Genomic DNA, 60,948 nt, shown 5'->3' with positions numbered 1-60,948 from the left:
CGGTCTGAAAAATGTGCGTGGTCTGCAAAATCTATTGCGCGGCCACTTCGACTGGCCTGCGCGGCCGCGCGCGCGCAGTTTAGAGGGAACATTGGGCACCACGCTTATTGCTGTATGCGAGGGTGACCACGTGAATCACCTTTAGTCAGATAATAACGAAATCTAGCCTACGAATTCATTTTAGATTTTAGTGATCATGACAATAGTTAGCGTGGAACTATGTCCATCCATCACAGCAGGGGAAAGCGATGGCGACCAAAGGTAGCCTCGTTTGGCATGCTGTTTAATATTTTAATCCCGAACGCAGGGATTGGGTGTTATCTAAAATCCTGTCGTAGGCCTTTCTTGGAAGCTTCCTAGGTTCCATGCGGGTTGGACAGTGCAACCGCCCGCCCTGCAACTAACTGAAGTGATTGGTCAATATTGAAGTTAGGCTAATTGAAACCCTGACGATACGAAATCGCGCGGAAGTGGTCAATTTGGCACTGTCCAGTGTTTGTATGAAGAAGGCTATCTCATTTTTTCATAAATCCTCATCTGAACCTGAATAATGGAACGCTGGGAAGGAAGAGTTGCTCTTGTAACAGGCGCTTCGGTCGGGATCGGATCGGCTGTTGCACGGACGCTCGTTCAGCATGGCATGAAAGTGGTGGGATGTGCCAGAAGTGTCGATAAAGTAGAGGTGAGTAGTAAAGCTACGGTATCCGACGACTAACGGATACACTTTCTGTAATATTTATGATACATGTCGTTGGCTTGTAATCCTACATTTAGGTTGCAGTAGTTCTTGGGGAGTTATCAGTTAAACTGACCATGCTGTTCGTACCGGGCAGGATCAATTCTGACACTTGGAGTTTAATCCAGCAACTCTGTCAGTTATTAATCCAGAGACCACCAGAGGCCGTCTAAATGCAGTAGCAGAGGTCCTCGGCTCTGCTAATAAATCAATTGATCATAACTTGTGACTTTATTTATGACTTTATGCCAGATAGTATACAGATAATTATATGTATCCTCAATCAGGGCATTGCTGCAAAAGAGCCCTGTGCTCAGTCAATTCTCCCTGAATAAATAATGATGATGATATGTTTTTGGCCATAGTTGAAATGTGATTGGATCTATTAGACTGTTAAACTACAAACAACACCCACAGAAGAAAATGCATCATAGTGTTCTTTCTTGCATTATTGCGTAATTATGCTAAATCTATAGGCTAATATCCAGCATGGTTTATATTTTCGAATTGAAATTTGTCATACAATTGAATTCACACCCTCTCAGGTGATGTTAAAATTCAGAGTGACTATTGAATCATATCTTTAATACTGGTAAGGTTCCACTAAGGGCTCCAATGTTGAAGCAGTGAAAGACTAAGTGAACCACAGGAGGCCATGTGTGTCGGATTTTATTTGTTTTTCAGGAAATTACAAGTGGGTTTCCAAGTCCTATGACTTGTTTTTGTTTTGTTAAAGAGACAGTCTATATTAAATATTAGCTCCAGGGCTATTTGGTCCCTCCTTAGTTAAAAAGCTTGGTTGCTGCTATATGCTTCCCTTCTGCTTGGCATCCTCTTGTTTAAGATCCTACCTCAACATGGCTTGTACATAACACCTTTAGCCTCAAATGGGGCATGTCTTCGCCTGCTCATATATCTGAGCTTTTCTGTCAGGTGTATGTAAATAATAGGCTGTTGATGGCTTTGTGCATTCCAAAAAACAACCAACAGTTATGGTTATCAGTTACCATTACAGAGTTGTTGTCTAAAACTAGTGCGCTAACCAGCTTATAGCCAATAGAGTTGCCTTGCAAAAACCAACACAGCACAGTTGCCACTGATGAAAGCTAATTAGCTTGCAAACTGATGTATTTTGGTGATTTTAGCAATATTGCTGTAGCCTGGTATAACCAGACTCCTATTCACTTTGTGAAGAGGTTCTGGCCACGTTCCATTAAGAATTTTTGAACATGGTGGTTAAAATTGACAAGACATAACTGACAACCTGCAATTGCTGGAAAATTTGCTTGATTTTGTAAAAGCATAAGATCGCAAGATCTTGGAGCGATTTTTTTCAAGTCATTGCATTCTAATGGATGTAGATTCCTAGTCTTCTAGGCGAGCCACCGTGCGCAAGACCGGAACGGCAGGTATAAATTCCCTTTCAGGCTGTATTTACAGGTGACCCAATTTCAATTATTTTGCTCCACATGTGGCACAGAAGGGATATGTGTTATGAAGGTATAAACAGGAAAAGCAGATGGAATCGGATATTCTTAGATCTGTTCCGGGCCTCATTCATATTGAGAAATAAATCCGATATAAATCGGATATCTGCCAGTGCGATCTAAACAGGCTTAAATGACAATAGATTTGGAGTCAAGCTTTGCCTTCTGTTCCACATCAGACTGAATGGACAAGCATATCTTAGAAGAGGCTGTGTGTTTGGCAGCCCTTGCAGGCCTGTCTCCAGAGGGACAGCAGCTGAACGGAGACTATTGAGATGGACGCATGTGGTCACCATGGGTTACCTCTTGGAATGGTGTGGGGGGAATGCCAGCTCAATCAATACAGGACCACACTGCCAATGCCTGCTAGCTCAGTCCTGTCAGCTACTGTTAAATTAGTTCAGTACACTTAGTGTTATAAGTGTATGCAGGGAAGTCAATTATACAACAGTGTTGACAGAGTTATAGTTCATACTTTTAACTAACTATCACTTAGACTTGGAAACAATTATATCCCATTAACACATGACTCACCTCAGCCAGACCAACAGTCATAGGCAACACCCATCATGGTGTAAACTTACGTAAGTAATGGCCTTGGGTATCTCGATTTTTATTGCTATTTCATTATATAATTTGTCCTTGTGATCAACAAAGGAGACCTGAGATTATGTGTGGCATGTCCTCTTTGTAAAATCTTGACATTTTCAGCATCCCTGAAGTGTTGCAAAGGCATAACTCAAAAACTGGCTGCGACACAAGGTAGATATGCTCTCTAGGTGCACTAGGTTTTTATTGCCCCGCATTTGCACAAGCTGTGCATGTATGTTTGAAAGGTCATGTTGACATCCTCAGACCCCACATGGAATCATTAATGGAGCATTCTGCTGACCTTGCTTAGGGGTGGTGGATGAGGAGGGGTGAGAGTTCGAGGGCTCTAGGGTGTGGCTTTGGTAGTAGCAGAGGTTCAGTGCTCTGCTTCATCATTTCATAATGGTCATTCTAGATGTGGATTTAGGTTCACTTCATTCACTGGATCTTGCTTCACTGAAGTCATATGGAAGATTCGATTACAAATTAGTAGTTTATATTTAAATTGAAATGAACTAAACAGGTACATTCTTCACATATTTGAGGCACCAAGTAAAAGTGTTCAATCATGATGAGTAAGAGAAGTCTTCCACCTTTCCTTGGGGAGCTGAAGGGGCAATGAATTACAGACAAGACCTGGGAAAGGGTCTAATATTAGTGGTACACACCTATGTACACATCCAGTAGACTATCAAATAGGTTACCAATCCCTGTGAAGTGGCCATTGACTATAGTTGTTGACTGGACCACTATACTTGACCTCAAAGAAAACCAGGGACACCGCTTTTCTCAGTGAGTACCGCAGGTACCTTAGTGAGTTTTTGGAGATCACAATGATTTTCTGCAAAGTCTGTGTTTTGCTTTCGCTAGAGATCAGGGTCAAGGAAGCTGCAGAACTGCTTTTCATCTCCACACACACTCTGTGATAACATAAGGCCTGTGATGGTAGTGTCGGTTCACTAAAGGATGGGATATTTCAAATAGATGTACAGTGACATATGTCAATTTACTCTCTATTGGTACTAAAAACGTAGTGTAAATGGACAAGCAGTATACTACAATTCATGAAGCATTTGAGACAGTTCAATGTAAATTCCTTTCTGTTAGGTCATGTAGGGATGATGAGCTAGTTTTCATACTAAGCCAAGCACTACTTTTTTTAGGCGGAAAGTACTTAATCACATTTCAGTGACAGCCATTGGATTTGGTTTGCTTTTCACCTTGTTCTTTGGCTCTAATCAAAGTGCCCTGTCAGTAATGAAGTGTGTGTGTGTGTGTGTGTGTGTGTGTGTGTGTGTGTGTGTGTGTGTGTGCGCGCTGGGGGTTGGGGTTTCATAGCAAGGATGACTAGTTTTGACGAATGCAAGCTTTGCACTATTATATCAGTGAAATCTTAGTCATCATTGTTGCTGTTGTATCACCCACATATGTAAATGCTGACCGTCTCAAAATTCTCAAGATTTAATCAAGACCCTAAACAGACAAGTTCCTTTGTTTTTAGGTGGTTTTACCTGCATTTTATTTGACCTTTATTTACCTGTGCAGATGTATGTCTTTAGTGTTGATATACCAGAAGCCAAAGCTTAATATCATTGTTAAACTTTCCATGAACACTAAATTTACACCAGTTGAAACAGAGTTCAGTGGTCATGAAATATTCTCTGAATGGTTTGCTTTAGACAGCAGTATCAACTATCTTTCTTCCTGACACACTTTAAAAATATGAATATGATTGTTTATATTTGTTTGGAATTTAACACAGATGCATGTATGATCTGAATTTACATCATGATAAGTGAAGATATCTTTTTCCACCTGATCTAAAATCTGATATTTTTTTGCAGATGGCAGTTACTTCTGTCCTCTGTCCATGCGCTAGTGCTTCTTTGTCCACACGTCCTCTTGATACATAGTTGTTCACAGAATAGCAGCCCCTCAGACTTTGACAAGTTACAGTTTTGCCTCTGCTGTAGCAGTTATGATGACATAGCATTCTGCGTAGTCCTTTGCCATAAAGGCCCTTTGGATGCATAGAACTGCTCTGCGGGAAACATACTGATGCTACAGCTGGCATGAATGCCTGTGGTTGAGAATGTGGGAAGAGACTGTCGTGATTGGATGAACTAACTGGCATAAGGCTGAACAGCGAGTGATCTGAGTTCACAGAGTTCAATGCACCTCAGAGAGGGGGAATAGGACAGAGTGGGCAAAACCAACATCTCAGAAACTGACCTAGATTGATTTGCCCACTGGAGTGGGACTTAATGGAATGGAATATTTCTTTAAAAAAATGTTTTTCCAGCTGTACCCTGGAGTCTTTTAAACAGAAATCTAAAGAGGTACTCAGATGACTAATGCATCCTCTCCCCCCTCAGACAGAGATGGCGCAGCCCTTCTCTAACTGGAATTTTTGACAATTTCTTTTAGCAATGGACTCCTCTGAAATTAGTGAACAGCCACAGCCAGGATCACTGTGGTCTCCACATTTTATCTTCCAAACCTTTGCTCGAGAAAGGTTTAACACACTGGAGAGATGTTCCTTCAGTTCATGTTTGTTAACGATCTGTCACAGAAGTTTGAAAACAGTGGAGATTTCCTCAGAAACAGTGACCCAACCGAATGCTCCTCCCTCCATTCTCTCTGTCTTGTTGTTTAAACAAAGGGGGAACTTATGCCTGATGCCTTTCTGCAGAGTGTAGCGCAGCATCTGCTGTTACAATGGCAGCAACTCATGACGCACCAGAGCCACTTTCATAATTCTCTCTGTCAATTAACCTCACCACGACACTTCACATCTGTGAACCCATTCTTCCTATTTACTTGGAATTAAAAGTATGGAGGATTGTGTCTGACCTTGACTGCGGTTTCAGTGAAGTTCTTTTGACTTTAGTCAACACAGTATTTTAAGTATTGCGAAGCTGTAATCACAAATAGATAACATTCTACACCTTTTAAAAGTTCTCTCATATCAATGTTAGTGCTTTGTGACTAGTGACAGTGTACTTTTGAGAAACAGGTTTCCACATCTTATCTGTGGGTAGTCACTTTTGTATGTAAGACACAAATGTGAAGGCCTCCTCTATGGTCTAACATGTGACAATTTGATGGTTGTGTAACTTAGCCACAGCATTTTAGAGATGTTCTCAACCACACCCACCATATCAGTATCCCATCTTCTTTCTCACCCCGCTCCTCTCTCTCACTCTTTTTCTCTGTCACTGTCTCTACGGCTCACCGCAACCACTAACTACCTGGGAATGTCTACATGGCTTTGGTGTCCTCTATTTATAGTAAACCCATTTTTTTCCATTGAAAAACTGAACAATGGGAAATGTATTTGGATATACTGGTCGGTACAGTGTTTTGCACAACACTATCCTCAGTCTCTTCCCACAAACATCTCATCCGTTCAAGCCCTTAGTCCAACTCTACAATGGTGATTTACCTACACAGTACCCTTCTTAATTAGCCCATAAGATCCACCCAAAGTTCACAGTTCAAGTCACAGAACAGTTCCATGTCAATGTCTTGCTTGTCAATCTTGCTATTTGTCTCTTTATCTTTCTGATGTTGGATTTTTCCTTCCTGTACTGCCAAATGGCAAAAATGATTTAGAAGTTATCTGGCCTATTTTCTGGCACTCACCGTTCATTTATGGCTCTCGGTGAAAGACTCTCTCAGTGCTGTTATCAGTTGGAGGGGAAGGCATTGAATGTGTGCTCTTTCGCCGACCTTTGGACTGCCTCTGCCATAAGACATGCTTTCTTTGTGGTTGTCTTCATGTGTCAGTTCTTTCATGTTCGTCACCATCATTTTTGTCTTTAAGGGTGCAGTATGTAGCATTTAGAGGGATCTATTAGCAGAAATAGATTATAGTATTCATAATTATGTTTTCATTTGTGTATAAATCACCTGTAACTACAAATTGTTTTGTTTTCATTATCTTAGAATGAGCCTTTCATATCCACATAGGGAATGGGTCGTCTTCTATGGAGCCTGCCATGTTGCACTACCATGTTTCTACAGTAGACAAGAATGGACAACACTTGCTCTACAGAGAGCCTTTCGCGTTTTTAAGTTGAAGTGGCAGCTTGAATTTGAGGGACAGTTGAAAAAGGGGGAAGAAAGAAGCGGAATCAGTGGTTGCTGTTGCTAGCCAACCATTTTGTGTTAAAGAGAAGTTTGAGAACCTACATTTTGACAAATCGAGGATCATGTTTTTTGCTGGGCAGGTCATTTAGCCTACCAATCTAAATGCAATTTGTTGTTTGATAGCTTTGATAACATGGTTATTGGCATAGTTACCAACACAAGTAACCGTTCCCCCCGTGTCATTGTTGAAAAAGGTCAAATTGCCACCAGGATTGAAATGCTATGTTTATGCATTTAAACTAGAATTTATCTTTGTCATTTGGACCCAAAAAGACCCAGTGATGTTACTGAGATCAGCCCACTACTGCAGAAAATTATAGTTTTAAAGACTAAATACAATTTCTAAATGTCTATCTGAGGTAACCTCATCACACCACATATTACGGCAACACTGCGATTGTAGACAAAGACATAATCTTGGAGGTAGATATTGGCATTTGACAGACACAGATTTTCAGTTTGTTGCACTCTGCAACCTTGCCAAGTCCTATACGCCTCACCTTTAAGATTTGCTTGTCAAACACACAATGGTTGAGTCTGCTCAAGCAATTAAGAGGTGTCATGTGCCGCAAGAACATATTGCGATATTTGCAACCTGCAATTGCGGGAAATCACATGAAATTGTAAAAACGCAAGATTGCAAAAAACCTGGGGGGACTGTTTAGTTATAAACGTGCAGGTGGCATTCTTTATCCCTGTTTTGTTTCTCACACTCAGCTACCTGCACTACTCTCAGTTGTGAGAACCTACATTGTGCAAGTGGCAGTTAATGTCTGCTTGGGGAAATTATCTAATTTGCTTGTGACCATGTTTTATCGCACTTGCAACATTTGAGAGAAATCAGATGCCATATTTGAGGCTCCTAGATAAAACTGTTGATGGTGTAAATGAGGTCCTATAGAATTCTCTTGTGATATATTTTAGTAGTATTGATTGTCCTTCTTAGGGAGTAGCTGGAATTGTTTTAAAAGTTTTACACAAGACAATTCAACATCATGGTGAACAGAAAGATAGCACAAGTGTGTTTATGTGACTGCAGGTACATCATTTTGTGTATGCTCATTTCCTGTCCGTGATCCGATCTTTGAGAACCCCCTCTCTGGCTGTCTTGCATTCCTCTCCCTGTTCCCATGGTGATGGCTGGACTGACGGGGGCCATGCAAGAGCTCTGCAGATATGGGATGGCCAACTTCGGGACACCACCAGTAATTTTTACACATCAGAGACCCAGTCTCTCTGTACTGAGAAAGGCATAACAACTGTTCATTTTCTTCTTAGTGTCTCTTTTTATCCTTCAGTTGTTTGCATGTTACAGAACGAAGTGGACAAGGGGCCAAGATGACCCTATTTTGAGTTGTCTTATGTTTGTGTTGTTTGTGTAAATCATTCTAATTCATGCCTGGGAGGTTGAAAACACAGAACAGGATATCATACAGTCCAACTGTCTACTCCCTCAGCAATAAGATGAACATTATTCTGTGTGCTACAATACAACAATTTGGGATCGTTGGGGGTACGAAAGAAAAGACTGATCAACTGTTTTCTAATTAGTAATTCAGCAGGTTGCCTTGCATTCAGCCATCTCCCACTTACTGTGATACTCTATTACTAGTGTTTACAAGCAGCGTTGTACCTAAAATATTCATAAGTCCCAAAATAAACCAAAAATAAGTCCATCCTTTGATCGATTTAGTTTTTGTCTGTGATGTCATTGTGTCAACACAGAAACAAGTGATGTTAAGCAAACAACTCTAAAGCCGGATGGGATAACCGTTTCATAAGGTTATTGTAAGTGTTCGCATGTTGTGTGTCATCGTGGCAGAGGACCAGTGTCCTTGCATGGCCAGGCTCCCCTTCAGCCCCTCTCTGAGCCCATGCTGTTCTCCTGGGTGAGCTCCAGTCTGTTTGGCTGTTTCAGAGGCTGGCGGCCGAGTGCCAGAGTGCGGGCTACCGAGGCACCCTCTTCCCTTACAAGTGTGACCTGTCCAACGAGGAGGAGATCCTCTCCATGTTCTCCGCCATCAGGATCCTGCATGACGGCGTGGATGTGTGTATCAACAATGCCGGACTGGCCCACTGTGAGCCGCTGCTCTGCGGGAAGACAGACGCCTGGAGGAACATGATAGATGTGAGTGAGGAATAAATATGTGTGACAGGGGGGGATGCCTACATGTCCATTTATCTGTCTTACCTGCCAACCGACATGGCATCAAGTTTTGTTTTCACATAAATCATTAATCATTGCGTCCACATGATAATCCTTCTCCTAAAGGAGAACCCAGTACTGCTGACTCCATTGCTTCAACCCTTTTTTGTCAGCATGTTATCTACCTACTGTTGACAGAGAGAAACTCAAATAGGTTCAGCAGTGGGTAGGGCTAGGGCTGGGCTGGGCTGGGCTGGGCTTGTCTTTGTGCGGGGTTAGGGTCAGATTACAGAAAGAACACATGATTCATGAACTGTGAAATGGGCTACCCAAAACACACATATTTGCTTTTTTAAGGCCCTGTGGATGTCATTCTCTTACCGTAGGTGGTGTGGCATCCAACAACGTAAACAGAGAATGCTTAGGTTTACATTTAGCCATTTGTCATTCTTTTTCTTCAGTTATTTCTTGTAAAGTAAACTGTTTAACTTTTTCTTTACCTATGACGTCAGATTTATCATATAGCGATAACACATGTTCACTAGCAAATTATATTATTCCACTTGCGCAGATATAAACTGCCGCTCACACAATTTCACCAACTGAGAGTAGTGCAGGCAGCTGTGTGCGAGAAACAAAACGGGGGGGGGGGGGGGGCAAAGAGTGCCACCTGTGTGTTTTATAACTATGTGCAGCAAGCGCACAAAGCAGCCACCATGCAAGAGAGAGTTGCTGTTGCTGCGAGCACAGGAGGGCACACAGGTGCTCTCGAAGTTTAATTCTGCTCGTGCGAATCAACCTGACTTTTGTGAGGGCAATTTGGGGGCGGAAAACAAAGAAGACACCGGCCCTTCTATGATTGGTCACTTTCAACACACCCACACAGACCCCCTTTGAACCTTGATTGACAGCTTGATTCCAGATCCTGGAAGGCCGGAGCTCTTACACATGAGATAACTAAATTGCCAGTTTCATCTCCGATAAGTAGTAATATCACTAACAGGCTGATGTTAGCCAGATTGATTGTATCTAGTATGTTCTAGTGTTAGGCTGATGTATTTTTCCATAGGCACGATATTGAGATGCAAACTCTGAAATGTCCATTACAGTGTGTCTCAGAGGCTATTAGTAATCAAGCATATGTATCTGTTGCTTACCTAGATTATGTGAACATACTTATCAACGTTTTATGTGAACTTTCCGTTGAAAGTGACCAATCGTAAAAGGGCAGGTGCAGGGGCGTAGCCACGTGGCCAGCATTGGTCAGAGAATGGACTTTGAGAGCCCGTGTTGCCTCCTGCGCTCGCTAACCAGAGACACTCTGGTCCGAGGTGGCTGCAGTTGTTCACTTGCTGCTTAGTTCTGTTGGCGTATGTGGAAATGTATGTCTCCCCATGTTTTGCGCGTGTGGAAAAATACAATTCGCTAGTAAGCATGTTTTAACGCGCTCGCGACATATGATGTAAAACTGACGCCAGATTTGGACTAGTGCCTTGCGCTACATGATTATGCATCTTCCACACATGCATTCCAACACAATCACACCACACAGTTCCATTTGTAGAATCTCATTGGCTCCCCCTGTGGTGTGATTCCTCTGAGCTGTTTGACCATTCAGGACTTCTGAAAAACACTTAGAGGCCTACATTTCTACCACCTGTCCATCTGTTGCCCTGGTATCCAAGATTAATGGGAGCAGTAGGACAGTGTTTAGGAGCATGGCAAGAGGGAGAAAGAGAGAGTCTGAAAGAGTACTTATTGTTAGCCTGTCTAATCTGGACTCCGACCCGGTTCTCTCCCTGTTCCTGCTCCTCCTCTTGCACGGTGGGCCTGCACTAGCCAGGTTACTCACGACAGCCAAACTGACTTCAGCTGGGGCTAGGCAGGGTGATACTCTGTTAACACACACAAGGGTCAGAAATCACTCAGGACCTTTGGCTCCACCATTCCCTGACTGGCTCTCTGAAGCACTCATCTCAGTGACTTGATTTTCAAGAAGATAAAACGTTTTATAAAGTTTTCTGTTTGCATTTGTCTTAAAGTTTGAGATTTGTATGTGTTGTTGGTGGAAATTGGTGCGATAAGATCATTTTCCATCGTACCAGGTTAATGTACTAGCCCTGTCCATCTGCACACGAGAGGCCTTCAAGTCAATGCAGGAAAGACACATCGATGATGGACATATCATCAACATTAATAGGTACAATAAAGCCACACACATACACACACACACCCGCACACAAAGACACACTCTATTTTAAAAGGAAATGAAACCTTAACAGGCAAACAAAAAAACAACACTGAGTTCAATTGAGACTAGCTACCCTGTGGCCTCAATGAAGGCTCCTCCCATCAGGATATGCAGCTTAAAATCCACGATACCCTCCATAGACACCCACACATGATACACCCATACATGATACCCTACATAAGCACCCATACATGAAACCCTCCATAGACACCCATACATGATACACTACATAAACACCCACACATGATACCCTACATAAACACCCATACATGATACCCTACATAAACACCCACACATGATACCCTACATAAACACCCATACATGATACACTACATAAACACCCACACATGATACCCTACATAAACACCCATACATGATACGCTACATAAACACCCACACATGATACCCTACATAAACACCCATACATGATACACTACATAAACACCCACACATGATACCCTACATAAACACCCATACATGATACCCTCCATAGACACCCATACATGATACCCTCCATAGACACCCATACATGATACACTACATGAACACCCACACACATGATACCATAAACACCCACACATGATACCACAGACACCCACACATGATGCCTACACAGACACCCACTCACTGCTCTGTCTGTTTCCCTGAGTAGTATGGCCGGCCACAGGATGTTTCCAAGTGCAGACGAGCACTTCTACTGCGCCACCAAGTATGCAGTGACCGCCCTGACGGAGGGCTTACGACAGGAGCTACGAGAGGCCAAGACCCACATCCGAGCCACAGTGAGCAGAGCAGCACCTCCACACATTCCCTTCACCTTTCATCCTCTAAGTTCTAACCCAGAACCCAAATAAAATTTTCGTCTGATTCTGTGTGAAAATATGGCGCTTATAAATCTCTGTCAGTGTGTTTTGCATGTTTTTTTTTGTTCTTTAATGAGATTACAAGTTTGTTTTGTTTCCACAGTGTATATCCCCGGGTATAGTAGAGACTGAATTTGCCTTCCGGCACCATAATACTGACCCAGAGAGGGCGGCTGCTGCTTATGAAAGTATAAAGGTGTGTGAGCGGATGTGTTTGGAGACAGTATGTGTGGCTCTGTATTTATTGGCTCTTAAAATAAACATATGTTTTTTTTTCAGTGTTTGAAAGCAAAGGACATAGCCAATGCTGTCATGTATGTTGTTAGTGCTCCTGCACACGTCCAGGTAAATATGAAGCACCTCTCACTAGCGAGCAAGCTGTTGGTAATAATAGTAATCTTTCCTTTTGGCTTTTATCATACCTAAAAATACACAGAGTATTAATAGAAAGTGTGGAGTTTTTAAGTATTGTTTTCCAATTTAAAATGTTCTTTTGTAATTTAGATAGCAGATATTCAGATGTGGCCACTGGAACAGGTGCTATAGCAGGAGGATGGGTACACAGTAGCCTAACTGGAGAATTCAGATGAAAAATACTGTGTTGGCAGCTGGCCAGCAGTTCACCAGCGACACCTGCAGGTGATCACATATAAAACCTAGTTCAGAGCCAGAAGGATACAGAACGCTCATCTCACGGAAACAAAAAAACGCCAACACTGTTTTTTGGAGGGATACCATGCCCCTGGCTGGCAGGATGTGTAAAAATGACTGTAGTGTTTGCAACGTCAAAGTGTGTGGTTGTCAATAGCCATTTCAAGAAAACAACTAACAAAACGAGAGTTGCACACTTGCATAAGGTCAGCTGTTTGACCGGTTTTTACATAGTTTTAGGTCATACCTACATTACATACATAAAACGTTTTGTTGAAAGACATAAATGGGAGAAAAGGAAAGAGCAATAGTTACTATTATTTTGGTATGCATAGAGTCTTAGTTAATAGACCAGCTGTAACTGTCGACTGAAGGAATCAACCCAGTTGATTGTTTGGTTGTCTTTTTCTTAGCCTGTAATCTTCTGCCATAATGATATTAGCCAGTTAAGATCCTTTTTTAACCTTTCCCAATTCTTTAGAAATTGTATAATTATGTACCAATATGTAGACCAGCAATGTATAAAGAAATTTGTAATAAGAAAAGAGTCCGCTTATTCTTTGTTGCTGTCTATTGGTATTCTCAAAGCATGGAAGACAACCTACTAAAAACAAATCGACTACCTGGTTTCTAGGTAAAAATCGACTACCTGGTTTCCAAGAAAATCACAATAGCCATGGGTTAGATAGACTTTTAGGCCTCAAAAATATCTCTTTCTACTGTACCTCAGAGTGGACTGTTGTACTGCAGGAACTTCAAGATGAAAATCACAACCTTTCTCGTAAAAAGGAAGATAACAGAACTGTTTTGTCATTGTCCTCACGACCTCAAAGTTTCTCTCCAAACTAAAAAGTGTAAATATAAAAGGTTTCTAACATGGGTCTGCATTGTTTTACCTTTAATCGTACTGGACTGTGGCCTAAGAACTATTTTCAGAGTAAACTGTAGGTGGGGATACAGTAGCATCTCGTGTATAGTGAATATAGTGTACTATAACACGTTTAAGGCTGCACATGTATAGTGAGTATAGTGTACTATAACACTTTAAAGGCTACACATGTATAGTGTACTATAACACTTTAAAGGCTGCACATGTATAGTGTACAATAACACTTTAAAGGCTGCACATGTACAGTGAGTATAACACTTTAAAGGCTGCACATGTATTAGTGAGTATAGTGTACTATAACACTTTAAAGGCTGCACATGTATAGTGTACTATAACACTTTAAAGGCTGCACATGTATAGTGTACTATAACACTTTAAAGGCTGCACATGTATAGTGACAAACACTTTAAAGGCTGCACATGTATAGTGAGTATAACACTTTAAAGGCTGCACATGTATAGCGAGTATAGTGTACTATAACGCTTTAAAGGCTGCACATGTATAGTGTACTATAACACTTTAAAGGCTGCACATGTATAGTGTACTATAACACTTTAAAGGCTGCACATGTATAGCGAGTATAGTGTACTATAACGCTTTAAAGGCTGCACATGTATAGTGTACTATAACACTTTAAAGGCTGCACATGTATAGTGAGTATAGTGACTATAACACTTTAAAGGCTGCACATGTATAGTGTACTATAACACTTTAAAGGCTGCACATGTATAGTGAGTGTAGTGACTATAACACTTTAAAGGCTGCACATGTATAGTGAGTATAGTGACTATAACACTTTAAAGGCTGGACATGTAAAGTGAGTATAACACTTTAAAGGCTGCACATGTGTAGGGTACTATAACGCTTTAAAGGCTGCACAGTTTGTAGCTGTATCTTACATACTTTTTGATCACAAGTAGAGATGCAGGTTCTTAGTCTGAATAATGGGACCATTATATTCAATAAATGATACACACACAAAGAAACACTGAATACTGTTGAAATGAACAATTGTTGTAGGCCATATAGACACAGGCTCTAAAAAACAGCCTGCTAATCACTTACAATACAAAATAAGTCAGATCAAATAAAACCAAACAAATCTATGATCCTAGTGCATCTAATTAAAAAGTACAGAGATTTAAGAAGCCCTTCACCCAATATGGTCTTTACACATTTTTAGGTATATAAAATTCATGTTGAAGTTAAATTTCAGTTTAAGCAAGGTTGCTAACAAATAACACAGACAACATCAAGAGCGAGGAGAGAGCGCCTTCGGTCACGTCCCGATGAAGAGCTCACATTTGGACTTTGAATAACTTATCTCTTCTTGTAAAACTGTGAAACATGTAATTGCTGCAAAAGAGAAGAGACATTTGAAAACAACATACCTATTCTTCTGTAGTAAAAAACAAAACAACTTATAAAAATCTAAGATAAGATGAGCTTAACTCAAAACTACATAGGTCCATTGAAAGCACTGATATTAATTTATATCTTACCAAAAATCTGCACAGGAGTAATTTATATCGAAATAAATATAAATAAATGTCTGCAGTAACAAATCTGTTGCAAATCTCTGGTATTCAAATCTGTGGTACAAAAGAGGGGCTGGCCTGGCCCCAATCTCTTTGGCTCTTGCTGATTATACATAAAGTAAAGATTTGAACATTTGTTTAAAAATATATTTTTTTCTGTCTATCTTAATTTACCAACTATCCATCGATACCCCGGCAAGCCCACAGAGGTCTGAGCGTACAGTAATAGATTCTCAGTTTGTTCTGAGGTCTGCCTCAGTAGAGCTCCTCTACATCCTCAATTGAGCCTTGATTGAGGTGAAGATGGGAGGATGTACAGTGGGACGCAACAGCATCTACAGTCTCAATGGGGAACAGCAAACAGTCATCCACAGCTGAGGTGTGACCTGAAGCGATACAAAAAGATCTGTAGTGTTCAGTCACACCACCGATTGTCTTCCATCATCTATCAGACCAATAGTGCGGTGGTGTTGGGTGAGGAGGGGAGGGGGAGGAGTACCCCACTTTGCAAGGCGCTCAAACAAACGGATGAAAACTCAAAATGTAAAGTAGTAGCAAAAGGAGTTTGTTTAGAGGGTGATGGTGTTTCAGGATTGACATAGCGGAGAGCCCCCCGGAACAGCCGTCAGCTTCAGAGCTTCACAGCCAGGTCTGGAAGAGACTCACCACTTCCTGACGGGTGGATGGCTGGAACCTTTTCCAAACCAAAGGGAGTGAGTGACCTGCGTACTCTCTGTGTTTTAACAAAAACAAGACAATTGAAATTAGAAATTAGATTTTCAAATACATTTTCTCTCAAGACTTTTATTTAGGGTACAACTATAATATTATAATCAGTGACACATGAAACCTAAAAGATATCGTCACAAATTACACATCGACACAAATCACCAAGATCCTATTGAAGGAATTATGAAGATACTATGCAAGGAAATTATAAAAAATACTGTAGAAACAGAACCAATTATGTATTTATTTATGGTCTGGAGCAAATGTACCTCCATGAAGGTGCCAGGAAGGACCCACAGAGTATGTATGGCTCCCAGCGGGATCCAGATGATGGAGGCCAAGGCGATCATCCAGCCCACGCCTTGAGCCCATGCTGGGTACACATAGTCCTCGTAGCGGGCCGGCCTAAACTGGATGACTGAGAAGACCAGGATCACCTGCAGCACAAGAGCAACACCATCACTATGTTATCCTGGGTCTAGAAGAGCTTTGTACCTATACATGCGTTCAATCCATGAAAGGCAGACTTCAAACTAGGACGTCGTTGTACTTACTCCAATCAAAATTGGGCAGACTATACACCAACAGACTTTGAAGAAGATGGAGGGTGGTTTTCCTGTCATCTCAATAAGACTATCAGAAAGCCTTCTCACACCTGTTGGTAAACAAATTATCAAAAATGTTTTTTTCCTCTGAACCACTGCTCTTTATTTAATAACCAACCAGAGCAATGGGATAGATTTTATCCTGCCAAAATTCTACAAAACATTTAAAATAATCCTTACCCATGGAATATTTCATCCCGTTTCCCAATACACGTTAATAATTGGCAAATAATTCGGATAATTAACTAATTTAGTGTGATGTGACGGTTAGATGTGACAGTTGATGCTTTGTACTGAAACGCTCTCACACCTACACACAACAAGCAGTAACTATGTGACAGTGCTTAAGTGGGCACATTTTTGTATGCCTGAGATGGAGACTCACCAAAAACCACACAGATTGCAATCACTTCAAAAAATGCAAGGAAAATGATGGACACTATAGCAGTGTAGTGGTCCATCAGCTGGAACACGTAGATCCCAGACTGTTTACAAACAGAAAAAGATTTTCATTCAGGGATAATAATTTCAAACACAGCCATCACAAGTATATATTAAATCCATAACTGAAAATGTTAAAGGTATAGATGTGTTCTATGTCAGCCACTGTGATCCCTGTTACCTGCATGACATGAGGAATCCCCAGCAGAAAAGCAGTACTGCAGACCATCAGCACCAGTATCTCCTTAAGTCGGAAGTACTTCAGCAGCGGTTTACCGTAGCCATCCATCAAACTGGTTACCATGACCTCCACCATTGCAAACTGGGGTCACATCAAAATGTCAGGAAAAAACATGCATACTGAATAAAAGTGAAATGGCATCCCTTAGATTTGGCACTCTAACACTAGGGATGGGTATCGTTTGGGTTTTTCCTGATTACGGTGCTATAACGATACTTTTAAAACGATACCCGTGCCTAAACGGTGCCTGAACTGATACTTTAAAAAAAGTACGAAACAACAATTGACGACATTAAAGAAAGGCTATTTGATTTCTTTTATTTCTTCAAATTGAACCATATATTAAATAAATACATTTAATTAAGTAAGTATACTACAAATATAAGTAAATACAAAACACTTGGCTTCAAACTACAGCTTCAAACTTTTTAAATTCAAACTATGAACAATATATGAACTGTTAACAACACTTTACAGTATACTTAAATAAATATAAATAATTACAAAACACACACACACTCTGTACATACACTACAGCTTCAAACTTCAGCAATTTTTTTGCAGATGTATGAGCATATTTGCCTTTGGAGTAGAATTATTATTTAGTTTGCATTTATTTCATGAAATTTCACCATTTTCGGATTTGTTTATACCTATCTTGTTTTTACTCAATCTTGTTATTTGAACACACTGAGTATGTGAACCTGTACTGCCCCTTTTGGAGACTAGGCTTAGTTTTGCTGGCATCTCCGTTTAGTCTTCAGTCTGCGGTCTGATCTGCCTTTGACTCTTGCTTTCTCTCCCCTCTTACCCCCAATTGTTTTGTTGCATTTGCTGCACGTAAATCTTTAAATCTTTTGGTGCGAAATACAGCCACACTTTCCGTCCGTTTTTGGCCACCAGTGGCAGTATTTCAATCGTCTCAGGCACCAAAAGGAAGCACCGAAATCTGCGTTTCGGTGCGGTTGGCACCGGTTTTTGGTGCCCAACCCTATCTAACACCCTGTATTTCATTTTCAGCGAGATCTGCGAGATCTGTGTAGATCCCTTCAGTAGAAAGATCACCGGTATGTTTTCCCATATATCGCCAAAGACGTCATCCCAACCCCGATATCCTGGTGCCAACTCATAAAATGACACAGACTGCCGGAAACACAGTTATCTGATTGAACCGTAGGGGGGTATTCAGCCAAAAATAATTGAGATTAGGCCGTATTGTCCTCAGCTTGTTGGCGCCATGCCTATGATCACTGCAAAGTATGATGTAATCCAAACATTGGTGAATCCTGTAATCCTACAAGCTCAGGGTATCAGTAACTGCTTTATGTACACATTCTTACTCTTACGCCTTCATTTTTTACACAGACTTGGTTAAAAGGAAATATTCCTCAACAGGAAAATGTTGATACCTGTCTCTGTCACAGAAGTTTGCATACAGTAATAAAGATTTTCTGATTCAATTCTGATTCTGATCAATTAGGGGGTCTTCTGTGCTAGTATGATGCTTTGACAAACACAAAAGGGTGTTATTTGACAAGATAGTCCCCTTCGTGTTGGCAGGATTTTCCACAACATCATTCTAGATCTCTTACACTAACAGCATCACAGTGAAGACACAGAATTAGCAACGGCCTATGAGACTCACCTCACTGTCCAGACCCAGGCACAGCAGCATGAAGAAGAAGATGATGGCCCATAGAGGAGCCACAGGCATGGTCACAAAGGCTTGTGGATACACAACAAACACAAGCCCTGGGCCTAGGTGGGAAGAGCAAGCACACAATAAAAACAAACTATAACAGACATATTGAAGAATTTTTTTCAAGCCAATAAGCATGTTGAGTGTGAGAATTTAGAGCTGACCCCTTGAATGTGATCCTAAACTTTAGTGCAGCTATAATGACTGACATCTTAGAGTTGCAAGATAAAAACACATACCGTCCACAGCCAGATCACTAACAGGGATGTTTTGAAGATGTGACATGTAACCAAAAGCTGAGAAAATGACAAAGCCAGCGAGAAGGCTGGTCAGGGAGTTTATGATGGAGATCGCCAAGGTGTCTCTGTGAACAGAGAGAATACTCAAGCAACCCTTTGCACCACAGTCACAAGAAGATGATTATATAGAGAATCAACTCAGCGCTATCTTTTTACAGGAGCTAAGGAAGTACATGACATCCACTCACTTCAGAACATTGTTGTTGAAAGAATTGTAGCTGGACATAGTCATAAGGCCACCAAATCCAATCCCAATGGAATTGAAGATCTGCGCTGCAGCATTGATCCATACCTAGCAACACAAACACATTCACAAACCAATAAAATGCAACACTTATTTATGTACAAAGATTCTGACAAGACTTGACAAGCCCAAAAGCAAAAACATTTACCTCAAGAGACAGCAGCTTGTCCCACACAGGCACAATGAAGAACTTAATGCCTTTAATAGCCCCAGGTAGCTGTACATTGTTGATCAGCAGAGCAAATAGTATTACATAGGGGAAGATAGCAGTGAAGTAAACCACCTGAACATCGGAAGTAGAATGCAAACGCAGAGAGAACGAGAGAGAAAAAAAACACAAAAAGGCAAAATTAGACACTTAAATGCATTGTCATTCTTTTCTAATAATATAACATTTAAAAGCACAAATGTAAAAAAAAAAAATCAATACAGTGCGAGTGTCAGCCTATTGTAACCGTATAGGTGTTGTAGTTTACAAATATTGTGTGTAGTGACTTTTTGATTGCTGTGCTCATAACATTTATTGATTGCTGTGATCTCATATTTACTGTTTGTATTGCTGTGATTGTCTCATTTCGTGCACCGTGTGAAATTGCATGGCATAGACCAGGGTTCACGCTAGACTTTTTCTTGGCCGGACAAATGTCCGACGCTATTCCAGAATATCGGCCATTTGGAATGTCTACCGGACATTATTCACTAATAGCCTAATTAAATAACCACCAAAACTCCAAATGAGAAACGACACAAATTTAAAAAAAAAAATCAGGAGCTTCCAAACACTCAAGTAATTCTGTCAATCTGCAAAACTGATTACTTGGGATGTCACGTTTAGCCATGTGATACACCACTTTCATTTGTGCCACGAGTAGTAGTGGCGTTATCGCAGTGCACTCTCATTGCACTTTGCTGCGGTGTTAGGGACATAGCGGCTCTGTGGTCAGACGACTCGCTATGGTCAACTAAGGCAGATCTTTTTAAATTCATGGAGCCTTTCGTAAAGCCATTTAACTTGCCTGCTCTCTCACAAATGCTACAGAACATTGTGTCTCGACCATCCACCTTTTCCGACCTTAGCCAACGGAATTGCTCGAGCCATTCAGCTTTAAAACTCCTTTTAAGTTTTTTGGCAGGCGCATGTTCTAAATCCGTCGGGGCCTCGGATGATGTACTTGGAGTCGAATAATTTCTTGACGAATCATTAGGCCTATCAAGGCTATTAGTTGTCTTTTTGAAGAACTGACCGAGAGACGTCTGCTTAGCCTTTTTAAAATTTTGTTATTGTTTATTTTAGTGAACAGTTTTTAGCGGGGAAACCAGCCTGCGTGTGTTGCGGAACCTCGACCAGCGCATGTTCCTAATGCAATCCAAATCTGCTTTAGAACTTTTTTTTAATGACATAGCAGGCTGATTATATTCAGGTTTATGTTACAGTTGTTTTGTTGTTTTCATATGTTACTGATTAAATCATAGCCTACATACATATTTTCTACCGGACATTTGGGCCGTTTACATCTTATTATACCGGCCATTCATGCGTTCAATCGGCCAATGTCCGGCCATAGCCGGCTAACGTGAACACTGGCATAGACTACTTGACCTACACAGACTTCCTTGAAGGCTAGTTAATTGCTCAATCATTTGCACCTGGACATACACCTGAACAATTATGAAAGTGATCGAGGAGGGCTATAAGAAGGGGGAGAAGCCTAGAGACTGGGGCCTGGCTGGGACCCGCGGAACCGTGGCGGACGACGGAGGGACCAGGAGAGGGTGACGAGCCGACCGTCCGAACGAAACGAAAGAACCGGGGAGAAGCAGTTTGGCTTATGGAGGAACGGCGGGGACAACGACACTGAGCCGACTGCAACGGATGGAAGCAGTTCAGGACACGCCATCGCCACGGAGAGCTAGATTTGGATGACCAATGCTCAACGTTCCCGAGTAAAGGAACGTAAGCTTTTCTCCCTGTTTTTACATTGCATTTTAATTGTGTACGGGGCTATGCGGATACTCTGTGTAAAGGAAAGTATCTGGTCCATCCAAATCCTCTTACGTTGTTTTATTGCATCGGCTGAGCCTGGATTAATTGCTTTTTATTATGGTTTGTGTGAATGCCTGTTACGAGAAGCCGTGACTGACGTCATTGGGAGTTCCCAGGAGAATCCCAGCATCTTGAGGGGGGGGGGCACTGCCCACGATGTCACGTCAAGCCATCCACACTGCACCTATCTCGGCCGCAGTGACTACAAGTGGAACCCAGCTGTGACAGCTCGAGAATGGATTTCATTGTGGACGTTTAATTATTTGAAAGACTGCTTTTAAAGATACTTTATATCTTCAACATTTTAAAGAACAAAATAAAAGTATTCTAATATTAATTTATGGATTGTGTGGTACTTCTGTGTCCTGGGCATTCCTAAATTTAACGAGGGAGTCATACGGCTGACACGAGTGCTTGTGATGGAGAGGCCTGTAGAACCTGGTAATGTAATAATTTCCCGATAATGTAATAACTCCCGATAATGTAATACAAATTCCTTCATAAGTCCCTAAAACATGTAATAAAACCTGATAATGTAATTGTGGGATAAAAAATATATGTTTCACATTTAATTAAGTAGGTTAGTATAGGATTCCATAGGATAACATAAATTGAATTGGTAACTTAGTGTGGCCATGTATTCTGTTTGACCTGTTGGGTAAGGTTTGATGAGCTAAGAGAGTTAGTCAAGACTTGGGGTAAGGGGATCCTATGTCAATAGTCTTATCTATAGTGGAGGACAAGGTGGCCACAGTGTATTAGTCTGAGGGAGGGGTTTTAGGTATAAGAGCTCAGTTTGCCCAGAGACTGATGGGCATTGTTGTGGGACATTTCATGAACATGGATGGCTTGTAACAATGCTCCCGATAACGTTAATAAATCTGCAGTACCACTCCAGTTGTCTGTAAGTAATTTTGATAATACCCCGATAATGTAATAAAGTGCATTTCCCAATAATTTTGCAGAACCTGATAATGTAATAATTACCTGATATTGTAATAACTTTGGTTGGTGCTGTAGCATCAGGTCTCCAGTTTCAGAGGTCCAAACAGTGAAGCTGTCCAGAGACCTGCTGCTTCACTATTAGCAGATACAGTATATATTTTATATGATTGCGAATGCACAATTTTTACAATGGTGAAAGGGATATTCAGTGGTAATCAACTAATAGAGAAAAAATAAGAACATTTTGGTATGTTATAGACCGGCAGCTAATGGGCACATACTGTACCAGGCCAATCAAATCGTCTTTTGTCATTCGTCAGTCGCTCGGATTGGTTGTAGCGCCATTCCTATTGCGTGGCATTGCGTGCAGAGGCAACTTAACAGACAACCGTTAATCCCGCCCACACTGAAAATCGTGTTGGCCAGACCCTTGTACAGCTTCTTGCTGTACAGGTTTGGCTTGCGAGGCTAAAGGCCTATACCATTGGGATCAAAATATGAGCTAAACAATAGTGGGTGGTTGTCTACACAGCATCACTACTTGGTCTGAATAACTGGTGTCCCAACATTTCAGCACTGACCAAAGTTTTTACAATATCAGGAATTTATTACATTATCAGGTTCTGCAAAATTGAGGCTAACCTGATAATGTAATAACTTCCAATTAATTACATTTTATTACATTATTGGTATGGCGATTGTTACATTATTGGGAAATGCACTTTATTACATTATTGGGATATTATTACATTATCAGGTTGTATTACACCTTTTAGGGACTTATGAGGGATTTTTTATTACATTATCAGGGTTATTACGTTATCAGGAAATTATTACATTATCAGGTTCTACAAGGCCTCCTGTTACCTTCCCAGTAGACTTGACCCCTTTGAAGATGCAGAGGTAGACGATGATCCAGGACAAAAGCAGCAGCAGAAAGAGCTCCCATCTGAGGGTCCCAGCCTGCTCTAACCCCGGCGTCCGCTCCAGCACTTTATGACTGACAACACAAAACACAGCCGTGACAGGCAGTGGCCCGACAGCCAGGGCATCTCCCCACGTCCAACCCTGGCTTTGAGGAGCTCTTGGCGGAGGCCTCTTACGGGATCACTCTGAAGGCTGACAGACGCCTCTGGAAAAAATAGATTTCCCTATGTGTATTAGCTGACCTAGACAGCCCCACTGCCCGTCATGACAGTTGTGTAGTTTTCTTTACTGGGCTTTAATGGGTTTTTCCAAAGTAAAACAAAATGAGGAAAATATATATTTAAACACCCATCTGTCAGTCCATCTAACTTACCAGGTGACAGTATATGTAATTAAGTCCAAAGTTTGAAGAGATAACCATTTTATAATGACCATTTATCGGAAATCCCAACAATCTAATCTATAGTCAGTCAGTCAAATATGAACTCATGACTAAAGCTGTATCTCTTCTAGTACCGTCATGCACACGTCTGAACTGGTTAATTTTTTGCAGTTAACACATGACCTCGTTCCCCCACTGAACTTTCATTCTTTCGAAACAGTATTCCTAACACGTTTTGTAATGGTGTCATATAAGTGGCCACACGTTAAGTGTGGACACGGCTCAAAGCTTGGAGACACTGCTTGAGACCTCTGTCATAAAGTGACAAATGGATAACTCGCATAACCGACCTAACTAAGACTTTACTTTAAAAACTTTCCATTCCGAACAAATCCCAGAAACAGAGCATAGCATTCAAAGGACGTACTTAAAGAACTGCTGACTGGCTGTGGTGGAGTAGGAGCTGTTGGTGACATGGTCGGTGCAGTTGGGCTGGTTCCAGGTGTTATTACAGCCCTGCCAGGGCAGAGGACTCTGAAAGGAGCTGAAGAGATAGTAGAGCGCCCAGGTGATGATGACGTTGTAGTATGTACACATGATGAAGGAGATGGCTACAGTTGCCATGCCAACACCTCAAGATCAAAAAGAGGGAAGACAATATGAACCAGCACAACATATACACATGTCTGAGCAAAACCTGAAATGACAAACTCTTTGGATCAACTACTTAAACAGAAATCGCTGACGCTCACAAATGCAATGCAATGTCCTCCACCCAATGGTCATATTCCTATTCCAAATAGGTTTCTCATAACCTTTTTTGCTGATGAGTTTATAGCCTACTTTGTACTTATGGTTAATGAATTAATATGGTCGGGCCTACCATTTAGCCTTTATGTACTTTGGGATAGTAAGTTACATTATAAATAGAACAGACATGTGCCTAACATCCAAAGAAGGGAACAATACAAAGGCAATTATTGATCAAATGATTTACCTTTTAACTTTAATAAAATAAAATAGTTCTGTTCAAATATAAAAACAATGTTAAAGAAAAGCTATGCAACCGCGGATAGACATCTGTTTTTTATGATTGTTGGTGGTTGGGGGGCAGGCACATTGTTTTCTCATTGCCACTGGGGGGCCTGCCATGTCAAGTTTGGGAACCGCTGCTTTAAGCAGTTCATTAAACACAAATTACTAGAGCTGACAAAAGCCATGCAATGACCTCCATAATTCCATCCCAGTCTTCATATTTACCTTTAAGCAGTGGACATACTTTCTCCAGGACATGAACAGGACCCTTCCTCAGGTACTGGCCCACTATAAGCTCCATGTAGAGCAGTGGAATTCCCAGAACCACCAGCATGAACAGGTAAGGAACCAGGAAAGCCCCTGAGAGAGACTCAGTTTACAGACATCTGACACACACTATCAGCAAAATGGATAAGCTACATGACATTCCCCTGGTTCCCAAAACTGACTAAAAAAAGATATTCATTCATCAGCATTTTTACAAGACATTTACATTCCTTATTCTTAGCAGTGTTATTGTTACATTTTAAAAGTAAAGCATTTACAGACGTGCTCTTTCCCCTGTTTTTAGTGGTATCTTATTTTTTTTAGTCTTTCACTCAAGTTGATTCATGTTTTAACAGTCATGTAACTTTAGCTGAGAGCTTCTTAAAATAATCATATGATCCAACAAGTCATTTTTGACATTTGCTCCAACATGTATGCACTTGTTGGCATTTGATCCAACATGTATGCACTTTGTTATTGTTATTAATCAAATATTTTGTACTTTTTGAAATCATCTATAAAACTTTCCTTGAATGGCACAGACAGATAAATCAAACTGACACTAACAAACACCCTAACCCTGAGCCTTTTCAGTATCACTCTACTTTAAATGGAAATAGGGTTAATGACAATCCAAACTACATAAATCACAGATTCTAGTTAGGGAAAACAAACTGATAGTATCCTCATTTTAAAGAGTAGCTCTTACCTCCTCCACTTCTGTAACACAAGTAGGGGAACCTCCACACATTGCCTAGACCCACAGCATTCCCAATCCCAGCTAGGGTGAACTCTATCTGTTTGCTCCATGTTGGTCTGTCTGGTTGCAGAGCCATGTTGTCAATGCGTCTTCCCCTTTGCTTCTCTGCACCGAACGCCCTTCGGGAGGGGGAGTGTGGGTGGCAGCTTTCCCCTGACTATATGAGAAGCTAGTCATGTAATCACCATTCATCAACATTAATGATTACCTGGGTATAGTGTACAGAAATCTGGTGAGGAGGGCTTTAACATCTATAAATCACTATGACAGTGCTATGACTAAGCATTTCTATTTCATATTACATAAAATTACAAAAATATACAAGTATGTATAAAAGGAAAAGACAGTTCAGGTAGTAACTCCTATGAACAGAGCAGAGGTAGGTAAACAGAAGGTAGAAGTAGATCCACCCCAGGACACATTTACAGATCTCTTAAAAAACAGTTAGAAAACATTTCCTAAAAAAAAAAAACAGATGTGTCAGAAAAATGTCCCTCTTCATCTGATTAAACTTCTGAGGTTAAATATGAAGAACATAGATGTTTAAAGAGTAACATTCAAGGATTTAAAAAGGGACAGAGAAGGACAAATCATCTGTTTTGTAAGAAGCCTTTGGTGCTGCTATACAAGGAAATGTAACATACTGTGTGCTGCATTGGATCCACTCCTACTTCCAAGTCCCAAACACCCTGATTATTAAAAATGGTAACAAAAACACAAATATTTAACAGAGTACCTGATGACTGCTTTGGAAAGTTAAGATCTTGGATTTTTCTTGTCACAGACACCAAAAGTTCATCGGTTTACATTTCCAGCCGCTCACACAAAAACATAACTTCCTGGCCTCCTGATCATTAGTCACTAAGCTGCCGCCTACATTTTCTTTCAAAATTTGATGTGTGGTCCTATTCAGGTTAGGACCAAAACATAGAGTACATTTGTATAGACTTGTTGCACCGATGTTAATGAAAATACAGTTGTTAGTTAAAAACTAAAATGCTTCTGTTGGGAGAAATCTGAAAAGTAATTTGCTGTTTTCCTAATAAATAGTTATGGATTTTCTGAAACAAACTCATAATTTTCTGGTCACAAATTATAAATGGTATGTTATTGGCAGTGTTCACGTTAGCCGGCTATGGCCGGACATTGGCCGATTGAACGCATGAATGGCCGGTATAATAAGATGTAAACGGCCCAAATGTCCGGTAGAAAATATGTATGTAGGCTATGATTTAATCAGTAACATATGAAAACAACAAAACAACTGTAACATAAACCTGAATATAATCAGCCTGCTATGTCATTAAAAAAAAGTTCTAAAGCAGATTTGGATTGCATTAGGAACATGCGCTGGTCGAGGTTCCGCAACACACGCAGGCTGGTTTCCCCGCTAAAAACTGTTCACTAAAATAAACAATAACAAAATTTTAAAAAGGCTAAGCAGACGTCTCTCGGTCAGTTCTTCAAAAAGACAACTAATAGCCTTGATAGGCCTAATGATTCGTCAAGAAATTATTCGACTCCAAGTACATCATCCGAGGCCCCGACGGATTTAGAACATGCGCCTGCCAAAAAACTTAAAAGGAGTTTTAAAGCTGAATGGCTCGAGCAATTCCGTTGGCTAAGGTCGGAAAAGGTGGATGGTCGAGACACAATGTTCTGTAGCATTTGTGAGAGAGCAGGCAAGTTAAATGGCTTTACGAAAGGCTCCATGAATTTAAAAAGATCTGCCTTAGTTGACCATAGCGAGTCGTCTGACCACAGAGCCGCTATGTCCCTAACACCGCAGCAAAGTGCAATGAGAGTGCACTGCGATAACGCCACTACTACTCGTGGCACAAATGAAAGTGGTGTATCACATGGCTAAACGTGACATCCCAAGTAATCAGTTTTGCAGATTGACAGAATTACTTGAGTGTTTGGAAGCTCCTGATTTTTTTTTTAAATTTGTGTCGTTTCTCATTTGGAGTTTTGGTGGTTATTTAATTAGGCTATTAGTGAATAATGTCCGGTAGACATTCCAAATGGCCGATATTCTGGAATAGCGTCGGACATTTGTCCGGCCAAGAAAAAGTCTAGCGTGAACCCTGGTTATTGGTATCCTAGTATCAACAAGTAAGGCCTTGTTTTCTGTGACCTGGAGGAAATTCATAGCAATAAAGATAAAGAAAATGCTTTCAGTGTACTTGTTTTGACCTTATCAGCACCTCTAACCCCCTATAGGCCAGATTCCAGCAAACACTATTACATGTCTTTCCATAATATTCTTTTGAAAGAGCATTCAAGGCTATGAGCTTCATGGTTGGATCCTTCACTCCCCGCCTGACTGAAAACAATAGATTATTCCTATTGCCAGTTGTATGTACGTACATACTGTGGATCATTTAATCAAATGGTTGACACTTTCTGCATTATCACACTTCTTAAAGCCCGACAGCAAAAAAGAGTGAGAATCTGATTCTCTGAGATCTGGTGAGCAGTCCTCCTCCACAAAAGCTCCCTTCTTTTCAGGAGACATTATGTTGCCACAAATCTCATGTGCTGGCTGTACTGTGCTGTGTTATTTTTCAAACTTGAAAAACGTCTCATAATTCTGCAGACCTAGTGCAAGGTCACCTCGGGGCAGCCTTGTGGAACCATTTCTGGCCTCAGAAGTGAAGACACTTAAATTCCACTCAGTCTTAACATCATGTGGACAGCCCTCACAGAACCGTAAAGAAACCTTCACACATGTTTTTTTTCCATCCCACTAGTTTGTTACATATATCCAGATAAAGTTCTGATAAGCAATGACAGACTACATCATAATATGTAATACAAACCACACCCTCACCATATGGTCATAGATGTCAAAAAACACTGCAAAGCTGTAACGCTACCGCCACCTACTGTCAACTGCATGTACATTTCACTCTTACTCTCCACTTTCCCAATGGAGGTGTGAGGCTCAGAGCTGGGGGTGAACTAACACCTTAATTCATTACTTAAGATATTAACAGCTTATCTATACAAATAAATATTTTCCCAAACATTTCAACTGGAAATGACCAACCACATCTTTCATTTACTAAAATGTGTCCATCTAGCCACCCACGTTCAGCACAGCTAACATTTATTACATACTGTACATCTTTTGTCCACACAGAATCAACTGATTTCGTCCTGGGACCCAAATTGCCAGTTAATGGTTGAAAATCTACAGTTACTCAACAAAGTACATGATTAGTCCGATCAGTCCCCAAGTAACCAACAACAGAGTATGTTGGACACTGGGTTTCTTCATTCACCCCCACACACGCCGGCTGCACTTAGAAGTGTCTGATTGATGCTATTAAGCACCAATGCACTGTGGGGCCATTGATTATGACTGCACTGCAGGGCAAATGCAAAACCATGCAACATTCCATTCTAATGCCCACAAGACCCTTTTCTCTGAGGATGGTGCTGGGATGTCCTATTTCCCTTCGTGCCTTACAACTTCCAACACGTCTGGATCACTTCCGCCTCGAATTTCGGATGTCACAAGACCTAGTTGTTCTTTTTGTCACATGATAAAAAACAAGCTCGTTGTGCGTTCCTGTTCAGTAAACCTTTACCCCATACATACGCTTCCCTTAAAGAAGAGAAATTACGACTTCTGATGATAATAGTGATGCAGAGATTATCTAGGTCTGATAATATTCATTTTTAGCAAATAAAGGCAACTACTTCCTGCATTAGCCTCTAATGATATCATTGTGAGAGTCAACAGATGATTCTACTCAGGCAGACAGACTAATTCCTTTTACTTTCATGTGTTGATTAAATAGCAGGAGCATCCCAAAAATGGATGGCCCAACCTGTTTAATAGGGTACCATTTTAATGTGTGACAATAAAACATTGACTGGCTGCTAGCGATAGAGCTATGACCTTATTTGTGAGCCTGCTATCCACAGTGGAATTGTATAAATATTAATTTAGGGTTTGTCCATGACCAGATGTGTAGTCATCTTGAGGTGTTTAAAGCTCACGATAAGAAGCTTGTTCATGTATGTGTTGTTTGGAATTTCTCTCATGAGTGTGTTCTTTGGCGTATTTGTGTCGTACACTGCGTACGCCCTGTTTTATAAATCTGGCCTACCAGTTATAAAACTTCTTTTACACACTGTTGCCCATGTGTGTTATGAACCCGAATCACTTTGCTGCACCATAATATGTCCATCCCTCCTTTCTCTCCTTATTTTGTCCTGAGAAAGATGCAGGAGGATGACAACCTAGGTTCAGAAAAAAAGATACACGCCTACTGCAGTCGGAAGACGTCAAATTCAGTCTGTAGACCCAGGACTATTCCAGTGTACCTAAAGTAGGGTATCATCTGTGAGTACTCTGCTCTCAAGGTTTATCCATAACAGACTCTCCCTCTTTACATTGTCTTAAAGATCGTCAATTACAATTTGCTAAATCACTAGTTCTTACAAAATGATAAAGATCAGTGGAGATTACAGACTTCTTGAAATCATACATAAATCTAGTCATCTTGAAAGTCTCAAAGCACTCCAAAGTGAAACACAAGGTGCATTTTTGAGCACCATTTGGAAGGTATTAAAATGAATTGAAGTTACAGACTAATAGCTATAGTCCATGGGCCAGACAACATATTGGTACCATCTGAGGGGGCAAAACTTTACCTATGCTAAGTTGTTTGTAGGACTGATATAAGTCTATTAATATATGATAACCCTTGCACATAAGCAGCTTTTCATATTTTTGGGCTATATAACCGTTTTCACTGATCAGCGCTTTAGCTAAATTTCCCCAAATCACACATGTGCTAATATAATCTTAACAGTGATATTATTTTGGTCATTATCTCAATTATTTGTAAATTATCAAAAGTCAAATGTTGCAACTATTGGAAAAAATAAGTTTGATTTTGATTAAGGTTAAACTGTACAGCCATTTAAGCCTTTGTCACGCATATTAGGATAATGTCCCGCTTTTTCATCGGTCTGCCCTTCCTTAACGCCTCTTTTCCACACCCTGCTCCCTATTAATTTATGAAGACTCTAATTGACCTGTCGCTAAGCGCCGCCCTTAGAACGCAGATGAACCAATAACATTCCAGCCTGAACTGGACTCGGACATCGGCTCCGATAACTCCATTGAAAACAACAGGGAGGAGACATGTTACAATAATTTAATGATCGATTGATGTTGCTTATGAAAAAAAAAAAAACATGGTCAAACGATGTGCTTGGGGTACATGTAACACCGACAGTAGGTATCCCGATAGGCTGCAGAATGGGGTATATTTCATCCCTTTCCCCAAGCCACAACGGGACAAAAACAAGTGTGTAATTGTGGTAATGTAGTTTCAACATAAATGGCCAAACGATGTGCATGGGGTAGATAAAACACTGATACGAGTTATCGTGAGAAGATAGGCAATGGGGTATATTGTATCTCATTTCCTAAACGAAAACAAGACCGGTCCAAAATATCTCCGGTGGATTAAGCTGTGTGACAGATCACACAGTGAACTATACGTTCATTAGCTTTCGGCCATACTCTTGTTAGAATGTCCCTTTGCTAAAGCAATCAACTAAGCCTACATGATAAAAGGCATAGGCCTACTCATTATTCACAGTACCTGCTTACTTTCACCACTGATGTTATGCTAGGCTTAGGCAAGTTATCTCTGGTTCAAATTAGCTAACGTTAATGTCAATAGCTGCGCTAGCGTAACTTTGTCAGTTATGGGACAGTTTATTAAACAAACGATAGGTTAAATAATGGATTAACATGACAACGTGAACGAAACACACGCATGCCGGTAATTAAAAAGGTTACATTAACAAGCTAGCTAGACAGTTAGGACCATAGCCTATGGTTAGGACACTGTCCTGTCAGGGGCAGGTTCCTGCTAGTTAATAAACGTAGGTGTACATCTCGGTGCCTTCCAGATTAGTTAAATTAACTGACTGTGAATTCATTGTATCTTTCCCATGCGATGCATGAACAATGCTGGTATTGGATGTATTTGTCTGCAATCGCGATGACCGTGAGTTGAGGCTTCTCCCTCTTGCATTGAGCTCTGCAAATTTAAGCTTGTTATCCACCATATCGAGTTTTAAATTGTATACATATCCCTCCATTGCATATTTAAGTCCCTTTTGAAGGCTTCTAGGCGAAATCAGGTCCTTTTGTCTCCAAAAGTTGTCTAGAGCCTCTTGGGATATAGTTTTGTCACTGATAGCTGCCATTGTAAACTCTAGTAAGCTCTGATAGAGTGTCCGATTTAGCAGCTGTCACAATGGGGGGCGGGGCTTAGCGATAGGTCAATTGCATTTATAAGCCAGGATGGGGTCCTCTCATTCTGCCAGTGGCGAATGTGATCTACTTCATTTGCCTGATACTTACACTCTTAGAAAAAAGGGTTTATGTGATTCTTTATAGAACCACAGGAGTTCTTAGCCAAGGAGATAGACTTTTTTGCCTAAAAAAGGTTGCCATTTCATGCATGCAAGGGTTATGTGGAAGCGTTTATTATGGAACCTTTCTGAAGAAGCTGATTCTGCACTTCTGCTCATTCATAATCATTACCTTTGTGGTCTGCATATCAAAACATAAAGTGAACTGCATATCAAAATAACAAACTTCTAGATATAGCTAACATCTGACCGGTTAACACCCACAGACATTTACTAGGAACACCCGTGGGCGTTAACCGGTCAGTTGTTAGCTAGAATCTAGAAGTTTGTTGTCTCTGAATAATGGTAGCAGCAGCTGAAAACGTTCTCAGTCAGAAAAAGCCACGAAACCTAGGACAAGCCAAGCAAGCAGTTCTAAAGGATGATCCTAGTGGCTGAGAGCCGACGGCTTCACATGAGTGATGTCTTGGCTCTTCTCCATGGTGATGGATCTCTGTGCAACACCAATAAAGGTGCTCTGGCGAAAGAGCTGGAGAAAAGCGTTGCCCCTGTAGACGTTATCCCAGAACCATCAACAACCATCATTGATGGGATGAGCTTGGTGTAGCAGATGAAAGGGGATGACAAGACTTTCACTCAGCTGGCAGAATCAGCCCTAGCCAAGGTCCTCCATGATTGAGCCAAGAGCATTGATGTTGTGAATGATGTCTATAAGGAGACATCCATAAAGATGCGGAAAGAGCCAACAGAGGTCCAGACCTAGGCATTCAGTTCAAGAACATAACACCGGGTCACAACATCCAACAATGCAGTTCCTCCAACAAGGCAAGTCTAATCAAATTCTTGGTCGATGAATGGAAGGGACCCAAACACAGAGGAAAAACTCCAGAACAAGGCATGTATGACACATGTGATGAACTATTGGAGGAGGTAACAAAGCTCAGATCTTCCCAGGAAGAAGCTGACACTCGCATGCTGTTACTTACTAGTCTGGCTACAAAGCAGTTGTCAATCACTAGGAAGAGGTGTCTCTGAGGCCTTGCTTGGCATGCATGCCTTCAATAGTTTTGCAATATGGAGGCGGTCTCTAAGACCCAACCCTCCGTGCCGGATTCCAAGGAAAGTGGGTGGACCACAGACGATGATGGGAAGTTGGTGATTGAGTGGACATGTCTCACCAGATATGTGAAAACTGCAAACCTGTTCTGATCAACCCAGTGAGAAAGAACCCACTGTCGAGTGAACAGACTCCTAGGTTGAGGGTGTGGACCTAATATATCCCAATATGTACAGTTCTAATTCTAGTTAATCTAACAGGCAATGTTAAATAGCCCTTCTATTCAAACCATCAGTATTGTTGTTACAAAGAACATGCCAATTGATGTTAAAGAAGCATTCCGGATCAATTGCTATTCGCTAACGATATGCTAGCGGCTAAAACTAACGAAATCTCTTGAAATGTGCTGACTTTGACATTATGACAAACTAGTTACTCAACAACTGTCCTAACACAGTCAAACATCAAGCAAGTGCAACACAAGACAAGCAAGACGGCAAATAAGCTACTTACTAGTTCGGCAGACAGTAGAAAGCCGGGCGGCGTCAGGCAATCCTACATTTAGCAGTTATATGCCTATGGACCCAGGTATTGCAATGGCACAGAGACGATTCTCCATATTAAAAGTCATTGTAGCGCCCCAATTCTTTTCCAGCTGTTATTTTAAGGTAAAATTGCTAATCCTAACCCTAATCCTGAAGTATAATTGTTGCATACTGTTACTTTAAGTGAGCATGTTCAAGTGTAGCATGTGTTCAGGTGTAACATCATCTGGACATATGCACTGTCAGACCACTAATTAAACAGTTTTACATGTAATGTACGTTTTGAAGGACTGGTAATACGAAAAATAAAACAAAACTTTTTTACATGCCACAACATTGTTTGCCTGTATCATGTGTAGTTATCATCATAATTATTGTGGCCTAGTGGTCTAGGTTAATTAAATACAAACTGAGGGACTACTATTTAGTTAAATTTAACTTAATATTGTATTTGAAGAGAGAACCACAAAATATTATTATTTGAAACTGCAAATTTCGCAAAAGTAGACTATATATCCTTATAAAATTGACAATGTGAACTTTTAAGTACATAGGACTATTCTACTAATAGTTAACATTCTTTTCCTCGCACCCGAAAACACATTTATATATTTTTTTGAAGTAGAGCGCACCTATCCCTACAAGTACATAGGAGGCCATTAAAAGTATTTATTGGCGAGTTTATTTCAATGGAGATGAGTTAATAGTATAATGGTACAGTTATACAAGATGACTGGAGCATTCATCTTTCCAGTTAGCCTGATATGAGTGAAAACCACTCAAAAGCTGCCACTCTGAAAGGGTTATCACATCAAAACATAATCTAGGGATGTATAACATTTAAAAAATAGCAACTAGACTTTGCCCACCCAGATGGTACCGATATGTGAAATTTCAGGTCCGGGCCCATGGACTACTATCGTTGCAGTGTTGTCGCACTTTACTTCCTGACAATAGATGGGACGGATGCTTTCAATAGAACAGCCACACAGTAACTTTCTGCTAAACATTGTTTGTTTAGACCATACAATTAAAGACCATACAATTAAAACAACAAAACTATCATTATCACAAGTGATTTGTTATCAAGAGCTGTTATGTTGAGGAGAGCTGTTTTATTATGTGAAGTAGTAGAGCCTAGGGCCAGTTTGACAGCTGCACAGTCATCTATTTGAATGTGCCACTTCCTTGTTTCTGAGATTTAATCTGAAACTAATTCTAATGTAATGCAGGGAAAGTTCATGTGACAAACACACTAAGCTTTTCTGGCTCGCCGTTGGGGGCAAAGGAGCTACTGTATATGAGTTAAACACACAATTTCCTCCTTTCCCCACCTATGCTGCCATCCTCATGAAATTAAATATTTAGGGTTTGTGTGATCGCTCTCTTCTGAGCTCTCTGCATAACCGGACATCAGAAACATTTTCAGCACATTGGTCACATAATGTTCGGGCACTAAAGCAGACATTCAGATTATATTGAATTAGTTATATAAGATATACAAACAGCTATCAAGGTTTTAGAGGACTCTATAGCCCCTTATACATGCGTCAATGTAAAGCTGTTACATCGCGTCTACCACGATAGAAACTCGCGAACGTGTTACAATTGCCTCATGTATAAGGGGTCTAGATGTAAACCGTTAGTTTTTCCGCCGATCGTCTGAAGCTTTCGAGAGAGGTGGTTTACCACGTTCGTTCGGCTTAGAAAAGGGCGTGTAAAATCAGGCCGATGTGTCATGGGGGAGGCCGTGCGTGACTGGGGGGAGACGGTGACAGGAGGCTAGAAAGTTAGAGGCTAGAAAGTTCACTCCATCATCTCTTTGAAATTCCTTATTCCATGAGTGGTAGGCTACAATGTGACTGGGTGTTTTAAAATATAACTAATAGCCTAAGGAAACAAAATAACCCAGGAAGTTTCATCTTCGAGACGTTAAGGCTTCTTCCAATACTGACAGCTGACTCATAGCTTGCAGGTTTGCGGGAGACGCGACATTTGAGGGATGTCACTTAATTTAAACCTTTTTTGCTTCCGTTAGTGTGTGTGTGTGATAGAGACAGAGAGGACTCAGTAAAACATCGGAAAACACCGTGTCTCGTAAGCCTTAAGCTATCAATCACCCCCACAATGAAATATGCCATTACAGTCGCGACAAACTTCTTGGCATTGTGGTGCGCCCAAAACGCAAGCTATAAACGTAGCCATCCTAATGTAACCAAAATATACCTCTGCTGATATGCCTAACCTTCGTTCTATTTAGAATTTGTCTTAAGCACTATGCAGGAATAAAATAGCATCTACAGTGTCAGGATTCAGGCGAGAGCGCCTGGCTTCTATAACGCGCCCTGCTGCACTGAAGGAGCGCTCACTCGCAGCACCTGTTGCTGGAACGCATATAATTCGTTTTGCAAGGTGCTGTAGTCGTGGGAACGACTGGCCTGGTTTCTCCCAAAAGGAAAGTAGATTTTCCTCTGCTGATCCCGCGTCTATATGGAAGTTTGTAGAGAGATTGCCGGGGAGTAAAATGCTCCCTTTCCTTTACGTCTGCTGCTGGCTAGTAATACAGACAGCCGGAAAGGTTAATAAACGGAACGAAATAGCTACACATTACACACGCTATGTTTTAATAAAAGCCACGTTACTCACATACTGGTTAACACTGTTTGTTACAGCACATAAATGTTTGTCGCTACATCCAAACTGCGTCACCATTGTCCCTCCCTGTGCTCCAGCCGCACCATTTTGCTTGCAATGTGAATCATTTAATTTAAATAGCCTATGCTTATTGGCATTTGTTGCACCTTAATCATTTTCTACAAACATGATATGCTATGTATGGTGTAGTAGACTGAGACTCTTCACTACTGCACAAAAACTAGACACGTTTGAAAAACTAGACGTTTGCAATGAAGTAGGTTAAACAACTTTCGCCAATATCTCCGTAAGGGAGATGGGTTATGTGCTCAAATTTCCTGGGATCAAAGAAGACGTTAGTATTCATGTGCAAACTAAAAATCACGTCTCAGGATTGCTGCGCATGCAAGTTATTTCGGGTGTCTCAACTGTAACTAATACCACTGTCATATAATTATGAGTCCAGTAAAAGACGGAGCAAACACAGTTTTCTACCGTTGTTGAAAAACATCCACGTGTAGACTCGTTTTCTTTCCATCCGAGAGTGGTTATTCAAAGAAAATATTAAGAACTATATGCTGATAGAAAGAAGGGAACTTTAAGCCACTACACTGCCTGTGCCCGATGCGGATCCACGTTGATGTTGTTAGTAAACAAACCAGGTGGGAGCACATCTCCGTGGTCTTTGCGCATGCCCGAGGCAATGTAACAGCTTCACATTTTGCACATGTATACAGGTAACGACAAGAGCCGTTTCCCTTGAAAATCTTCACACCTACACGCGAATACGATACGATAAACTGATCTGATCTCAGTGGCACATGTATAAGGCCCTTATGACTGACTCATCCTCCCTCTGTCAACTATCAAGAAAGTACCTTGGAGTATGGCTGCCCACAAACGTCCTGCAATATATCTCTATATAGAAAGATGCGCTTGTCGCTCTCCTGGACATCTTCTAGAGAAGGATCACATGAACTTGAGTGCAGATTCTCACTCACCTCGCTTCCATGGCTGAGGTCCGGCCATCCCCTCAGTGGTTCCAAGGAGCCATTGGCCTCCTTAGAATCACTTGTTTCTTTATCTGCCATCTTCCTTTCCATAAGGGCCTGAAGTTCGGCTTGGGCATCACTCCCTGCCATCATGACTAGAAAACAAAAATAAGATGGGAATTTTGTTTAAGTGATTTATTATGCGATCTCCCACTGACTACCTGCCCTGCCAGTCTTGGCAGTCTATCACTCAAAAGAACATTTAACCCCCCAGGCACTGTTCACTAGCCTGGCCATTACCAGCCTGTGACTCCATTTTTTTTCCGTCAGTCAGTCTGGCCTAACCCCGTTCATTTTCGTTTCCGAGATGGGCGGGTGCTTAGCTTGAGGTTTAAAATCACAGCTCTGAACTGTTCGCTGATTGGTGCGGTTGGATTTTAAGTCCTGGAGACGATTGTCAACGGGGTTGGGCCAGACTGAGTATGAGCTTGAAATCAATTCAGGCGGACTGTTCACACCCAACCTGCCACTTGTTTTTTCCAGATTAACTGGCCCCAAGCAATATGAGTAAAGAAACAGACTACAACATTTTATACTGATGGAATCGCATATTGCTTTTATGTTGTTTGTTAGTACTTAACTGGCACTTACAGTAGTAACATTCCTGCACTTTCTTTTTCGTATGTAAAATAGTATTTAGTGTTACACTAGGTCTCTATTGCTCGTAACTTGATTTTTCTCTCCTTTGAACTTCGCTTTGGATAAAAGCGTCTGCTAAATGTCTAAATGTATTGTAAATGTTGTACAGACATGAACTAAGTGCTTACATCAGTTTGTATCATCTGACTATGTGACCCATACCCCTGGATATGTCTGTCTCACAGAACACCTAAAGGCAGCACTACCCTCAGAATATAATCGCAGGAAAATGTCATCGAATTCGCAAAATGAGAGACTAAGCAGTGATATAGTCTACACAGTATTGCCTATATGGTTCACTAAATAAATAAAAGTAGGCTACAGTCATAGGCTATTAGTCAACGTGCGTTAAGAGTCACTGTACACATACAGACAAACGAGATACACACAAGACGAATCAAAACAGTGTGCAGCACACATTAACTGATTGAATTATCACAAAATGATTAAAAACTTACCCAAAGTTGCTCGTTCGCGAAATTGCCACTTCACCGTGACTCAACACTTGACTTAGGCTATCGCAGCCGTTCTCTAAATTCAGTTGTTCAGCCAGAATATTTGTTATAAAAGTAGGCCTCTACTTATTAGCAATGGGCCTACATCATGTTACAAAATACCTGGATCTGCGATGACAATGAAAAATTAACGGCCAGCTCCTTTGAACACTGTATTTCGACAAGCTACATACGCAGACCCAGACACACACCACATCTAAACAATAACAAAAATCGGTTTGGTATTTGCCTCAAGGAGCACATTTAAGCCCGTAGATGTACAAATTACAAGATTGACGATGAAGAAGCCCGTAGCCTACTTACGTTTTTCTTTTTTGTCGAAAACGCGGAAGTTCTGCTACTATTCACTGGGGCACGGAAGTGTGGTGTCTGCAGCGACAGTGTCCATGGTAGTGTAGGGGAATACGTAACATCGCGTAGTTTAATGGAGAGGCAATAGCACCAGATTCCGGAAAACGTAGGCTGGAATGTATCTACCTTGTAAATTAATGTATCGTCTACTTCACCAACTCGCCTGCTGCATAAGGAAACCCTTGATACGTCAAATTTTACGGTGAAGGTGGATGATGCGCTCTCCGCTAATGGGCGTAATTCTGGAACAATTACGTGCCAATGACCAAGGTTTCACTCAGGGGTGCGATCTCCGGCGACTGCATGCTATGATTTCTGATCGAAAAGAAACTGGTGGAAACATTTAATTAAACAAACAAATACAAATGACTTAGCTTACCATACTGCGCAATACACAAACACATGAGCCAAATATGCCCCCAAAATGAACATTAGACGTCTAAATACAGTATACTTCTCAGTTTAGCTTATCCCTAAAAAAAACACACAAACACGCAACTTTTTAAGATTGTGTTGTGTATACAAAATAGCGACCCTGTAATGGATGGTTGGAGAAGAGTGTTCTTTTTGGGAACTTTCTTTTGGGAAGGTATGGAGGGTTTCAATACCCATTAGAGAGCCGTTTCAGCAGAACTTACACGTTTGTACAGGTTGTGTTTAAAGAAAATAACTGAAATACGGTGCAGGAGATAGAGGCTTGTGAAACCTCCTTAATCAGGACAATTATCAACGCTCAGACTCAACCTGCTCCAATTATGTGACTATAACATCTCACACGAGAAAAATGCTTGAGAAAAAACTTGCCTTTCTTAAATCTTACATTTCTGCTGTGTTTATCCATCCCTTGCTGTGGTAAGTCTTTTTAATGAATATGTTTAGTGGTGAAAAGACAGGTTAAAAGTTTAAGTTGTTATTGTCACACTTCCTACCAAAGATCTGGGGAAAGTGTTTTAAAACTAGACGTAACGCAAAGCGTTACAAAATATGACCACCGAACTGTTCAGTAGGTTTTTGCACAGAGTCATGGTTGTCAGTGTGTTTGTGTGTTTTTATGTGTTTTGTGTGTGTTAATTGGTTTGTGTTTCATTTTTATGTATTAAAGGAATTATTTGTGATAGATTTTGATGATTTGGTTATGTAATGTTTTGTGTACTACTTTTTTGTGGATTGTTTTGGTATATTTTTCTTTTGCAATGTAGTTCTTTAAAACAGGTCACATAAAGTTGTTAAGAAAAGTTGAATTGACCCAAACACATATGTCTACTGTGTGTGTACGTATGTGTGCATACGAATGTCTACTGTGTATGTGTGTGTATCTGTTTCAGTTTTGACCATGCAATATGGTGCAGTTTTGAACATGCCAGCCAGAGATACCTAATGTTTGCTTTTTCATTTTTAACTAGGTGGCGCTATACATAAAATGAGTGGTTATGGGATGGGTTGACATGGCCCCTTAAGACAAACATACAAAAAACATATGGCCCTCCTACGCCCTACAGTTCTCGGGATATTCGACGAAAACTGTGTCAGGCCACCTACAGGTCAGTTGGTGTACAGTCACATAAAACAAAAATATTGTATGGCCCCCCCATGGACAAAATTGCACGAAACTTGACATGCATTCAGAGGGTCTCATAATGATCCACCACTTTCGATTTCGTGCACTTTCGACAATATATGCATAAGTTATAAGTGACTGGAGTTGTGAAGAGTGCATAGTTTGAGGGTCTGCCACGCCCACACCCTTCAAACAAGAGTAACCTGACCACGTTTGAAGGCATTACCATTAAATCTGTAGGAGGAGTTCAATCACATGCAAGGTGTGGAAACAAAGTGAAGTTTCCAATCACCAACAGGTGGCGCTATAGGTGATATCAGTCAGGCATATGTACGCGTTCGGGCCGGATCCAGCGTCCATCCTAAGACATTGTCTCTGGATCAAACAATGTACACAAGAGTTATAAGAGACTTTGTGTTTTGTGGCAAGCACTGGCAAGTTGGCAAAGTTTGAGGGTCTGCCACGCCCACACCTTCCGACTAATGAGAAAATCTTCTATAACTTTTAGTCGCCCATGGCTGAAGAGTAACCTGACCACATTTCAAGGCGTTCCCATTAAATCTGCCGGAGGAGTTCGATCAGATGTGAGGTGTGCAAACACCGTCAAAACGCATCTTCCACTCAAAATGGCCGACTTCCTGTGGACCTGCCACCATGGCGTCGAGAGACTTTTTGGTGCGTCCAAGCATGATGAAGACGTGTACCGAATTCCGTCAACCTACGCCAAAATAACCCCAATGCGCAGGGTTTTTTGCAATGTTCTAGGGGGCGCTACAGGGCCATTTTGCTCCATCCATGGACAAAAACTCTACCGAAGATGGACGGTTACAGGCTTGATGTCCCTGGCAAATTTGGTAATTTTTCGAGCACTTTGACATATATGCGATTAAAACACCTCATTTTTGCTTTTTAATTTTTAACTAGGTGGCGCTATACATGGTTATGGTATGGGTTGACATGGCCCCTTAACATAAATATACAAGAACAATTTGGCCCTCCAAGGCCCTACGGTTCTCGGGATATTCGAAGAAAACTGTGTTGCGTCACCTACAGGCCAGTTGGTGAATAATCATATAAATCAATTTATTGCATGCCCCCCGTGAATGGAATTCCACAAAACTTTAAGTGCAGTCAGAAGGTGTCATAATGATCCCACACCTGCGATTTCGTGCAGTTCTGAACTTGTCAACTTACAATTAACACTCCATTTTTGCTTTTTTCATTTGTAACTAGGTGGCGCTATACATGAAATAAGTGGTAGTGGAATGGTTGACGTGGCCTCTTAAGACCAACATACAAAAAAAATGTGGTCCTCCTAAGCCCTACGGTTTTCGACTTATTCACAGAAAACTGAATCGCCCCACCCTCTTTAAAAGGGGTCCAGTCCGACTGGGAGGCAATGTATCAAAACGAAAATCAATGGTTCCACGCTAATCTAGTGGGGCTATATGCCCACCAAATTTCGTGCACCCCGGTGTTTCAGTGTCCCGGGAATCGTTGACAGAAAATCGGCAAACAGAAAAAAAAAAAAAAACAGAAAAATGTCGCGCGGCGGTCATAATAAGACAGAGCATGTCTAGCATAATACAGACACTGAGATATGCATGTTAAATCTTTTTGTGTGTGTATGACTGATATTCTGTTTACTAATCTGTCTCTATTCTCACCCATATAGTAGAACCTTTGCTGCAAGGTTTGTCTCTTTTGCTCCCTTAATCTAGACTACACTGCTGGATGCTGCTGCAATCTCTCCACCTAATCCACGTGCAATATTTAAAGAATCTGGCTGTTCTGGATTTGTATGCAAACCTGCTGTGCTGGCTGCCAATGGTATTTCTTGTTTGAATTCAAATGTAATATTTGTATTATTATTATTTATTTAACAAAATTTTCCTCCTTAGTTTGTGTTGTCACTGATCAATAATGAAAGAGAGTGAAGGTTATACTAAACAATGCAAAACAGTCTTTCAAAACATTTGGAGTGAATAATAGGCCTATCAAGTCGTGGTGATGTTAAGATGGGAGGAAACTGCCTCTACCCATCACTGACCAGGAAGCCAGCGTGTCTGACAGCTAACAGTTAAAACATTCCTTTCCATAGACGCTTTACAGTTAGTATCATAACATGTTAGGAAGGCACAATCCCAATTATATATTGTTTTAACAGAGAAAGTCTTTCACAAAATTCAGTGTGGTCTATTGGCACTGTCAAGCTAAGAAGGCACCGGATGCCTAAAAGAGCCCGGGTGACGTAATGTTGATTCTTGAGTGACAGTTTCTATGCCAACGTTAGCATTACGTACCCGGTCACCGCGTACCCCGCATCTATATTGCTAATAGCAATTCCTCCTTTTGTGCGACAATATTAAGCGACTAAAAAGTACCTGATGGCTTTCGAACAACTCTTGAGACTCTCTGACTGATAGCCAAAAAGTGTCGGGGTACAAAGTGTCCGTTTAGGCACAATATTACGCGACTAAAAAGTTTTAGCTACACCTGCCTGATGGTATTCTGTAAGTTAGCAATGTCCGCTAGCATATCAAAGCTAGCAATCCCCCGTTGTTCTTTAGTAAAATGTTGTGCAAACAATGCACTGTTTTGTTCAAATGTAACTGTGGGTGCCGTCAGATATGTCTAAAAATCACAACACATTAAGGAGTGTCTTAATTTAAGCACAACAACAGATGAATAGCTTCAAGCTAACAAGACACTAGCACGAGCTAGCTAGCTGATGGAATGTGCTTACTTTGATACATACATTTGATTTATATAAACTAGCGAATCAACAACTTTCCTACCAAAGTCAAACATCAAATGGTTGTTTTGGTTGGTTTATTGTAGGTCAAATACAAGCAAGCCGGTCTCAGGTAGCGAAGTTCAATGCAATATGCTCTGAAGTAAATCGCGTTATGAGCGATAAAGACCCGGGTGACGTATTGGCGTTGGCATAGCAACTGTCACTCAAGAGTCGTTCGAAAGTCAACATTACATCACCCGGGCTCTTTTAGGCATCCGGTGCCTTTTTAGCTTGACAGCACCATGCAAGGCGAGAAAAGGTCTATAGTCAGTGGGCTGAGACCGTCTATCTTGCTTAGTTCTCGAGTTGATAGTTACCCTGCAGCTGTGAAGCTAATTTTTTGAAGGAAGCTGAACCAGATAATAAGAAACATATAGCCGTTTGTTTCCAACGCGGGAAGTTGCACATTTAATAGTATTTTACGATTAAGTTCTCAAAAATATCATCAAAGTTTTCCGGCGTGACGTCCAATCAAAACCGCGGATTGGGGTATTTCAACCAATTGCGTTTCTCGGTGACGCATCGTCACACCAGGAAATGCACATCGACTTCATCTGCCCCTGGAAAATAGCTGAGATACAGCTTTGAGGTAAGAATTGTTTAACTTCGAGTGGATATTTCAACACATGACTATTTTTCTTGTCATAAATGAAACCTGTTTAAGGCTACATGTTGTTAATTTCGTCAGTATAGGGTGTGAAACATTGATTACAATAGACGTGAAGCGAGATCCCCTCTCCTCATATGAACATGGCCATAGGCGTCTACTGAACAATTTTCTCCGACAAAGTCTCTCCTCCCGTTAGTCCAAACGACGAGCTTAATTACAACAGTCATACAATTTAAACATTGACAACTGCATAGCACTTCTGTGAACTAACTTATGTCAAATAATATCTCTACAGGTAGCATCTTAGGCTACAAGACCCCACATGACATCCATCAGATCCCTCGTCCATCTGACTGGTGCAATATATGCCACTTCCTCTCGGTAGGCTTTTTCATATTTTAATTGTTTATTTTTTTTCATGCATATGAGGCAACCAGCTGGGAGTAAACCACATGGCAACACAGACAACATTTAGACAGCAAACTCATCCCAATATAATGCATTTACTGTGATGCAGTTTCACATGTAATATGACATGGTTTGTAAAGCAATGTTTGAAATTGCAGTTGCAATACAACGAAGTTATTTTCAGGGGATCTAGTGAAGGTGGGGTCTGTTGTAAAGGTGACCACGTTCAATATAGGCCTAAAGTGCTGGCGGAAAATCCTTTTGTATCCATAGTACGGCCCTTGGGGCTTTATAAAAAAAATTGAAATGACATTTAAAATGAATTGTTCCTCACCCCTGTTGTAATCCCCCTGCTATATTATAGTATATTTTAACGAAGTCCTTTACGTTCAGGAACAAAAACATTGCAGCTGAGTGGGGAAATCCAGAAACCTCCACCCTGAGGTGATCAAGCAGAGCCAGTGGACCTGTGGCCATGAAAAGCCACATCTTGTTAACCTGGCTTAATTTGACTTATTGTCATATAGCCAGTGGACTGTTCTTTTATTTACTTGCGAATCAACGTCACACAAGGAAGGAATACTGCATGTTCCCTTTGTAAGACATTGGTTTCGAGATACTGTTTCTTTTTAATAATGTTCATTTATTGTATCTTGGAAATTATCTGAATAAAATCCAATAACAGTCATCACTGTCCGTGCCTTGCTTTATTCAGGGGTCACTTCTATTAAGGTTATGTGGCACCAGCCTGTCATCACTGAAGAGGTTCAAGCAGGTGTCAGTGTGGAAGCCATGGACCTTAATGTCTCAGTAATGAAGGAGTTTCATCTACACCATATCTCTGTCATGTCAATGTCTTGAGTTACTTGCTCAAACCCTGTTGGGTACACAGACCTCATATAATACAGGCGAAAAGGAAATCATACTCTGAGTACAAACCTTCACTGTCCTTGGCTGCCTTTTCTTTCCCTTTCGTGCTCTTTCAATGTGTGCTTCATTGGTGAACAGCATGTAGCATTTGCGGTGGTATCCTATTGCAATACTAGCTGGCAATTCCTGGTCTTCTTCAAGATTTAAAGCCTCTAGGGCATTTCTGGCCACTTCCCCCTCTTTGCAGGGTTGCAGGTTCAGCCATGAATGGGCACACTGCAGGAACTTTGACCAACTTATATTTGAAAATTGTACTACTCACTTGACAAAATGAATTTATTTATTAAATGGGAACTTAATTTGCATTATCATACATTAAGAAAGTCATTGACTCTTTAACCATAGAAAATGATTGGAAACGCAAAGATGAGGCAACATCACCTACTCCAAGACTTAAAGTAGAGAAAATGGTGTTTTAACATTCAGTAATAATGTATTACACATTATAGATAATGTGCCTTATCTAAAATATGTCACTCCAGTTGCAATCTCCCCTGGAGAGAAGAGTATTTGGTAAGGTTCAGCAATAATTATTTCTCCAGACAGCGACACCCGAGGTTGCTTACGTCTTGTTCTCATTGAAACGCACGGTCTCAAATAGTTGCCCTGAAAATTCGCCCGATCAAAAAACAGAGACTTTACAACGATATGTTCGCCAAATGTGCACGAAACGAAGGTGGAAACAAAGCAAATACAGTTTGGTGTATTTTTATGAATCCATCCTTAAAAAATGGGCTTCACAGCTGGACGGTAAGTATTAAATTCACAATTCTGGGGTCCAGCCCACCACCTACTAAGTTTGAAGAAATATCAGATTTTAGAGTAGCCTAACGGATAATATTGCTTTACTGAATGATGAGCTTTGACGTTTACCAGTGTGAGTATACAGTGCCCTCCACAATTATTGGCACCCTTAGTGAATATGGGCAAAACAGGCTATGAAAAAACTTGTATTTGCTGTTTATCCTCTTGGTCTTTCACTCAAAATATTCACAAAAATCTTACCTTTTCAGTGAAGTAAAATTATTGAAAGAATAATTTTTTTGACATTAAATAAAAATAAAATTCTCCAAAACATGAGTGCCACAATTATTGGCACCCCTAGAAAAATCTTATAATTAAAATCTAACTGAAGTATATTACCAGTCATGTTTTACATTTTTAAGTTCTCTTAAGTGGTCAACCATGACTTCCTGTTTTACTGGGGTATAAATGTGAGGTGACGCAGGCCAAATACCCTAAGTCATTCATCAAGATGGGGAAGACAAAAGAACACAGTGTCGAAGTGCGATAATAAGTTGTTGAGCTGCAGAAATCCGGAAAAGGATATAAGGAAATATCTAAACAGTTGAAAATACCTATTTCCACAATCAGGGCAATAGTTAAGAAGTTCAAAGCGACAGGAGGTGTAAGGAATCAGCTGGAAGAGGACCTGTCTATAAATTGACCCCACGCACCGTGAGGAGGATGGTTCGACTGGAAAAATAAGTTCCAAGGATGACAGCTGGAGAATTGCAGAAGTAAGTTGAATCCTGGGGTCGGAAAGTCTCCAGAACTACCATCAGACGCCTCCTACATCACCACAAGTTGTTTTGGAGGGTTGCCTGAAAAAGGCCTCTGCTGTCAATCAACAACAAACTAAAGTGCCTACAGTTTTTCAAATGTAAGTCAGGCACTCAATGGAACCAAGTTATATGGTCAGATGGCATCAAAAAACATCAAAGGTGGGTTTGGCGTAGACAGAAAGAAAGCCATACAGAAAAGCACCTCATACTCATGAAGTATAGTGGCGGATCTTTGAAGTTGTTGGGCTGATTTTCTTCCAAAGGCCCTCGACATCTTGTTAGGATACATGGTATCATGGACTCCATCAAATACCAGCAGATATTAAATGAAAACCTAACAGCCCCCTCTAGGAAGCTTAAAATGGGCCGTGGTTGGACCTTCCAGCAGGACAATGATCCGAAGCACGCCTCAAAAATCACCACAAAAATTGTTAACCGACCGCAGAATAAAGGTTTTTGCCATGGCCATCACAGTCCCCCGACCTAAACCCCATAGAAAATCTGTGGGAAGAGCTGAATCTGAGTCTACAATCGTTGACCTGAGAATCTGAAGGATTACTGAGAGATACTGTATGTAGGAATAATGTCAGATCCCATGCCATGTGTTCACCAACCTCATCACACATTATAGGAGAAGACTAAGAAGAGCTATTATCTTGGCAAAGGTAGGCTGCTCAAAACATTAAATTAAGGGGTGCCAATAATTGTGGCACACCTGTTTTGGAGAATAATATTTATTTAAATGTATTTATTTTTGCTTTCAATAATTTTACTTCAATGAAAAGGTAAGATTTTTGTGAATATTTTGAGTGAAAGACCAAGAGGATTAAAAGCAAAGACATTTTTTTGCATAGCCTGTTTTGGTCACATTCACTAAGGGTGCCAATAATTGTGGAGGGCACTGTAGTCATTAACTCTAAAAAATAAAAATAAATCCTGTCATGGTGAAAGGTTATGAGGTCAGCATTTAGTAGTATTTACCAAGTTACCAAGTCAACTAATTCGCATGTTACTTTCAGGGGTATTTTGAGGGCAACATGCATCCGATCACAAAATGCTGTGCTTATTATGACCGCCGCCATATAGGTTTAGTCAGAGTTTTTTTTTTTCTTTTTTCTGTTTGCTGATTTTCTGTCAACGATTCCCGGGACAATGAAACACCGGGGTGCACTACATTTGGTGGGCATATAGCCCCACTAGATTAGCGCGGAACCATTGATTTTTGTTTTGATCCGTTGCACCTCCGTCGGACTGGACCCCTTTTAAAGAGGGTGGGGCAATTCAGTTTTTTGTGAATAAGTCGAAAACCGTAAGGCCTAGGAGGACCACATTTTTTTGTATGTTGGTCTTAAGAGGCCACGTCAACCATTCCACTACCACTTATTTCATGTATAGCGCCACCTAGTTACAAATGAAAAAGCAAAAATGGAGTGTAAAAAAATTGAACTGCACGAAATTGGATTCTGATTGCAGTGGCGTGTTCAGGGAGTGGCCTAGGGTGGCATGGGCCACCCCTGAAATCTGATTGGCCACCCCAAGTGCCACCCCAATATTAGTATGTAAATTATGCGATAGGCGCGCACGATGACATCCTCGAAGTGTGCACACCTGCCTGGCTGCGTGTGGATCAAAGGAGTTATATACAATTTTCTTTAAACTGTTGAAGACAACACAAGTCAAGTTTTCTCTAAGAAATGTAACAATTAAGATGCACTGACTGATTTTTATACTCCTACTCGCGATCTGTCTTCACACTTATGGTGACTATTTTTCGATTTTTTTTTTCCACTTAAATGTGTTTTACGGACTTCGGAAGTTCAACGTAAGAAAATATCTCCACCTTATTAATGAACACCTGGAAATTGGTTCTTACACAGCCGAAGTGTTCTCAGCTGTGCTGATTGAGGTAGACTCTACCAGGTAGAGGATTCTTAAATTTGGATTTTCATACACGCAACACGCCCCGCCAGGGCACGCAACCGTAGTGACGTGTGCAGTCAGCCCTTCTAACACGGATGAGGCAAAGCTCCTGGCTGCCTCTGTCAATCTCTTCCGTCAGTCTAATTTTGTTTTAGGTGTTATTAAATATCAATAACTCTAGCCTGCATTTAGCCTAAGACTGAGTGGATAAATGATCTACCGGAATAGTGCTTCTTTAGGTACTGTGTTTTAACCATAATTGAGAGAAATAGCCTTCAAATCAAACAGCGAGAAACTGGCAGTCAGTAAGTTTTTTATAGTTATTCAACAATAAACAGTAAATTAAAAAAGAAACAGTACAAAAAGACAATGGTAAACAAGCATCAAAACACCTGCTGCTCTATATTGCTATAGCAGAAAAATATACATAGGCTATCTCTAATATAAATACTATAGGATGTATACAGCCGCGGAAAAAATTAAGAGACCACTTCAAAATTATCAGTTTCTCTGGTTTTACTATTTATTGGTATGTGTTTTTCCGCGGCTGTATATATATATTGTGGTAGCCCAAGCTGCTCTTAGGCTCCCACTTCGGTTCCTATGGGTGACCAGTACTACAGGGCAGGCTCTAGGACCCTGGGGAGGTGCTCTGGGGACTAGTGAGGTCGGGCATCCACTAATTGCAAGCTCAGGTGCAAATGATTAGACTAGTTTGGCACCTGAGCAGCAACTCAATTGGTAGAGTTAAATAGTCAGTGAGAATCAGAACTGGCTGATAGAGTGAGAGAGAAAGACAGAGGGGAAGACGCTGTTTGCACTGGGTGCAAGGCGTAGGGCTTCCCTTATTTTCTGTTCATTTTTGATTACCTTTGTTGTAACGTTTGAGTGCCTAAAAGAGTTTAATAAAAGAATATGCTTAGGAATTCCCTTGTTGCGTCGTGCTGAGAGCTGGGCTGCGACAATATATATATATAACAACTCAGTGCAAAGATACTGAAGACTAAGGTAAACAAACACTTGCTGCTTTCTGTATTTGTATAGCAATAAAATATTGCCTATACCTCAAAGTATGAATACCATAATATTTCAATAGTGTCATTCTAATACACATATAGTAATATAAAATGTAATATAATAATTTAATATAAATATATATAAATACCATGGTATAATATAATGACTCATATATTTATATTTGTAACATTATTTGACAATAAAAGGTAATTTCACAAACAAACACTTCTGATACAGAAGTTTCATTCTTATACACATATAGTCATATAAAATATAATATAATAATTTAATATAAATATATATATATATATATATATTTGTACATATAAGCTAAAACCCTTTAAAAAGTATAGTTTTGCTCAGCCTTTTCCTGCTGTTGCCACTCTGTAATTTGAGTGTTTTGAGTTTGGCTATGTGGTGCAGCCTGAGTTTGTGGAACGCATACACAACCAATGACAACAGTTCAAAGTGGTGGTTGTCAATGCCGAACTGTGTGTCCTGAGTGTGCTCCTTGAGGAGAAACACATCATCTGTGCCGATGTCAGCCCGGTCAGTGGCGGAAAAGTTTTCCCTTCTCAAAGCAACTTCCCACTGCCTCCTCTTCTGCTTGTCTCTGGGAAACCTTCAAAGCGTGAGAAAGATTAGCTAGCCCGTCAGTCAGATTCACAATACAGTTGAATCTAAGGCCCAATCTCAATACTTCCCCTTACCCCTTATCTTACCCCTTACCCTTGAAATTGCGTGTTCATGTGAGAGCTAGTGGTGTCTCAATACCCAACTTGATCAAGATTAAGGGGTAAGTTTAAGGAGTGTATGGCCCTCGTTTTTGAGATGATCTGAGAGCTACCTTGGTCCTCCAAGGGCTATCCCAGAGCACACCGCGAAACCAGCTCGGGAATTTTCAAAAAAACATGGCTGCTTGAAGCGAGGAATATTTTACATGAATAAAGCTATCTACACAACTTTTTATATGTTTATAATGACTCGGTTTGATCTGAAATGTACTACACGAGCGATGCATAGAATTGTCGGTCTTAACTGAAGCTTTCAAACGGTAGTTTTAGGATACATTTAGCGCGTATACCACCACTCCATTGGCTTATATGGTAGCTTGCCAGCTATCATGCTACATACACTACATGTAAGTATTTCTGGCTTATAATTAATTTAAAAATGACGACAGTCTTGTTTCGTGCTCTACACAGTTGTATACATATATATTTGCAACCATGTTCTTCATTAGACTTTTTTTTAAATCGCTAGTTTCATAGCTCATACAGTCACGCATGACGTACCCGAAACCTAGTGGCGTCTCATTTCATAGGGGAAAGATCTCAGCCCTTGGCCCTTACACTTGCAAGTGCTAGGGTTAAGACTAAGACAAGATTAAGCAAAAGGGGCAAGGAGAAGAATCGAGATTCGGCCTAAATCTACAACATTTATGGTTGCGACAGAAAAACGTAAATAGTAGGGCTGTCAATAGATTAAAAAAAATTAACTAATTAATCTCACATTTTTAAATTCATTAATCTAGATTAATCGCGATTCAATTATTAGTGTTTGACCCTGAAAACCGGCAAAAACGCTATAGTTTACATATGCACGGCGAATTTTAAATAAAGACTGCCGCCGCCAGTATATTTGAATCCAGCGATATACATGTAATGCTTAATGCTCTGGTTTCTGTCATGTAAATTCAAATTTCTTAAATCTGGGCTCTTTTTAAAGGTAATTCGAGGTAACATCCCCAAGCGGAGCACCAGGAAGGCATCTTGGCGCAAGTGATGCCTTTCACAAGATGGCGGCGCCATTTAACGCGATCCAAGGGCGAAGGGGGCGTCTATCTATTCATATCTATGGTTTGCACACCTCGCATCTGATCGAACTCCTCCGACAGATTTAATGGTAACGCCTTGAAATGTGGTCAGGTTACTCTTCAGCCATGGGCGACTAAAAGTTATATAAGATTTTCTCATTAGTCGGAAGGTGTGGGCGTGGCAGATCCTCAAACTTTGCCAACTTGCCAGTGCTTGCCACAAAACTAAAGGTTATACTGAATAACCCCTGTTCTCTGATTCATTGAGTGGAGAGATCCACCTATGGGAGGGACATCCGTACCCGACCTCTGCAGAAGCAACCAATTGCACCAAGTCTGACTTTGACAGACAGCAGCGCGAATCCGATGACACGGGTAGCTCCGCCCCGCTACCGTGGTATAAATCATGAGGTAGCGCTGCACTTCTTCAGTAGACAATTCGCTTCTCGTGAAGCAAGCGGGGCATACTCGGTGGATCTCTCCACTCAATAAATCAGAGAACAGGGGTTATTCAGTATAACCTTGAGTTCTCTTTCATCATCTCGTGTTCGAGATCCACCTATGGGAGAGATCTGGACAGCTCCCCGATTGCTCTTTGCCTACCAAGACACTGTCAGCCTCAGATGGTCTCCACGTCCCCTCGGCGCAGTGGTGCCAGACACATCCAAAGTGATAAGCACAAACGGGGCATAAGTTGTTCAACCTTCTCTCTTCCGCCGATGCAAAAGGGGGCGGGTGAAAGGCTATGAGCTCTATCACCTCGCAAGAGAACGTAGGGAAGCATTTCGGTACAAATGCCGGGTTAGGCTTAAGAAAAACCTTTTCCCCATTGGGCGAGAACTGAGTGCATGAGGTGTGCACCGAAAATGCATGCAAGTCACTAACACGTTTGGCCGAGGCCAGTGCTAGCAATAGGGCCGCCTTGAGTGACAGCAATTTAAAGCTTATATCCCCAATAGGCTCAAAGGGCTGTCGTGACAGCGCATCCAGAACCAACGGGAGATCCCATGACGGGACAAGCTTTTCGAGATTGGCAGCGAGCGTCGCACACCCTTCATGTACCTGCGTACTAACGGGTGCTGACCCACCATGTCATTATTGAAACCAAAGTGACACGCGGATATAGCCGCCAAATACACCTTAATGGTGGAGAAGGATTTCCCTTCCTCCTTAAGGTCTTGTAGAAAGCTGAGAATATCAGAGACAGAGCACTGATATGACACCAATTGACACACGTCACACCACTTTTCAAAGACTCGCCACTTATAGTCGTACAGAGACCTAGTGGAGAAATCCTAACGCGGACAGGTTTAGCCTTTCACGGGCCAGGCCCAGAGCGCCACCCGGTCTGGGTGGTTGTGGTGAATTTCCCCTTTCACCTGCGATAGCAGGTCCGAGCGTATCGGGAGCGCTATCGGGTATGCATAGAGCAGGGGTACTATCTCCGCCATCCATGGGGCTTTGTGCCATCTGGGTGCTACCAGAATCAAAATAAGCCCCTGTTCCCTCACTCGGGCGAGAGTGGGAAGAATCAGACACAGAGGGGGGAAGGCATAGAGGAGCACTTTGGGCCACTGGTGAGCTAGTGCGTCTACGCCGAGGGGCGCATCCTTGTCCTGAAGCAAGAAGTAGGCTACATAGGACAATGGGCGTTTTCGCGCGAGGCGAAGAGATCTACGGCTGCGCTGCCGTATCTCACCCAAATTAGTTCCACTATCTGAGGGTGGAGGCGCCACTCGCCGAACAGTGGGTTCCCCCTCGATAGCAGATCTGCCCCTGTATTCATTATCCCCGGGACGTGTGTTGCGCGTAACGACAGAAAGTGAGGACTGCTCAACAGCAGCAGGTCGCGTGCCAGGCAGTGTAGAGCAGAGGAGCGCATTCCCCCTTGTCGATTGATATAGGCCACCGCAGTGGTATTGTCACAGCGGATCAATACATGGTGGCCCTGTAGGCAGGGCAGAAAATGTTTGAGAGTTAACCAAACAGTCAGGCAGTGGCGTTTCTACATTAGGGGCAGTGCCCCACCAGACCCACGAGATGGCGCTGTTGAGCAGAAGGCTCAATTCATTCCTACTTCGTGGCAAACTATATATATATTTGTATATGCAAAGTAGCGTACATATTTGTGTGAATAAACTTGACTCACAAGCATTATAGTCTTGTTTTGGAGTAATTTGATTTGTGTGTTCTACTGCCTGTGTGCTTGCCATAGGCATGAATGAACGTTATGTCTATATTTCCGTTTCCTGTTTCCGGAGGGTCAAAGACCCACACTGCCCCACCGTTACCATAGAAACACCAATGAGCGCGAACCACACCGGCCAAAGTTAACATTGAGGCTAGGGGCAATTTCAAATTTGCCCCTAGACGTTAACTGCGTAATCTACGTATTCTACGTACTGTAGACTGGGATAATGGGAAACCCGCGAGAACTCTACCCCGAGACTAAGCAAAAAAAAAAAAAACATACAGTGAGAGTGAGATCAGGAGTTACAGGAGACTTACAGAAGCGTTCGCTATCGGTAGATTTACACAATTTTGAAAGAGTTTTTTAATGAATGGATAAGAATGAATAACGTAGATTGTTTGCTGAGGGTGCATTTCAGCACATTGCCGCAGGAAGAAAAATTGGAAATACAACGTTTGGGACCACACAGTCCATGCTTTCTATTGAAAACACCTTCATTACAGTAATGGACTGCTGGATTTTAAAGACAACGTAATCGAGAGGTTTGCTCAAGCAAAGAACCGTGGAGCCAACTTCCTTTTTAAGTGATCTGCATTGGTGAGTCAAAACTGAGCTGAAGGAGATCGTTTTGTTTAATAAATTATGCAAGTTATTGAAGCTATGTGTCTGTCTAATCTTTTTACTTTAATGCTATATTATATTGCGTACCATGTTGGCGCTCTGAGATTATTTGGAACGAAGAGTGCGTTTAAAATATAATGCAATATTATTATTAATATTATTATAGGCAACATCTTTGTGTCGTGCTGAGCGGTAAAGCATGTGACATGTACAGTGCCACTTAAAAGTATGTGAACCCCTTGACCACTTTCTGTTTTCTGTTGTTTTACCATGATTTTTAATTTTTTTCATCACCAATTTTCCATAGGAGGAATGTCAGGTTTATGTTTATCATTTGCATGTACTTTTTTTTAGAGGGAATTGTTTGAGTAGCCAAAAGACTACATGAAACATGGAATTAGTCCATTTCAAAAGTAAGTGAACCCCCAGCTGAATTGGTAAAGTCAAGCAGGTAACAGATTCAGTGAAACTTATTTTGGTGCTTAATTAGTCAATTTAGCAAACCGATCATCTGAGACATCCTTAGGGAAAGGTTTGGGCAACACAGATTAAAAGAGAGAGGAAACCAACCAAACTACTGTAGTGCCAAGGTGTACCCACACAGATCAACAATGCCGAAAGGAAACGAGATATCCGAGAACATCAGGAAGAAGGTTCTGACAGCCCATCAGTCTTGGGAAAGCTATAAGACCATCTCCAAAAGATTCCAGCTCCATCCATCCATCCAAGACAAATAATTTAGAAATGGAGGGCATTCAACATGACCGCATCTCTGCCTAGAAGTGGACGCCCATCAAGACCATCACCAAGAAGCACCAGAAGAAGAATAAATCAGGTAAAAGTCAACCCACACATCACCTCTAAAGAGTTTCAGACCTCTCTGGCAGCATCTGGGGTAAATGTACATGGGTCTACAATCAGACGAAAATTTAATAGACATGACATTCATGATCGGGTTGCTAGAAGGAAGCCTCTGCTCTCAAGAAAGAACAAAACTGCTTGTTTCAACTTTGCCCAAGAGCACTTGGATAAACCAAAGGCCTTCTGGAAGTCCCTTCTTTGGACAGATGAGTCCGAGATAGAATTATTTTGTCACGATCAAAACCAACAATTTTTGTCTGATTGTAGACCCATGTACATTTACCCCAGATGCTGCCAGAGAGGTCTGAAACTCTTTAGAGGTGATGTGTGGGTTGACTTTTACCTGATTTATTCTTCTTCTGGTGCTTCTTGGTGATGGTCTTGATGGGCGTCCACTTCTAGGCAGAGATGCGGTCATGTTGAATGCTCTCCATTTCTAAATTATTTTTCTTGGATGGATGGATCGAGCTGGAATCTTTTGGAGATGGTCTTATAGCTTTCCCAAGACTGATGGGCTGTCAGTACCTTCTTCCTGATGTTCTCGGATATTTCGTTTCCTCTCGGCATTGTTAATCTGTGTGGGTACACCTTGGCACTACAGTAGTTTGGTTGGTTTCCTCTCTCTTTTAATCTGTGTTGCCCAAACCTTTCCCTAAGGATGTCTCAGATGATCGGTTTGCTCAATTGACTAATTAAGCACCCAAATAAGTTTCACTGAATCTGTTACCTGCTTGACTTTACCAATTCAGCTGGGGGTTCACTTACTTTTGAAATGGACTAATTCCATGTTTCATGTAGTTTTTCGGCTACTCAAACAATTTCCTCTAAACAAGTACATGCAAATGATAAACATAAACCTGATATTTCATCTATGGAAAATTGTTGATAAAAAAATGAAAAATCATGGTAAAACAACAGAAAACGCTTAAGTGCTCAAGGGGTTCACATACTTTCAAGTGGCACTGTATTTGAAATAGGATGTCTGCTCCCTGCTGGCACTCAAAATGCAGCCCATAGTAATAATAATAATAACAATAATAATAATTCATTTTATTTGTAGTGCACTCTTCATTCCAGCAGAATCTCAGAGTGCTAAAAACAGCTCTCAGCAAAAGCACAGTTTAATACAATTAAAACTTTAAATAAAAATGTTTTTTAAAAAGTAGGAAATGCCTTTCTAAATAAAAAGGTTTTTAGGCCAGTCTTAAAACAGCCCAGTGTCTGTGTTGCCCTTAAGTGGTCCGGGAGGCTGTTCCACAGTCGCGGGGCTGCAGCGGAGAAGGCCCGGTCGCCCATGGTGCGTAGCCTGGTGTTTGGGACCTGCAGGAACAAACTGTTATTGGATCTGAGGGGGCGATTTGATGTTTGGGGAGTGATGAGTTCTTGCAGGTAAAGGGGGGCACGACCGTTTATGCATTGGTGGGTGAGAAGAAGGACTTTGTAGTCAATGCGGGATGAGACAGGGAGCCAGTGTAGTGAGTGTAAAATGGGGGTTATGTGATTGTATTTCCTGACTTTCATCAGGATCCTGGCAGCGCTGTTCTGAATGTACCGCAGCTTTTGGATGTTCCTGCCAGTGATCCCAGTGAACAGTGAGTTGCAGTAGTCCAGTCTTGAGGAGATGAAGGCGTGGACGAGCTTCTCAGCATCTGGCAGGGTTAAAGTGGGGCGGAGCTTGGCGATGTTTTTAAGATGGTAGAAGGAGATTTTGCACAGATGCTTTATATGATCGTTGAAGGTCAGGTGAGGGTCAAACCTAACTCCTAGATTTGTGACTGTGGTGGAGAGGGGTATGACCTGACTGTCGAAGGTGAGATGAGTTATGGAGGATGACTGGACCTGGTGTGGAGTGCCAACAAGAAGGGCCTCGGATTTGCTGCTGTTTAGCTGGAGAAAGTTGCTTCTCATCCATGCCTTTATCTCCCCAAGACAGGCAGTGAGACATGACATGGCAGCAGAGGGGCTTGGGGCAGTTTTGATGTACAGCTGTGTGTCATCGGCATAGCAGTGGAAGGACATCCCATGTCTGCTGACAACACAACCGAGGGGGAGCATGTAGATAATGAAGAGGATGGGGCCGAGGACAGACCCTTGTGGAACACCACAGGAGACAGGGAGCTGTCTGGACTTGCAACTTCCCAGTGAGACATATTCAGTTCTGCCAGAAAGGTAGGACTGGAACCACTTGAGTGCAGAGCCTGACAGTCCAATGGTGGTGTGGAGGCGCTCTAGGAGGATCGTGTGATCCACTGTGTCGAATGCAGCAGTCAGATCCAGGAGGATGAGGAGTGAGGGTGATCCTGCATCGGCTGTCATCAGCAGGTCATTCGTCACCCTGAGCAGGGCGGTTTCAGTGCTGTGGGCTGAACGAAATCCTGACTGGAATTTTTCAAACAGGTTGTTGTGTTTGAGGTGGTCCTGAAGTTGAGAAACAACTACCTTCTCTAGCACTTTGGACAGGAATGCAAGGTTGGAGATAGGCCGGTAGTTGGCTAGGACCTCCGGGTCCAGGGTGGGCTTCTTGAGAAGGGGACGGATGACAGCGACCTTGAGAGCCGTTGGGACACTGTTGGCGTCAGAGGGAAGCAGAGATGGAGAGCTGGACATCTCAGAGCGAATGCTGTCGACCTTCGATCTGAAAAAGTCAATGAAGCTGTTGCCTTGCTCTTCTGTAGCCTCAGTTGAGGAGGATGGTTGTGGTTTCAGGAGATGCTTTATGGTGGAAAAAAGCTGTTTAGAGTTTCCAGGGTTTTTATTTATTAGGCTGGAGTAGAACTGTGAGCGAGCATCTTTAAGGGAATTGGAGTAGACTTTTTGATGCTCACGGAAGGCCAGCTTATGGACTGTGAGCCCAGAGTGCCTGCATCGCCGTTCCAAGACACGCCCAGCTGTTTGCATTTTCCGCAGTTCATGAGTGGACCATGGAGCAGACCGTGAGAAATTGACAATACGTGATAGTATACCTGACTGGTCTATATATGTAGGCCTACTGTTATAATAATCAGCTACCTCTATTTTTGTAATGTAATATGACGTCATATAAATTTGCCCCACCAGAAATTTCAGGCTAAAATCGCCACTGCAGTCAGGAGTTCCAGGTAATTTATGTGATACGAGCTTAACCAGTTCGGCCAAACACCGTTCACCGTCCTGCCCTCCTGGGTTGCACCCCAGCCCGTCCAGGAGGCGTCTGTCGTCGTGACTTTCCGCACGGTCACTGCCCCCAGGGGAGTGCCGTGGAAATAAAACTCAGCGGATTTCCAGTGGCGCAGGGATGCAGTGCATTTGTGCGACACCTTCACATTGCGACGGAGATCGTGCATTGGGTCGAGGCGGAGAGATGCAATCCATTTCATGAATTCCCTCATTCTCAATAGCCCCAACGGCAGGACCTGTATAGCGGAAGCCATCAGGCCCTGTAGTCTCAGGCATGTGCGGAACTTCACCCTCGTTCCCTCTCTGAACAGTGTGAGACAGTTCATGAGAGAACGAATGCGCTCTTGTGACAAGCGAGAGTGCATAGACACCGAATTCAGCTCCAGCCCTATGAATGTGACCATCTGGGAGGGAGTGAAGTTGCTCTTGGCATAGTTCACCATGAAGCCTAAGGAGTTTATGTGTGTCCGCACCAGTTGTGTGTCCCGTAACACCTGGTCTCTGGAGCTGGCTAGTGAGCCAGTCGTCCAAATACGTCAATATTCTTATCCCCACAAGACGTAGAGGGGCTAGCCCCGCTTCCACACACAGGCAGAAGGTTCTGGGGCTGAGGGCAAGCCCGAAAGGAAGAACCGTGCATTCGTAGCATTTGCCTTGGTAAGCAAAGCGTAGAAACTTTCTGTGGGGGGGATAGACGCCAATATGGTGAAAAGCGTCTGTCAAATCGATCGATGTAAACCAATCGTTTTGTTGTATTGAGCGTGATAGAGTGTTGAACATTAACATCTTGAAATTATATCGTCTCAAATGTTTGTTTAACACCCTCCGGTCCAGAATAGGACGGAGTGAACCGTCTTTCTGCGGAATCAAAAAGTAACGGGAAAAGAAACCCTGATTCGCTTCGCTTAGGGGAACCTCCCGAATTGCTCCTTTTAATAAAAGAGAGCTGATTTCCTCCTCTAGGAAGTGGCCTGAGCCCTCTTCCGTCTGAGAGAAAATTATACCGTTGAAATGTGGGGGTCTTTTGCAAAACTGTAGGCGGTAGCCTTTCTCGATCGTTCTGACAACCCACTCGGGGGCGGCCGTGGCTTTCCACGCGGTGACGTGAAAGCCTGCCCGCCGACTCCGTCTGCACCTGAGCGCGAGGAGTGAGCGCTCTCATGTGCGCTGCAATGTCGCCACCTGGTGGCTGAGTCATTGACAGCGTTGGCTTTGGCCTCAGAGTGCCTGGTTTCTGAAACATTTCGTTCAAACACACGGCCGTAGCTTTTATAGGGAATGTGAAAGTGGTGTAGTGCAAACGGTGTGGTAACACTTTCAAAGCACTGGACATTCCCACATCCCCCTTTTTGAACGCGCTCTGGCGTGGGGATGACGGGCTCTCTCCTCTCAGCACGGGGAACTGTGCTGGAAATTTCGTAAACACTGGGGAGGTGGAACGCTCCCCCCCACTTCGAGTCTTCTCCTCTTCAGCGGGGAAACACTTAGGTGCGAGTCCAATGGGCTGGCAGCCCAAGAACCTGGACGGAGCCCCGAGAGTAGACGGTCAGGTAAACCGCTTTCTCTTGGGATCATTAGGGGTGGGTGGCTTCTTAGCTGCGGCTGCAGCAAAAGACGCCTTGCCCCACGGCTTAGCCTGCTGCTGCTGCTGCTGTTGCTGCTGCTGCTGGGGCTGTTGTGGTCCCGGGCGAGGACCGCCACCGCAAGGTCTGTAGCCCCTATTGGGACCTTGTTGCGGGCGGTTAAATGGCGTCTGCTGGGGTCGGGGAGGCGGCGGTGGGCGAGGGGCTATTTTCCTCGGCAAGCACAGTTTAAACGCCTCGTCCTCCTTCTTTTTGCCGTCGCAGCATTGCTGCATGAGAGCGACTGCTGGACCAAAAAGCGCCTGGCCTGACTCCACGGCAGCCCCTGCAATGCGCCTCTTCTCGTTGTCGGGTAGACCAGAGAGGTTGAGCCATAACGCCCGTTCACCCACGACGGACAGGGCCATGGAGCGCCCACAGAATTGGACTGCCTGGCGGGCATTTCGCAGGACCAGATCATTCTCCGTCACAATCTCCTTCCACAGGGCTGGTGTGGCGCTGCCGTCCTGGAGCATCCTACTCATATCCTCCATTAGCTCAGCTTGGTAAGCCGACAAGAGGGAGGAAACATTCAGCGCTCTTACAGCGAGCTCGGTAAGAGCTTTGGTAAATGGACGCTGAGAACCGATCCATTTTGTTAGGGAGGGTAGGCCTGGGCGGGGCGAGCAGCCCTCCCTGGGATGGGGTGAGATGCCTGGCAATCGACGGCTCGATCGTAGGTGGCTCACCCATGCCAAGGGCGGACATGTCCTTAACGTCCAATCCCGCGAGACCATGCTTCAAGTCAAG

General features: G+C 41.9%; 3 protein-coding genes and 1 long non-coding RNA gene across 4 annotated transcripts; 2 read left to right on the top strand and 2 right to left on the bottom strand.

The window, feature by feature from the left end:
• Positions 1-550: 550 nt before the first annotated feature.
• dhrs11a (dehydrogenase/reductase 11a) lies at positions 551-12,772 on the top strand (the record flags this gene model as incomplete). Its single annotated transcript, XM_080850725.1, has 7 exons — positions 551-682; positions 8,885-9,094; positions 11,218-11,312; positions 12,016-12,145; positions 12,330-12,422; positions 12,506-12,571; positions 12,731-12,772. 7 exons carry the CDS (start codon positions 551-553, stop codon positions 12,770-12,772), a joined length of 768 nt encoding a protein of 255 aa, XP_080706851.1.
• A 2,284-nt stretch (positions 12,773-15,056) lies between these two features.
• Positions 15,057-19,349, bottom strand: LOC308378695 (sodium- and chloride-dependent GABA transporter ine-like). The gene is made up of 7 exons (XM_080855660.1): positions 19,259-19,349; positions 18,966-19,078; positions 17,261-17,401; positions 17,024-17,123; positions 16,588-16,688; positions 16,303-16,470; positions 15,057-16,037 (listed from the first exon to the last, which is right to left on the bottom strand). Exons 1-7 carry the CDS (start codon positions 19,302-19,304, stop codon positions 15,936-15,938), a joined length of 771 nt encoding a protein of 256 aa, XP_080711786.1. The 5' UTR covers positions 19,305-19,349; the 3' UTR covers positions 15,057-15,935.
• Positions 19,350-19,502: 153 nt separating this feature from the next.
• Positions 19,503-37,711, bottom strand: LOC308370191 (sodium-dependent serotonin transporter-like; the record flags this gene model as incomplete). Its single annotated transcript, XM_080844793.1, has 7 exons — positions 19,503-19,610; positions 19,711-19,845; positions 23,419-23,551; positions 24,288-24,492; positions 25,121-25,255; positions 25,872-26,079; positions 37,571-37,711. The coding sequence occupies 7 exons, from the start codon at positions 37,709-37,711 to the stop codon at positions 19,503-19,505; spliced, it is 1,065 nt and encodes a 354-aa protein (XP_080700919.1).
• Positions 37,712-44,041: 6,330 nt separating this feature from the next.
• On the top strand, positions 44,042-45,187 carry LOC308377313. The gene is made up of 3 exons (XR_013968930.1): positions 44,042-44,070; positions 44,387-44,472; positions 44,893-45,187. It is a non-coding gene; the product is annotated as an uncharacterized lncRNA (long non-coding RNA).
• Positions 45,188-60,948: the final 15,761 nt, after the last annotated feature.

This window comes from Sprattus sprattus, assembly GCF_963457725.1.
Source record: "Sprattus sprattus genome assembly, chromosome: 1".
NCBI lineage: Eukaryota > Metazoa > Chordata > Actinopteri > Clupeiformes > Clupeidae > Sprattus > Sprattus sprattus.
This window is presented reverse-complemented; position numbering and strand designations above follow the sequence as displayed.

Bases quoted from the DNA above. Each gene is read 5' to 3' on its own strand.
- LOC308378695 (XM_080855660.1), bottom strand. From the start codon at position 19,304: ATGTCACATCTTCAAAACATCCCTGTTAGTGATCTGGCTGTGGACG. The intron at 17,402-18,965 runs GTGAGTCTCATA...ATGTGACCCCAG, and splicing joins GCCTGGGTCTGGACAGTGAG to TTTGCAATGGTGGAGGTCAT. The intron at 16,689-17,023 runs GTGAGTCTCCAT...GTTTACCAACAG, and splicing joins TGCAATCTGTGTGGTTTTTG to GTGTGAGAAGGCTTTCTGAT.